Consider the following 72089-nt stretch of genomic DNA (forward strand, 5'->3'; position numbering starts at 1 on the left):
AGCTACAACATAGAAGTTCTTGGAGTCAGTGAAATCATCCAAGAAGATAGCACTTAATAGTGGACACTCCATCATCTTTTCTGGAAACCCAAGAGATCACTCATTAAATAGGAGCCAGTCAGATTCCAAAAAACAGCAGTAATCCAAGTCTATGCTCCAACCGAGGATTCTAGCAAAGACAACACACTTCTATGCCTCTCTTTAAACAACCATCAACAAACAAATCATTCAATGTCAACAATGGGGAAAATAGTGAAATAGCCTCAGCCCTGTCTGCTGTAGTCAAAGACATCTTTGCTACTAATTGGGTAACTATTTGTGAAATAGTCACTTGCATTTTATAAAACTGAAAAAGAAAAAGAAGATACTTTTAGTTAATAACATCTTCTTCATAGTGATTATGGTCTACCATTCCCGTGAGCATTTTTTCAAACAGACCAAACACTAATCAAAACAGACTGTCTTGAAAGTGAGCTGGCTAACTTACATGTACAGACTTTGTCCTTGGGTCTGTACATACCAAGTATCCTGTGAATCCTGAGCCTTTGCTGGTGCTGCCAGAGCCAGAGTATGCGGGTGGTCCTTCAGCTGCTTAACAAGCCACTTATTTTACCTGAGGGGCTCTGTTTACACCACTGGCTGCCACTGCATCTTTGGCCCCTTTTTTTGCCTCCCATGAAGTGCTACCTTCACCACCAGTATCCAGCCAAGTATCCTATCTCCAGAGTCCTGCTTTGGGATCCAATACCTGCCTATCACACAGCATTACATGACACACACAACATGTAACATATACAACAATCCACTAAATGACAATTAGTGATCATGCCCCCATTTCTCTTACATTATTCAACAACATATCAAACACGTCACAAGATTATTACATCTTGTAGCAATCACGTGGGGCAGCAGAGGCTCAGAGCATGTTGCTATAATCAGAAGGTCAGTCATTTCATACCTACTGCTTCTAGTCAACATGTTCAATCCATTGGAGCCTGAATACATGGATATTAAGTTAAACATGCATAAGCATAGAAACCGGTGTTATTTTATGTGTGTGAATGGGTGAATGAGGCTTGCAGTAAGAAAAAGTAGAAAAGTACCAGTCCACTTATATCTCTTCTCAAAGACTCAGAATTTGATAGTTTTATGTAACAGAGCATGGCCATGAGTGACCCTTCAGAAATCCTATCAGTCTTATGGGAAATAGGCAAATCCAGAATCAGAGGAAAAAATCACGTTTATTATGTAAAAAAGATCTAGAAAACAAATGTAAGTAAAATATTAAACAGTTAATAGGCAGTATAAAATATGGGCCTAGCTTCTGAGTGAGAAACATGAATCTAATGTGCAGTTGTATTAAACTTGCATTCTATCTAAATGCCACACGATGGTGATGTGGTTTCAAAAAGACTCCGAGTCCTATAGAAGTTGACAGGAAAACAACTTTCTCTCTTGACCTCTGTAAACACTTTCCTGATGAGTTTATGCACTCAGTCACTCATTTTGGGTCATACTGAATACAGTATTTGGTAACTTATGGTCATACTGTTTTAAAACAAAAAATTATCCAGGGTATGCTCTTTGGCTAAAACCTTGGTTAGTCAGTGAGTGGTTTTATAGCCCTCTCCCCATGACATCTGGTGTTTTGAAACCAAGATGGCAACTCTTAAACTCTTAAATATACACTTTATCACCAATACATAAAGCAATTTCTAACCCAACAACTGAAATATAAAGACTTTAAATTCAGTAACAAAATAGTTAAATATGCCTGTAGGATATTAAAATTAATTTCAAACATTTTATAGCCAACTATACCATAACCCAACACAACCTGAAATACAAAACTTTCAAAATATTTTTTAGAAATTAAGACACATGAGAAACTAACATTATCCACTCTCTTCCACTTATCCTGTTCAGGGTTGCAGGGGGGGAGCTGGAGTCTATCCCAGCTGACACAGGGCAAGAGGCAGGGTACACCCTGTACAGGTCGCCAGCCTGTCACAGGATCAACACAGAGAGACAGACAACCATTCACACCTATGGGCAATTTAAAATGACCAATTAACCTAACTCCAGTAACTGCATGTCTTTGGACTGTGGGAGGAAACCCATGCAGACACAGGGAGAACATGCAAACCGCACACAGAAAGGCCCAGGCCATGGGCCCCTGGGTGGCTTAGTGGTGAAGCCGGCGACCACATACACACGCCGCGTTGCAGTGCGGGCGGCGTGGGTTGGTGTCCCGGCCCGTCGCCAGTTTGCCCGCGTGTCTTCCCCCGTATCTTTCCCCCATTTCCTGTCACTCTCCACTGTAGACAAAAGCTGCTATGACCAAAAATGCAAAAAAAAAAAAAAAAAGGCCAAGGTGGGTTTGAACCCAGAGCTTTTAGCTGTTTTTCTAGCTGTAAGGCAGCAGTACTAACCACCATGCCACCGTGTGACCAAGAAACTAACATTCAAAGTAAAAAAGAAGTAACTGATCAACAAATAATTAACATTAAGACATGAAGACTAGCACTTAACATAATGACAAAGACAGGACAACGCAAAAAGTCAGGGAAAACTAGGAACACAGCAAAGTCATCAAATATAACAGGAATTAAAACACAACCAAACCATTTCAAAACCCAAGACCATGACAAGTGCACAGAGTTGAATCTGTTTTGGAATCTTTGTTGCTCAGCTTTGTCTGAACCAAAACATTGTCAAACACTTTAGCAAGAGAGCAGACCACATGACAGAAAGACTCGTCTCTGTTCTGAGTCAGATGTTAATGATAAGTAAGAAAGGTACTATTGCGAACGCTCCTGCAGGATCAGAGTGGTCTTGAGAGATGAAGAGCTAAGAGGAGGAAGCATGTGGAGGTCAGCATTCCTCTTAAACACAACTGCGTAAAGCTCAGCACCACCTCCAGCATCTAAATTGACTATAAGCAAAGCCAGGGTTACAGCCACTTGAGGGGGAAAAAAGCCTTTGTGTTCTCTACTCTCCTGGGAAAGTGATCATCTGCTTCCAACATTAATCCACCCACAGACAAGGAAACACAGGCGTACAGGGGAGAATCAAGAGTCACAATGGCAGAATCTACATCTAAAAAACAGGGATTTAAAAAATGCCGGAGTGCCACTTTCAGCATTGATGGCTTCAGCTTCACAATTGGTAAGAGACTTTTTGTTAGAGTGTCGTCTGATATGTGTGTGTGTGTGTGTGGGGGGGGGGGGGGGGGGGGGGGGGGGGGGGGGTGTTAGAGAGAGAGACAGATTTTGCTTTGTGCTTTTGTGTGGCTAAACAGATGGCATTCTTTGCTTGATGTTTATAATATTGGATTTGTTGGTATTCATTTTTCTCCTAATACATTTTCCTCCAGTGATTATGTACTTTTCTTTGATTCAGAACTGACAAAAAAAAATCTGAAAATATTTTTGAGTGCTGTACTGAAGGAAACATTTTTTTCAGCCTTATTTATTCTAAATTGTTATTTGTCCAGAACTATAAGATTACCTCTTTAAGTATAAAGTTGTGAGTGTGAAATCTAGTTGAACATGAACACCTCTATATAGTGGGTACAACTAAGATTTAAAAATCTCTTTTGCAAAGTGTCCTGGTCAAGGTAGGCAGCAGTTAATAATACACATACACAAATTAACAAAGCAATACACAAAACAAGCATTTTGAACTAAGTAATATAGTCATTCCAGACTGCCCAAACAGTGCCAGTGATGCTCTAGCATACAATTTGCAACTTGTCTTAAGGTGATTTATAACTAATTTAAAGTCATTTCTCACAATCAGCTCCATAAAATGTTGTTGATTTCGCACCTTATTCCAGAAGGAGGAAAATCTGAATGTAATTTTTTCCAAATTCAGTTTCATTTTTAGTGATGGATAGATGAAATGAGACTTGGGCCTGAAAACAATAATTTTCCATATTGTAGGATAGTAAGTAAGATGGGCTCAGACTGATAACAGCCTCGTAAACAAAAATATAAATGGACTAGTTCTAATATAGCACTTTTCTACTCTGTTTGATCACTCAGAGCGCTGTTGTTTACATTTACCCCATTCACACCAGCACTTCCATGATTAACTAAGCTAAGTGCTTTTATTATCTAACATTCACACACATTCACACTCCAATGCTTGCGTTGGAGAGCAACTTGGGGTTAAGTATCTTGCCCAAGGATACATTGGCATGCAGCCTGGAGTAGCCAGGAATCGAACTGCCAATCTCCCAATCAGTAGGTGACCTGCTCTATATAGAATCACTTGAGTCACAAAAGTTGACTCAAGGCACTTTATATTCTAAGGTAAAGACCGTAGAATATAAAGTGCCTTGAGTCAACTTTTGTGATTTGGCACTATATAAATAAAATTTATTGAATTGAACTGAACTGAACTAAATGCAGATTAGGAAAAAAATTCAGCCATTATTAATGGTTCCGTAAGCTATATTTTTTTAGATTTCCTTCCACTTTTCAAACAGAGCAATGCTATTCTATGTTGTCCTGATTCTCTACCAAAAATCCTGCTAATGTTAACACTTGCTTTTCAGCTAGTACCATGGTTTTCAAATCCTGATGTAAAGGCAAAACCAAGTTAAGTTTAGATATCCAGATTGTAATCTACAATAAATAAATAAATTAAAATCCAGATAAATAATAAAAAATAGAGTTTGCATGTTAATCAAGTTTATTTCTTTTTTGTTCCACTGGCTAGAGACGAGTGTTTCATATATTTTCTGTATGTAATGCAGAACAAACAAAAACCTTTTGCACTTGTCAAATCAGAAACATGTTCTTTTGCTACAGTTAGTACTATTGGAGAAATTAAAACTTGGAAGAGGTGACTAAGTCTCAATTAATAGTGAAAAACTAGTATCACAGATTTAGTTCTTCTAGGCATTTTGCATATTTATTTACACTTATTTACACTGAATTTCTTCCAGTTTTGTTTTTCATTTCTCTTCTATGCAAAATTTCTCCTTTTGTAAGGTGTTTATAACTGCAGGTACTTTGGTACCAAAGGCAGTAAACCTCAAAAACCTCAAAATAGAACATTTCTATGATTATAGAAATGTTCTATTGCCACCCCAAATGTTTGGGGTGGCTGTAGCTCAGTAGGCAGAGCAGGTCACCTACTGATCGGAAGGTCAGGGGTTCGATTCCTGGCTACTCCAGGCTACATGCCAATGTATCCTTGGGCAAGATACTTAACCCCAAGTTGCTCTCCGACCGTTCTGTCGGAGTATGTATGTGTGTGAATGTTATATAATTAAAAAGCACTTAGCTTAGTTAACATGGAAGTGCTTGTATGAATGGGTGTGCATGGGTAAATGTAAAAAACGTGTTGTATAAGCGCTTTGAGTGCTCTGACTGAGTAGAAAAGCGCTATATAAGAACTAGTCCATTTACCATTTACCATTATGCGTTACAGTTGGTACAAAGTTCTTCACCTACTTCTTTTGCAAAAGAAGGGCAGATGTCAGTAATTTGAACTGGACAGGTCTCTCCCTCAGATTCCAATATTCTAAATATTAGCACCTTATCTGGAACCTGTGATTCTATTTTGATGTATTTGACAGTATGATCTTATATTTGGGCTTATGCAAATAATGAAAATGAACACAGTATGACTGTAAAATCTTGTTTATCTGTCTAAAAACATCGACGGATAAACTAACATACTTAATCACCTTTTTCAGAGAATCCAATGTTTGCTTCTTCAAAGATACCAAAAAAGGTAACAATGTCCTTGCAATTCTGCATACAACTTGAAAATTTTTCAAAATGAAAATTTGTACAGAAGATGTGAATCAGGTACTTCTCCATATTTACACAAAAGCTGATTACAGGGTCAGGGTACAGATGTAAGGGTTTTGTCAGGAAATGAATATGAGCCGGTGTATTGTGCTCTGAATTGATGGAAACATCTCACATATAGAAGTGGTTGTGGGATGGCTGCAGCAGAAATCAGTCACAGAGCATAATCTGCCTGTTCTTTAGCTTCACTGCCTGAGGACACTTCATTAGTGATAATGACTCCCTGAGCTCAGTACCATAACAACTGACAACACGCATTTATTTGCACCAGTCAAAATGATGTCATAGTCATTTCCCATCCCTTCTGGTTCCCATAGAGACTGCAGTAAGTAAACACACACATAGGTTTCCATCTGGTATGGGGACAAACCTTTTAATCATCACTTGTGGGGACTAACCTTTCTTAGGTTTCTAGCGGCATGAAAAAATAAGGTACACTAACCATGGTTTTGTTAATTTATACATGAGTTATACACAACTTCAAACATCTAAATTGTCTGGACCATACTTAATAGGGACTTATGAAAAGTCAAGTGAACATGACTGATGGGGACCTCATTTATATAATTCACAAAGATTTCCTTTTGATTTGTGGGGACCTTGCAACAACAGTAAGTGTATTAATAATGGCAAATTACATTCATCTATTCTGACTCAATCTTGTGATTATTGCATTTGTTAGAAAAAGGTTTAATCCATACCTATGTAGAATTACAAACTTACAGGAGTAGTATACCAATTAGTGCTCCAATTAATATTTTTTGCATTGCTTAATTGTTAATTTAAAAAATAAAAGAAATGTGAGGTCTGGAAATGGTGATCAAAGGATCTTGCCTACAACACCTAGTGCTGTGCCTGTAGTCATCTTCACAACATAACTGAATTTATATTTGTTTGATATATAACCACAATATTCAAGATCTATTTTTCATCTGTAATGAGAAAGAGAGAGATTTGATTTCTCAAATCATTTTTTATTTATACAAAAGACAAAATTTCTATAAATCAAATAATCATGTGAGTACTAAGCCAAAGGTAAGTTCTCCATTTATTTTACAGAACAGTGGATGTTTGTAACACCATACATTCTCAAACCTTTCCAGCTCTTCCATCATATAATTTTGATAATCAGTGTTTACATGAGTTCTAATCATTCTGATCAGCATTATTTTAACATCTTAATCTAATGGATGCTTCAATTTCTGCTGATGTAAACAGTCAACTTAGCCTCACCCAGGATGAATTTTTAATAATTTAGGTAAAAACACTTTTATTGTGATGCACGAGCGATTTATAAATATAATTTTCTTTTGTAGTGCAAATTTTTATATTCATTGACCTGAGTAAGTGAAAAATTATAACATAGTGTTATGACCTGAAAAGGATTTTTGTTTAAAAAAAAAAAACTGTGTTTATACATATATGGACAGTTGTTTTTGTTGTTGTTTTTTTGTTTGTTTTTTTACATTTCATTATTAAAAAAAATGCCACTGTGTGATGATCTACATGAGGTACAAAGGTGTGGTGCACCTCCAGCAATTGTAGGAAGATGGCCCAGAGCTTGGTCTTCATTATAGAGCATGCTTTTGGAATGATGGCTGTTAAAGCATTGGGCTTACACTCCCAATCTGGCTTTTTTAGGGAGTGATGGGGTTGTGGCTGTTAAAGGTATGGGTACCCTTCTGTGAGGGTAAAATGGCTAGGAGGAGGATAATGGGACAGCCTGTACAGTGGTCTGTGGTGAAGCACCCTGGCATGCACTGACCTAGTATTATTTGAATTACACTTGAGTAAATTTACATATTCACTGTGAAAAGATTAGCTAATAGTTCTATTTTCAAATCCTTTCAGTCCTTTCAAATCCTCCTAAAAATCAGAGCTATAAACTGAAAAGTAAACTGAAAAAAAATTAAATTTGTCACTGTACCTGTACATGATATATTATCTGTCTATTTTCTGTCTGCACTGAAGCTGCTGTAGTGCTTTAATAATAGAAAAAACAATATCAAAACAAAAACACGGCCTCTGAAGGATCCAGCCCCTAATTGGGGACGCAGTCTTATTCATGACCATCATTAGTTTATACCCATTACACCCATTTATATGATCTGTTTCATCATACCTACCAAGTTTCATACAGTTAAGCAACATGACTTAAATAAGTCCAAACTTCATCTCTTTTAACCCTTTATGACCTGTAATTGAACAAGTGCACCAGAGCACCTCTTTACATTTCTACATGCTGTAGTATCATTTTGTGGGATATTTCAACTTACTATACATCAATAGACTCCTCCTAACCCAAATTTTAATAATATGTATGAAAGAAATCAACTAATGGAAGTAGCTAAAAAGTTCAATAGCCGACAAAGAAATTGAAAATAATTTTTGGCATTTACTTATTGTGCTACATACAGAAATGCCATAGCTGTAAATGCTAATTAAAGACAATAGGGCGCATGGAGTGTGTTGTGTTGTTTGCGCTTTTTACCCATTAGAGGAAGGATACAGTGCTCTGGAACACGTTGGATGCATGATATGTAACTGTAAATCCTCTGGTTTTATATGCAAAAAGAATTACTGCTCTATCATACAGTATGTGGTTGCAATGTGGTTACGCAAAGGGCTACTAAAAACATTATGCATATATACACAGCTCATGCTGAACAAAAACAAACAGGTTTATTTTTGTTCTAGAACACTCCTAACACTTAGAATAGATAGCTTGCGTTTAGAATAGAGTCAAATAAATATATATATAAAAAAAAAGATCATTTCTGGAGTAGGCTTGACATCAGATCTTCACAATCTCCATGAACAACATTGGCATGCCACTCCAGATGTTTCTGCTCCCGGTGAAAATGCTCATGCATACTGTAACTCCCTGGATTGAAATATTTTTTTTAATGTTAGTTTTAATTCAAAATAAGCTGCTAAAACAAGTATAGCCCATTTCTAAATCAATGAATGAATATGAATAAATCCCTCTCTGCCAAATATACTCACAGTGCTCCAGTAAGATATTAAAGTTAAATAAAACTTTCCAGTTATGATGCTTAACTTTAATCTCAGCCAAACCAATTTGCTCAGGAACAAATGAAACACTGAAATCAACCAAACATCAACCATTAGAGAGCATCTGAGTGAATTATAGCTCATGTTTAACCTCCACTGACTGAAGAAAGCCAGGGAAGGTTTTGAGAAAGATGTGCTGGGAGTCAGGCATTCTCGCCTGGGGGTGGTAATGCTAATTAGCAAGCTAATACTAAAAAAAGCTGCTCACGCTTGTTAATTGAGTGAAGGGGCCTACACATGTAACCAGAAAGCACACCTAAAGCCTAATCACAGTCTTTGTGAACCTGTAGTTACATTTCTCGAGGTGTATGTCATTTTTCTTGAAGGCCTTTCACAGCTCCACTGGTGCTGAAAACTAATGTTTGACTATGGCTTTCTGAATACAACTATCGACTATTTTAGGAATCGAGTATTGTATCGATTATTCCATCAATTAATCAAGTAATCGGATAAGAAACAATTCAATTCATCTGCACATTTTAACTTCCGTACTGCAGTTTTTCTCTATGTCACATGTGTCAGACTCAAGGTCTGCGGGCCACTTCCGGCCCACGATCTAATTTTATACGGCCAGCAAGATGATTTCATATAGTTATTATTAATAACCCGCGGTTAAATGTGCTCCCACCACTTATACTACAAATTCCACGCACTGCAGCAGCTGCCAGCAGGCCAAGAACTGTGTGCTAACCCGTTTTCCCTATTGCCGATTGATCAGTGATCAGCGGATAAAACATCGGTCAGCACTTTTTACAGTGACATTTAAGCTGCCTGACTCCCCAAAAATGACCAAACGAAAAGTGGAAAACAGGGATTTTCCAAACTGGTGGAAGGCAAAAGACCTGAACGCTGACATCGGAGGTAAACCATCTGTCTCTTTTCCTCACTTGTGCTACGGGGAATAGAGCGGATTGGTGGGACAGATACGGGAAAAGATGAAGAGGAGACCTGCACAGGTGAGCTGACAGTGCAGGACTGCGTCACACAGCAGGAAACGCTGCGCAGCGAAGTCCTGAAGACAGAACGCGTCATAAACACGGTAACACAGACAGGTAACTTTATAAGAGGCAAAGGTTTAAATCGCGGCAGTTTCAGTCTTTTCTGGAGTAAATAGTTTCTGAATTTGGTGACGCGCCTTATTACACAGGTGCGATGAGCTGCCTGAGGAAATCTGTCAGTTCATAAAAAGTGAAGGAAAAGCCTCAGCAGGGCTCCGGGATGAAAGGTGGCTGAGAGTCGGCTTTTCTCCTGAAGCATCATAATGCGTCCCTGCAGCTTTGGGGACTGGACCGCGTGATTACGAGTCTCCACCGCTGTGTTTGCAGCTGCGCTATTTACTGATAAACAATCGCACAAACCAAACCACAATAGTGTGATTACCACCAGATTGTGATTATAGTGATCGTTCTGGTGGCTAGAGCTGATGTAAGGAAAAAATAACAGCTGGCATTCTCTGCACAGCCAGTAAAACCACACAGACAATGGAGGCGTGGAAAAAACTTGTCAGTGATGATCATGCCTGAAATTTTCATTTGATCTTCGTTTTTCTTCTTACTTCTCCTCATTCATGCTGGTTGTCATTTCGATTTCTGCAGCCGTGAAATCAAGTGCGCATGACCTTAGGGATATCAAATGTGCACACTGTGAACTTTCCCTGCGCTGTGGTAGATTGTAAATTGCAGTGAAATAATACAGGCGCAAGTAGCGATAAAAGCAGTGATCTATCCGGTGCGGAGTCCGCGGGGCGGGCTCCTGTTTGCTAAATGCAGTGACAGCAGAGCTCCGAAAGTGAAGCGTCCCAGCCCGGCGCGGCGCCTTGCGATCAACTACACACACGCACAAAACGCACCATCCGCATCCTCTCAACATTTACTGTGTTCATGTGTGCAGATCACTTATTCATGGACTTATAAAATACAAGACTTCTATGACATAACTTACCGACTGTCTTTAAATGGGACAGGAGGAGGGGAGGTGAAGGAGCGCAGGGGCGCCTAATCAGCACAGCGCCTCTGTTATTGATCATGTCATATGCACAGCTGTTAAATACAGAAAATGCAACTACAGAAATATTTTCCCACATCGTTTTGGCGCCCCCCTCGTGTGCGGCGCCCCTATGCATTGCATATAGTGCATACCCCGTTTTTGCGCCACTGGCTGTCGAGGTGAGCTGGCTGCTGGATCAGCAGGAACAGACATCTCTAAACTCATCAGAGCACATTGATGTTTAGTTTATTTCAGTGTTTAATTTGTTCCTGGGCAAATTGGTTTGGCTGAGCTTAAAGTTAAGCTTCAGTTCTTCAAGTTCAGTTACTCCATTTTAACTACTTCTTTTCCATAGCTGTACCTAGCACTGTTGCATCATTAGGCAACAGGATCTACACTCACGTAAGAGCGGAAATAGCTAGTGACCCAAATATGAAAGGCTAGACCACCCAATTTCACAGCCACCTTCTTCCGGCATTCAGAGGCTACGAAGGCCGTGGCCTACATAGTGTTATGTTGCTCCCTTATAGTGTCACTAAGTAAACATTATTACTCGACACACAGAGCATGGAGGACAACTTCTTGCTGGTTCACTCATTTGTTTATTATGCTACTGTTGCTATCAGAACCCCTGTATGCCCTAGTGGCGGTCTGCCCCCCTGTGGTAAGTATTGGTAGGACATCTCTAGGTTCATACATCACATATCTCCTCCCCACTAAGATTTGTTGTCAGTAACAAAAACATTTCTTCGGAAACAAACGTAAGACATTATATCCCCTTTTAAACTACATGAGATTATTTCTTTCTTTACTTCTCCACAACATTACCAGAAAATAGGAGAGTTATGTCACAGCTTATAATCACTTCAAATATCAAAACTCAGAACCATTTAACAACATTCTACAAAAGCAAACATTCTTAAACATTCTTCAACTTTTTCTTTTCTTTTTTTTTTTACAACATCTTGGAATGTCAACATTGTTCAACTCTTTTTTTTTTTTTTTTTTGTGGTTGTTAAGTTTACTGATCCCTGTAACGTACCGGCGGACGTGTGATCCTCACAGGATATCGTCGTACAGTCCCTGTTGTCTCTGAATGTTCTGTGTGTGTCATTTCTGTGGACTGTGGTGTCTTGAGTGTTTTGGGTGTTTTTGGTGGTGCATGTGGTGTGTGTGGCACTGTATCAGTATCCTCCTTCTGTTGAGGTGTATTTGGGTCAGGTGTGGTTGTCTGAGGAAGTGACAGTGGACAACTCACAGGAAAACTCCCTGCAGTCTCTGGTGGGTCTGACTCGGGCCGAGTCAGCATCTGGTCCACATGACGCTTCCAGACCCCTTGTGTTCCCACATGTACCTTGTAGGACACTGGTCCGGTCTTCTCGATCACCACAGCTTGCGTCCACTTATCCTCCCCCCTCCTATAATCACGCACGAGCACTGGCTCACCAAGTTCAAACTGTCTCTGTTTAGAGTGTAGCTGGCGTCGTTGCTGTTGAGCCTCTTGTGACTGGTGCACTGTTCCAGCCATACTTGGTTTCAGGAAATCCAGTCGAGAACGCAGCTTGCGTCCGATGAACAGCATTGCAGGGCTTTCCTTGGTTGTTGCATGGGGGGTGTTACGGTAGGTCAGGAGGAACGTATCCAGACGCTGCTGCACTGGTGTAGTTCCTCTGGAAGATTTCAGAGCGTGCTTGAAGGTTTGCACAAATCGCTCTGCCAAGCCATTGGAGGCAGGGTGGTATGGTGCTGAGCGAATGTGTTTGACTCCATTGGCTTTCAGAAACGTGCTGAATTCTTCAGAGCAGAACTGAGGGCCGTTGTCGCTTACAAGACTGTGTGGAATGCCATAGCGACTAAAAAGTCCCCTAAGCACTTGGATGGTTTTGCTGGATGTGGTGCTATCCATGATGTGCACCTCGGGCCATTTGGAGTGTGCGTCCACTATGACCAGGTACATGTGCCCTTCAAATGGACCTGCAAAGTCCACATGAATCCGTTCCCAAGGACTGGATGGCCACATCCACGGGTGTAAGGGTGCTAGGCCAGGGTCTTTCTGCACTCGTTGACATGAGTGGCATGATTTTGCTTGGTGCTCGATCTGGGAGTCGATGCTGGGCCACCAAACGTAGCTACGAGCTAAGCTCTTCATCCTTACTACACCTGGGTGTGCTGAGTGTAGCTCTGTCAGCACCCGGGGGCGCAGTTTGGGTGGCACAATCACTCTCAACCCCCACATAAGGCATCCGTGCTGCACAGTGAGATCATGGCGGCGCTGGAGATAGGGAGACAGCTCACCTGCGTCCTTTGCAGCTGGAAAACGACCAGTTGTGACCATTTCCATGACACGGGACAGGGTGGAATCCGACATGGTGTGACGCTTGATCTCGGCGTTGCTGACTGGCAATGTGTCCAACTGTGACGTGTAGAACACCTCCACTGCACCTTGTTTCTCACTGGGGGCATGAGGGAGCGGTAACCTTGACAGTCCATCAGCGTTGGCATGTAGGGCCCCCTTTCGGTACTCAATGGTGTAATTGTGAGCGGAAAGCATGAGCGCCCAGCGTTGCATGCGAGCTGCAGCCATAGATGGTGTGCTTTTCACTGGACTGAAGATGGTTGTAAGCGGGCGATGGTCAGTGAGTAGCGTGAATGTATTGCCATACAGGTACTGGTGGAACTTGCGTACTCCAAAGACTATCGCTAACGCCTCCCTCTCAATCTGAGCGTAGTTTTGTTCTGCTTTGCTGAGAGTTCTGGATGCATAGGCGATGGGTTTTTCATCGCCATCCAGCATGACATGCGAGAGAACAGCTCCGACCCCATAGGGTGAAGCATCGCAAGCGAGACGGAGAGGCAACTCAGGGTTGTAGTGTGTGAGCACCTCTTGTGATACCAGGAGTGCTTTGGCTTTCTGGAACGCTGATGCACAGGCTGACGTCCACTGCCATTTCTTTTCTTTGTTCAGCAGTTCATTCAACGGCTTTAGCACAGTGGCCAGATCAGGGATAAAGCGTCCATAATAGTTTAGCATTCCTAGGAAAGATCGAAGTTTACTTACATCGCCTGGTGCTGGTGCTTCCACGATGGCACGTACCTTCTCCGGTGACTTGTGGAGCCCAGCAGCATCGATGATGTGGCCCAGGTATTCCACGGATTCCTGGAAGAAGAGACATTTCTCTTGCTTGAGGTGCAGGCCGTATTCCTCTAGCCTGCTGAGTACTGCATCCAGAGTTTTCAGGTGTGTCTGCTTGTCAGGACCACTGACCAGTATGTCGTCCAGGTAGCAGTGAGTGTGTGGCAGTCCAAGGAGCACCTGGTCCATTGCCTTCTGGAACAAGGCGGGCGATGACGCTACACCAAACGGCAAGCGGTTGAAGCAGAACAGTCCTTTCTGTGTTGAGATGGTCAGCAACTTCTTGGAGCTCTCTTCTACTTCCATCTGTAGATATGCATTAGATAGATCCAGTTTACTGAAGCGTTGACCTCCAGCGAGAGAAGCAAACAAGTCCTCAATACGTGGAATTGGGTACTTGTCGATGCAGAGAGCTGGGTTGATGGTGACTTTGAAGTCCCCGCAGAGTCTCACGGCACCGTCCTTCTTGTTCACGGGCACCACTGGCGTAGCCCAGTCACTATGCGCCACAGGTGAGATGACGCCAAGCTCAGTGAGGTGTCAGCTCAGCTTCCACTCGCGGTCGAAGAGCATATGGCACATTGCGTGGTGGGCAGAATTTGGGTACACTGTTTGGTCTTAGAGTGAGCCTGGCTTTCACTCCTCTCATGGTGCCTAACTTATCGGAGAAAACAGCGGAGTGTCTCTTTAACACTGTCTCTAAGCTGTCTGTCTGTCTGTACTCAATTGCATGTACAGTCTTTAAGTCTCTCCAATTTAGTTGAATGGCTCTCAGCCACTCCCTGCCAAATAATGGTGGAGCATCCGCCTTCACCACATACAGTGGCAAGACAGCGTGTTGCTTGTTCAATGCCACTTGCACTTTAACAACTCCTTCTGGTGCCAAAGGCTCTCCTGTGTATGTCTTTAGTATGATATCAGTGGGTTGCAGAGGAAACTTATGCAGCTTTCGTTTGTACAGTTCCCAAGGAATCAATGACACTGCAGCCCCTGTATCCAATTCCATCTCCATTTTCTTTCCGTTAACTGTTGGCACTACTGATATGCGTGAATATTTCCCTTTCTGAGACACTGCATACAGTCCCAAGTCACTGTCACTATCCGATTTCGTTCCTTCACTTTCACTTTCATTCGCCTCGACGTGATGGATCTTTTTCTTTCTATCTTTCACGCTGCGTTTGTGTGCATGGCTTTTCTGTTCAGGCTTAATATCTTTGTGTTTATGTTCTCTTTCATGACTGCTTTTTGATTTACTCCTGCACATTCGTTTCGTGTGGCCCTTCCTCCCGCACTGGTGACATTCGCGGTCTTTGTACCAGCAGTCATCATCACTATGATTTCCCTTCCCACAGCGGCGGCATTTTTCACCTTGCGAAAACACTGCGTTTACTTTCAGGGAATTACTTAACTGCTGTACGTCGCGTGCTGCTGTCTCTGCTGACACTGCATGTTCAACAGCTTTCTTGAACGTGAGGTTTTCCTCAGTCAGAAGGCGTTTCTGCACAGCTTCGCATTTCAATCCGCAAACAAATCTGTCCCTCAGAGCGTCCTCTAGGTAAGCCCCGAACTCACAGTGTTCCGATAGCTTCTTGAGCACTGCTACATACTGTGCTACCGTTTCTCCTTCCCCCTGATTTCGCTTGTGGAACCTGAACCTCTCGGCTATAACAAGCGGTTTCGGTGTGAAGTGATCTTTAAGCACAGTCACAGCCTGTTTGTAAGTCATTGTGCCAGGTGCCACGGGAGCTACTAAGCTACGAAGCAGTCCATACGTTTTAGGTCCCATCACACTGAACAGTACTGAAACTTTCTTAGCCTCATGAATGTCATTAGCCACCACGTAATGCTCAAAACGTTCAATATACGTTGCCCATTGCTCACCAGACTCATCGAAAATGTCCATATGTCCATATATTCCAGCCATCATACGTCTTTCTGGGATTACGTGCACTGTAGATGAACTCGAAGCACTCGATGTCCTTGTATCCGCAGATGTAACACTAGCTGCACTCGGGCCCTCCGATGATGGTTGGCTCATAGTTGATCAGCACATTAGCTATCCAAAAACGCGGGTGTTCATTTCGGTCCAAAAACTTGCACAAAGCTGACTTAACTTTCACAGCCAGTCGATGAAAAGTATTCCGAAATACACGACTCGTCGCCAATTTATGTTATGTTGCTCCCTTATAGTGTCACTAAGTAAACATTATTACTCGACACACAGAGCATGGAGGACAACTTCTTGCTGGTTCACTCATTTGTTTATTATGCTACTGTTGCTATCAGAACCCCTGTATGCCCTAGTGGCGGTCTGCCCCCCTGTGGTAAGTATTGGTAGGACATCTCTAGGTTCATACATCACACATAGGATACACACCCTGAATTTGGACATATCCACTGTCCACCTCCCGTTACAACTGTCTGAGTCTTCCTCGGTCCTTTGTTCTGTGTGTGACAGATGTGTGTGAGAAGATTTTCGTTCTATGTGAAGATAATTGATTAGGTTAGAGCCATACTTTATTTATTACAGACTTCCACAGATAAAGTTTCACACCTTTACATTACCATTTAGAATTTAAAATATCTAACAATTCTTCTTCACAGTTGCCAATGAGGCAGGGGACAACAACCAGCACCCACTGGCCCGCTTTTCACGTAAGTTCTGCGCAGTATATGTATTTACTAAATTTTCAACATACTGAAATAAATGACCAACAAAAAATCAAACAGGTAAGAACAGAAATACTTAACTCATATTTGGTAAATTATGTTGTTACAGCAGCTCAAATAATAATAAGATAATAATACAATTGAACAAACCATCACCAATAGGGATATCATTCCATAATTAATGAAAATGTAAAATAAATGTAGAAGTCAGGATAACATTGCAGCCCCATTTCATAATAGAAAACCTTTCAGCAGACATCTTATTAACTTCTGCAAAAGTATTTTGCCCTAATTTGGAGGCCTTGCCGTAAATGTTAGTCCAAATACTTTCAGTCACCCCTGGATTAGTAAAGATATAATACATATTACAGCAAAAAATATGTTTTCAGTATTAACAACACTCATTAAATCAAAACTATTTTAAGCATGCTGTAAGAGATTTATTACATTTCTGCAAATCATTTTTGGTAACGACCCAGAACAGACACAAAAAAATTAAAATTTAGAGAACATATTGCATTTTTGTAAAAGGGTGTAGACTGCAAGGTGTTTTCAGGCCTTAATGAATATGTAATTCATGCCAGTTAAAATACACAAGTTTTATATTTCTATTATCATTACTATCTCTGGACATTCAGGAGTCAATATAATGTGGTGTGTGGTACTGGTAAAGGTTTGTTTGTATTAAAATTATTCAGGTTCACGGTCCCAGAATGCACTATGCACAGATGTTGCAGCAGGAACTGGCATCACTGATTCCAAAGAGATTCTGATTGACCCACGCAGTGCTAATGAGATCCTGGCTGATGAGCTACCAATCCTTGATGCACCAGACAGCATCGCAAAGACTGCTGTAAGGTAAGATGTTCAGACACATACATAAAAACAACACACACAGTGCACATCATGTGTAGTTTAGTTTAATTTCCTGACTCGTGTGACTGCTGGTGTCTTTCTCCTAATCATATATTGAGCCATGTGCCTGTTCATCTTAGCCACTATAATGCCTGACAGGAGCTTTCATGTCGTGCTAAGGCAGGTTATTGTTCAATCGTTTGATGGGACTGGTTCCTTCTGGGGATCCTTGGAGATCACGACTGTCCGGCCTTTGGTTAGTCTTTCCACATGTATCTCATCTTTTAGCAGCTGTGCTGCCAGGCGCACATGGGGTGTGTCCCAATTAATGGGCTGCATCCTTGCAAGACTGCATTTTAAGGCCAATTATGTCAGTCAGGTGATGAAAGCTGTCCCAATTCAAAGGCACATCCAAAATGCTGCCTTCTTTTCCCCAGATTTGAAGGACAGTTCAAATGTGTCCTTCGTGGTCTACCCTATCCCGTGATTCATTGCAGGCCAAAGGCTGTTGTGGAAATGGTGGAGGAGAGCAGCCAAAAGGTTTGAAATATTATCGTTTCTGTGACACAAAATAAACTTTTACAAAGTTTTAGATGAGAATTTAGATGTGTAAACCTCAAATATCTACTAAATTTATCAAGATATTGTTGAATTGCAAAAGTGCTCTTTCTGAGCTTTTTCTGAGCTTTCCATTCCCACCTGTGTAACAGCCAGCTTGCCTCGCCAGCTGTCAGCTGACTAGGCAGTCGAGGCTCCTATACCCAGAGTGAACGCCTGACTCCCAGTACATCATTTTCAAACGCCCCACTGGCTTTTGCCACTGACCTGAACTTAAACATAAATATATAGTAAATATAATTCCCTCAGATAATATCCAATGGTTGATGTTTAGTTTATTTCAGTTTTTTTTTTTCCTGCGCAAATCGGTTTGCCTGAGCTTAAAGTTAAGCATAGGAACTGGATAGTTTTATATAACTTTTAATTTCTTGCTGGGTCACTGTGAGTATATTTGGAAGTGAATCATTGCCCCATCTTTATTCCTTCATGTACTGGCAGAAACTGCAACTGCTGCAGTTCCTTTAGTCTTTTATTCTAGTTACTTCTTTACAGAGACCTAAGGAAGGGTGTTTTGTTTGTATCACATCAAATGGTTGAACGACAATAAAGCTGAGTCTGAGTCTATTAACTTACTACGTACCACTGCCTTTTGAGCGGTGGCAATTACACCATCATCTAAAAAGCAGTCACTTGACCCAGCTGTCTTAGCTAATTATAGACCACTCTCCAACCTTACTTTTACTTCTAAAATTCTTGAAAGGGAATCTGCATAGGAATGGTTTATTTGAAGATTTCCAGTTAGGATTCAGAATTCCTCACAGTACACAAACATTACTAGTGAAAATTATGAATGATCTTCATATGGCCTATGACAGTGGATTCTGTGCTTATCCTGCTAGACCTCAGTGCAGCGTTTAATACTACAGACCACAATGTTTTACTACAGTGATTAAAATATACTGTAGGTATTAAAGGTGTTGCACTGCAGTGGCTTGAATCATACCTAACTGTCTCCAGTTTGTTCATGTTAATAGGAACAATTCTTCACACACTAAGGTTAATTATGGAGTTCCACAGGGTTATGTGCTGCATGTACCTGTGGACCCAGTCTATTTGATTGGGTCCACAGGTACATGAAGAGAAAACGCAGCAATTGTCTGCAATGCTCCAAAGATATTCACTGTGTTCACAGACTTCGGCCAGTGTATGCAGAATGAATTTTTAAAAATTGGGTGCTGCCTTATTTTTGACTGCAGACATGGCAGACAGGTGTAGACAGGAGCTCACATGACAAGTACTTCTTTTGAGTTTGTGATTAGTCCACATGCATAGCCTCCGTAATGCGTATCTTCAGTCCACTAATAGTCCACAGTCATCCATAGTCAGGCTGCAAGTGGTAGATAATGCAGGCTTCAGAAAAATTGTGAAAATACTCTGGGTGAAACCGTTTTCAAAGCCGTGCCATGACCATCCACAATGATTTTTGGCGAGGACGAGCAGCAAATGGCATATTCACTTAATCATATTCTCTGTCAGTATGTCCTACTAAGACAACGATCTGCCACCATTCACAACGCACGTGTTAAGCACGTCAATTCTCCCCAAATTTCTGCACACACATGTCCACCACTTCTCAGAAGAATCTGACTTGATCTACATGTGCATGCTACTGATTCTTTACATTTCCCATCTGCCATAAATTTCTGTGGATGGCTTGTGGGTCTTGGGCAGTATCATTAGAAGGCATAGCATACATTGTCTTTGCTATGCCGATAATAACTGGGTTTATTGATCCATGAAGCCAGAGAACAAACACCAATTAGTTAAACTACAGGAATGTCATAAAGACAAAAGGTCCAACACAATCTAAAAGAAAATAGAATTACCTACACTATTCAAGCAAAATACACTATTACTATTTACAAATTCTATAAAGCAAAGTGATAATACCAGACCCGATGGATGCCCAGTAGAACTTTAACACTTTTGACAAATTTTATCACCATTATTCCACAGAGTAACCATAAATCCAAACAACCTCCAATATACCAAGAGATATTAATACAGCCTCTTCCCCAGCTCATCTGGGGGGACCCCAAGGCATTCCCAGGCCAAACGAGAGATATAATCTCTCCAACATGTCCTGGGTCTACCCCGGGGCCTCCTCCTGGTAGGACATGCCCAGAACACCTCACCCAAGAGGTGCCCAGGAGGAATCTTAGTCAGATGTTCAAACCACCTCAACTGGCTCCTTTCGATGTGAAGGAGCAGTGACTCCACTTTGAGCCCCTCCTACTTTGGCTGCACTCCTCACCCTATCTCTAAGGGAGAGGCCAGCCACCCTTCAGAGGAGGCTCATTTCTGCCATTTGTATTCATGATCTCATTCTTCTGGTCACTACCCAAAGCTCGTGACTATCGGTGAGGGTAGGGATGTAGAATCGGCAGTTTTACTTTCACACTCATCTCCCTCTTTACCACGACAGACCAGTGCAGCCAGCTGCTTCCCACTCGGCTACAAACTGTTCCACTGCAAGCTTCTGAGGCCACCAAGGTAGAAGCCTTCCTCTACCAATTTCTATGCTTAGAAACTCTGTCCTTTAAAATTCTGAACAGAATCGGTGACAAAGGAGCAGTAAGGGCAGTAAGAGGGCAATATTGGCAGTGATCAAAGCACTTTGAGTGCTCAGACTGAGTAGAAAAGCGCTATATAAGAACTAGTCCATTTAGTCCATTTAGTCCATTTGATCATGGCTAGTTTGATAAAGCAAACTTCCATTTATCATGTGGAGTGTTTCTTGTGGCTCTGTTAGGGTTCCATGTTAACGGCCAAAATGATTATCCTGATTATTTCAATCAGTATTGCGGTGATTATTTTTTGCTGATTATTTGTTACTTTATAGTGACAAAACTTTTTATTGCACTATCCTGTAAACCTACTGCATTCACATCCATGCTGTGGTACATTCCTGCTAATGTACAAATCCTTCATTCAGTGCAACTCTTTGGAGAAAATATATATATAAAAAAATCAAGACAAAATTAAATCAGCAGGGTACTTTTTTGACTTTTACAGTGTGCCGCATGGTAAATGGACTATGTCTGTGTAGGCTCTCAGTCATCCAGGTCATAATAGTCTCTGGAGCTTGAAAAAAGGGTGACTGGACTTCTTTTTGTTTCTTAAAGACCTTTCATTTGTGTCTGGAAGACCTCTCAAAGGCTTCTTCGGTTCTCAAATCTATTCAGGTCACCTGAACAAAGGTGTGAATGGGGATTGAGGTACTTGGGCAGGGAGCTCAGGACAGCATTGTAAACGGGGGAAAGTTGGTGACGTAATCCACTGTTCAGTGATGTTCAGTCTGTTTACAGTGGGCATAGAGGGCTTTTTTTACTCCTCTTTCAAACCATCTGTCTTCCTGGTCCAAAATGTGAACATTGGCATCCTCGAAAGAGTGTCCTTTCTCCTTTAGCTGCAGATGTACAGTTGAGTCTCATCCTGTCGAAGTGGCTCTTCTATGTTGTGCCATTCGTTTGTGAAGGGGCTGTTTGGTTTCTCCAGTGTAGAGGTCCAAGCACTCTTCACTACACTGGACAGCATAGACTACATTGCTTATCTTGTGTTTGGGGTCCTGATCATGACCCTGCAACACAGGGCAGAAAACATTTGCTTTAAGGCAGAAGGGAAACACAAGTACATAAAGAAAGCCCTTAAAACATGTAGTTATCGGGCGCCTGGGTGGCTTAGTGGTGAATCCGGCGACCACATATATATGCCGCGTTGCGGTGCGGGCGGCGCGGGTTCGCGTCCTGGCCTGTCACCAATTTACCCCGTGTGTCTTCCCCTGTATCTTCCCCCCATTTCCTGTCTCTCTCCACTGCTAGCAAAAGCTGCTGTGGCCAAAAACGCAAAAAAAAAAACCAAAACAAAAAAAACATGTAGTTATCTCAACTGGGCTTTTATCAAATCAGCCAAGATGCACAGGAAAGAAGGTCAAACACAAACTAGGGAGAACCAGAATGACAAGCTGAACAACAGTGTCATACCTTATGTAGCAGGCAGTGTTATAGTCAAGACCACCTAACCCGAGACCGAGATAAGACAAAGACCAGAGTGTACTGAGACCAAGACAAAACCAAGACTTTTAGGGTCCAAGACCGAGTCAAGGGCGAGACCGAGACAAGACCAAGACCAGTGCCTGATGCTATATGACACAATAAAATGTGAAACATGATCAAAATAACTTCTCAAATTGATCTGAAAGATCCACATTCCCATAAAATCACCTAGATATTAAACACTCAGAGCTGAAATAAATTTAACCATCTTTATTTAATACTCCTGGGTGACTAAAATCATTTATCATAGAATGTAAAACAATTATTCATAGTTCATCGCAATAGTCTTATTTGTTCTCTGCCTTTCATAAACAATACATAAAGTTATGTTGTTTTTAAAACCAGCAACAATCTTTGTAAAAATGTGAGTTATTTCAAAACCACATAGCTAAATGTGTAAAAATGGCAAAACAATCATCGACAGTAAGAACTAAAGCCACAGGTTTCTCTCTTATACAGATTAAAGCCACAGTATGTAACTTTATAAATCTGTTTTTTACATATTTTTTAAAACTCACCATGTCAGGAAAGTATGAGACAGATAATCTGTGAAAAAGAATCAAACTCCTCCACCTCCTCCCTGAACCACTCCTAGTCAAAAACAACCAATCAGAGCCAGGATGAGGGGGAATTACAGTCAATCACTCCTCATGTATGTGCTGCTCAATGTAGTGGTGTGAAATACTTAAAGATTTGGTACTGATTTGATGCCAAGTAAATACAGGGCCAGTATTGCCAATACTCATAACGATACTTTTTAATAATTATAAAGAATTTTCATGAAGTTTAACTGGTTTGAGATTTTGTTTTCCTTTGGATCGTTAATTAGTTAAAACCCAGGATAGAACTGGGCAAAGTTTATAGGTCAGTAGAAAATACTTTTTCAAAATAAAGTTATTGTTCTGAAACAATACAACATTAACAAAGCAATTTTCCCCATATATTGATGTTTGGATTTTTTTTTTTTTTTTTCGTAAATGAAGTGTACAAAATCATTACTCTAGAACAAATGTTAACTTTTTTCTTAAATAAACAGGCTGTACAAATTTAAATTTAAATTTGCTTTAAATGTTTTATAGCAAATTCCTTTTTTCCTAAGTAAAATACACTGCTCAAAAAAATAAAGGGAACACTTAAACAACACAATATAACTCCAAGTAAATCAAACTTCTGTGAAATCAAACTGTCCACTTAGGAAGCAACACTGATTGACAATGAATTTCACATGCTGTTGAGCAAATGGAATAGACAACAGGTGGAAATTATTGGCAATTAGCAAGACATACTCAATAAAGGAGTGGTTCTGCAGGTGGGGACCACAGACCACTTCTCGGTACCTATGCTTTCTGGCTGATGTTTTGGTCACTTTTGAATGTTGGTGGTGTTTTCACACTTGTGGTAGCATGAGACGGACTCTACAACCCACACAAGTGGCTCAGGTAGTGCAGCTCATCCAGAATGGCACATCAATGCGAGCTGTGGCAAGAAGGTTTGCTGTGTCTGTCAGTGTAGTGTCAAGAGGCTGGAGGCGCTACCAGGAGATAGGCCAGTACACCAGGAGACATGGAGGAGGTTGTAGGAGGGCAACAACCCAGCAGCAGCACTGCTACCTCCACCTTTGTGCAAGGAGGAACAGGAGGAGCACTGCCAGAGCCCTGCAAAATGACCTCCAGTAGGCCACAAATGTGCATGTGTCTGCACAAACGGTTAGAAACCGACTCCATGAGAATGGTATGAGGGCCCAACATCCACAGATGGGGGTTGTGCTCACAGCCCAACAAGTGCAGGATGCTTGGCATTTGCCAGAGAACACCAGGATTGGCAAATTCAACACTGGCGCCCTGTGCTCTTCACAGATGAAAGCAGGTTCACGCTGAGCACATGTGACAGAGTCTAGAGACGCTGTGGAGAGTGATCTGCTGCCTGCAACATCCTTCAGCATGAAGTGGGCAGTGGGTCAGTAATGGTGTGGGGTGGCATTTCTTTGGAGGGCCGCACAGCCCTCCATGTGCTCGCCAGAGGTAGCATGACTGCCATTAGGTACCGAGATGAGATCCTCAGACCCCTTGTGAGACCATATGCTGGTGCAGTTGGCCCTGGGTTCCTCCTAATGCAGGACAATGCTAGACCTCATGTGATTGAAGTGTGTCAGCAGTTCCTGCAAGATAAAGGCATTGAAGCTATGGACTGGCCCGCCCGTTCCCCAGACCTGAATCCGATTGAGCACATCTGGGACATCATGTCTCACTCCATCTACCAACGTCACGTTGCACCACAGACTGTCCAGGAGTTGGTGGATGCTTTAGTCCAGGTCTGGGAGGAGATCCCTCAGGAGACCATCCGCCACCTCATCAGGAGCATGCCCAGGCATTGTAGGGAGGTCATACAGGCACGTGGAGGCCACACACAATACTGAGCCTCATTTTGACTTGTTTTAAGGACATTACATCAAAGTTGGATCAGCCTGTAGTGTGTTTTTCCACTTTAATTTTGTGTGTGACTCCAAATCCAGGCCTCCATTGGTTAATAAACTTGATTTCCATTGATGATTTTTGTGTGATTTTGTTGTCAGCACATTCAACTTTGTACAGAACAAAGTATTCAATAAAAATATTTCATTTATTCAGATCTAGGATGTGTTATTTGAGTGTTCCCTTTATTTTTTTGAGCAGTGTATGTTATGTGTCACATGACGGTATAAATGTAGTTACATTTCTCGAGGTGCGTGTCAGGTTAGGTTCAGTTATGTACAAAGGACCAATGCAGAACTCTAAATCAGGCCTTATTAGATCGATAGAGTGATAATTTTTGCATATAATCCAGAAGGGTTACACTTATATCATGCATTTAATGTGTCCCAGAGTGCTGTTTCCTTCCACTAATGGGTTTGCAGAAATCACATAAAAAGCATACACAACAAAAATATAATCTAGATTTTTTAACGATCAGCTGCTAAAAGCATTTCCTACATTTGAATATCAGCCACCATGTTGTGAGCATAAACTATCACATTTTTAATGCAACAACAGGAAGTGACATCTTGCTGGGAACTGTAGTTTTTTTTCTTGGAGGCCTTTCACAGCTCCACTGGTGCTGAAAACTAATGTTTGATTGTGGCTTTCTGAATACAAGTAGGACTGCACCTATCGATTATTTTAGTAATCAATTTTTCTATTTATTACTCCGACAATAATCAAGTAATTGGATAAAAAATAATTTTTCATTTTAACAATTCATCAGCATATTTTAACTTCCGTACTGCAGATGTTTCTCTGTGTGAAACAAACAGCGGTGGATGGAGCAGCTACAAAGTTCTCTTTTCTTCATGTTGCTGATCAGGTGGTTGATGAAGGACCTCCAGCTGTTTCCCAGTAAATGTTACAAGATGGTGGTTACAGGAACAAGAGCTCCTTTCACTCCACCTGAGCTCACCGTTGCAACTTTTCCACCGCCGAGGTGCCGGTGCTCGTGCCATTACTGGTGCTGGTTTAAATGAACCGGAGAAACGCTTAAGAACGTGCTTCGTGAACTGCTCCTTTACATAGGAGTGTGGGAGAACAGGCTCCCCTTTCTTGTGCTGCAAACACACTTTATGGTGCAAACCAAACTACTGCAGCATCTGTGTGCAGCACAGAGGTAAACACAGACAGATTACGGGCAAGATGACAAGTACGCACCTTGCGTCAACAAATTTGTGTTGAGGAATTTTAATTATCGAATTGAGTTACTCCAAGAATCGTTGCAGCCCTAAAATTTGCAATAAATTTTTAGTTTGTGTATCAAAATACATGCAGTTTGGTATTTACCTTTCATGCTGGGATTTTTTTGTTGAATATGAAGCCTGAAATTTTTCTTTGATCTTCATTTTTGCTCTTACTTCTTGCGTTCATACCGGTTGTCATTTTAATTTCTGTAGCTCACAAAATCAAGCGCACACATGACCATAGTGAGATCAAACATGCATATTGTGAATGAAACTGTCCGTGCTCTGTGGTAGATTGCAAATTGCAGTGAAATGATACAGGCGCAAGCGGCGATAATAGCAGCGACCTAGCCGGGGCGGAGTCTGCAAGGTGCACTCCTTTGAGAGGCAGAGGAGCGCAATCTTTGTTGGATTTGAATCAGTACATTTCACATCCAAGAAAAAGCAAGGATGTTAACAAATAAATTGGACAACATTCTTATATTTTCACAGCTGTGGTCTTGACTGGTCTTGAAATAAAATCCCGAGTTTGCAATCTCTGAGTCCATGACGAGACCGAGACCATCAAAAAGCGGTCTCAAGACCGGTCTCGAGACCAAGACCAATCGCGAGTACTACAACACTAGTGGCAGGCTTGTCAGAAAAACTCAGAAGAATTTTCTCCAAGCATGACATCCCAGTATACTTCAAACCAAGTCGCACTCTAAGGCAAAAACTGGTTCATCCCAAGGACAAAACTCCCAAACACAAGATAAGCAATGTAGTCTATGCTGTCCAGTGCAGTGAGGAGTGGTTGTACCTCTACATTGGAGAAACCAAATAGCCCATTTACTGTACGATCCTGTCCAGACCTCCCTCCCCAGGCGCCTCGCTCCCATTCACACCTTTGTTCAGGTGACCTCAGTAGGTCACTTGATAGAATGGGGCAAAGTCCCAAATTGGTTTCACCTGAAACCACTGATTGTAATGACCCATGCCCCCTTTCACACCTTAACATTTGTGATTATGCACATGAACAATAGTGGGTCACAACTGCCTTTCGCATAAGACGTGAAATGTCTTCAAGAAACAAAAAGAAGTCCAGTTGCCCTTTTTTCAAGCTCCAGAGGTAAATGAACTAGTTCTCATATTGCACTTTTCTACTCTAGCTGAGCACTCAAAGCACTTTATACAACAGGTTTGCATTCACCCATTCACACATATTCATACAAGCACTGTTTTCTATTTCAAAGTGCTTTCTATCTAAGATTCACACACATTCATACTCCCAACAGTTGCATCTTGACCAATGATACTTCGGCATGGCAACTGGAGCAGCCACAAATCAAACCATCAACCTTCAGATTAGTAGATGACCTGTGGTACCTCCTGAGCCACAGTCACTGTTAGTTAAAACATTTTTGCATACAAAAAAGGTGTTTATTCACGTGATCAAGATTTGATTAATTGTGCAGCCCTGGGCTCTGTGCATAATACTGAACTACAAAAGCTTTGTCACAACTGTTTTGAGGAAGGTAAATAGTAAACCCATCACTGTCTTCAAAAGTACAGTCCAGGTCTTGCTCACATTTGGTTCTAATATTTAGTGATTTGTTCTCTGAGAAAGCCAAGATTTCAAGCCTATGGTATGATTACAATTTTGGAGTGATCCTGATGTAATGGGTATATGTTGCAGGTTGCGATGTCTTGTTAAACAGCTGGAGAAGGGGGAAGCATCTGTTGTGGACCTGAAAAAAAACCTGGAGTTTGCTGCCTCTCTTCTTGAATCTCTCTGCACTGAGGAAACCAGGCAAGGAGCTTTCAGCTTAGTTTCACTTGTATGTTGCCATATATAGACACAAAACGAGAAACCAATCCTTTTTTTTTCCAGATTAGAAAACTTATAATGCTTAGGCTTTTGATCAGTGGTGGAAAATCAGTCAATATCACAATAGCACATTTTACAATGTAGTCCACTGCCAGACTTATTGGGTATTTGACTTTATATTGAAAATAAAATTATCTTGAGTGCTGCCATGTTTAAAAAACTGATGTGCTATTAAATATTACAAAATGAAATAATTAGTTAACTGTTTATATAAAATGGAAAATTAGACTCTTCCTTTATCCGCTAACTGCCCATCTACAGTTTTTCAAACAGGGGCATTCCAGTGGGCCGAACAAGTTAGACAATAAGTAGGTATCCTATTTCCCCTGCAGTTGCATCACCTGGTTAAAGTTAATTTTGAGCTTTTTTTACACAAAACTTCTTCTGCTGCTTCTGTTGTTATTTTAGGTGGCTTAACAATGTTATCTGGAATGATAAAAAGCCTAAATCATATCTTAAAAAAATTTCAAAGACCAGTTTGAGGGAGGGATGTTATTGTAGTGCATTTCACCTAAGACATCACACCCACTGATTGTTTCACCCCCTGTGAGTGCTCCACCTTGGTACTATATTGAACAGTTTACTCTAATACCAAAGTCACTCTAGAAGAATCATTTTCTAAAATGGCTAAAGAATAAAATGTCATTCAGTAATTGCTCATCTTAATGAAACAGATTTTTTTTTTAATGTAAAAACTCCTCCATCTCCTGTTAGATCTCCAGGTCTATTTTATGAGCTTGCAAAACTTCTGATCTGTTAGATGACCTTTGACAAAGGTCATGAAGACTTGGTAAATGCATTAGTTCTTATATAGTGCTTTTCTACTCTGAGCACTCAAAGCATTTATACAACACATTTGCATTCACCTATTCATAAAAGCACTTATATATGAAACTAAGGTAAGTGCTTTTACTGTCTAACATTCACACTCCAACACTTGCATCAGAGAGCAACTTGGGGTTCAGTATCTTGCCCAAGGATACTTTGGCATGCAGCCTGGAGCAAACAGGAATTGAACCACCAACTGACCGATTTGTAGGTGACCAGCTCTACCTTCTGAACCACAGCCAGGAGAGCGTTTACTCTTTGTTTACTTAGAAGCTGTGCAATTAAACCTTTTGCAAGAAGACATGATAAAATTATTTAAGTCTGAAATGGAGAAATAAAGAATGGGACAGAATATGTCACATGCAAGGGTACAGTTTATTCAAAATTAAGATTATGCATTGTTTAACTGGGCACTGTACAGTTTATTTAGGCTCAGGTTAAAATATATACCAAATTCTGGAATAACAGAGTATGTGGAAATATGTTTTCAGGGATTCAGAAACTATTCAGTCCCCAAATTAGAGGAAAAAGATAAACATATTAACAATGATGATATGGATAATATATATATGTATATGATAGATTAATTTTTCTTTGAAGACAGAAATGTACACTGAGTCTTTTTGTGAATGATCCTGTAGGAACCTGGAGGATCCAGAGGGTGACCTGAGTGATATCCAGTCAGATGCTGTACCACTGGAGGTTCGTGACTGGCTGGCCTCCACTTTTACACGGCAGAGAACCCTGATGCTGCGCCACAGTGAAGACAAGCCACACTTCCGCAGCATCGTCCATGCAGTACAGGCTAGCATCTTCGTGGAGAGGTTTGATTTACTTTAGTAAGACAGCTATACAAAACAAATTACTGTGGTAACAGAAGTATTGGTATAGCAACAAAAGAAAAAAATGAGAACATGAGATGCATTTTTTTTTAATTTTGTTTTGTTTTTTGTCTGCTTATTTAAAAAATACAATTTTCACCAAAATCACACATTTCTATGACAGAATGGTTTTCAAATAAAATGTTAGTTTTGGCCAGATGATGTTTTTCCTTTGCTCATTGTATGTTCATAGTAAATATTGCAATCTGAATAAACTCCTGAGATGCAGACTCTTTTTCAAGAGGTCCAAATATTATTATACACAACTGTAATGGAAATGAACTGGTTTAGTATTTCTCCTATCTTAATGAACACTCATTGCACTACCAGTCACACACATATTAAAATTAACAGAACACTTAATCTACTCACATTAGCTATCTTATATCCTAATTTAGAATCAGTAGTTAATCTATCCTGCCTTTGGGCTGTTGTACAGAACTGGAGCAGCCAGAGAAAAAACACCCGCTATATAGTAACAGTATGTTTTACCTAACCTGAATAATGTGTTATGACAGCAAATCAAATCAACAGATATTATATTAGAATAGTCTGGTAGCCAATCAGAACCACTCAATACACCAGATTTTTTTTTTTTAATTTCAACTTGAACTGTGCCATTTTAAAACTAAGTTATGCAGATTCTAGCTTGAATTATCGCCAGTAGTATAACCATTATATTAACAGAGAAAATAGTGAAAACAGATTGAAGTTGACTATTCTTCACTGAACTTCAATGCGATAGAAATAATTACTTTGCCCCTTACACTGAACAAAAATTAAGAATAAACTCATGAGTCAATCTTTTTTTTTCATCATTTGGTTTAATATTGCACAAGTTTTAACATCCTGAGCCCTATTCCAGGAAGCATGTTCAATAAACTTTTTAAAATAAACTGAGTTGATCAAGTCTGAGAGCAGCAACTCAGTTTCCAGTTCCAGAACAGATGTTCAGAGATAGTTCAAGTAACTGAGTATGTTCATCTTGAGTAAAGCTTGAAAGGAAGCCATTATCAGTGTAACTCCAGTACCAGGATGAACATGGCAGTGGGTAAATAAAGATAAAAGATGTTGAGGGTTGAGTGCTCATCTTAAGTACACAATAGCAAACTAATGTCTAATTGGGATTTCAGTGCATGTAAAAGTGTAAACATCTGCATATTAATGTACTCATCTTTGATAGTGGCTTTATGGATGAGGGAATAAATTTAAGTGTCAGTCAGCCAGTTCAGGTATAGCAGGAGGGGAGGAGTCAAAGATAAACTCACTTTGCTGAAGGAAAACCTTCCAGTGATCAATTTCAGTCTGTTATCCCAGTAACTGGCTTAGAGTTGAAGTTAACTCTTTCTGGAAGGGAAAACCTAGAGTTTCCCTCAACTCTGGGTTAACAAACGCAGAGCTGTTTCCAGAAATAGGGAATGAGACGTGACTTGTTTTTTTGTTTTGTTTTTTCAATAAACAAATGTATTTATTTGCCTCAGTTCTTATTTCTTCCTTCCTATTCTTTGAAAATTTCTTTATATAATTTTATGTGGTGAATTAAAAAAAATCAATGACTAAGTTACTATACTGGCCATTCATTAGTTCACTTGGTATGTGTATACTGTGGGGTTTTTTGTGCTTTTTGGTTACAGGATGTTCAGACGAACCTCCTATACGACTGGTCTCAGTTATCCCACAAATGTCATCACTGTGTTAAAGGTATGTGTGTTCCTGGTGAAAAGGTTTTAACAAATTTTAATGGCATTTATGTGATTCGGAATTCTCAATCAGTTATTAAAATGTCATGTGATTTACTGAATTACCGAAGTCTATAATGGAAAGATGAAAGAAATAATCATTAAAGGCTAGGAAAAAGAGTCTTGTCTTTCTAGCAATCAGGCTATAAAACGTAATGCACAGGAACAGAAACTGTTATCTCATCTATGATTTCATTAAAACAGGATACACTAGGAATGATTAACATCTGTTTTTCACATGATGCTAAAACTGGTTTGTATGTGTCTGTAGCACGTAGACACATGGTCTTTTGATGTGTTTGCACTGAATGATGTCAGCGGAGACCATGCTCTGAAAACTGTCTTCTATGAGTTGCTCACCAGATATAACCTGATTAATTATTTCAAGGTAAGCTCAAATGGAGATAATTTTAACTATCTGACTGTGTTATTATCTGAGTTCCAAAGAGAATTTCTAATACAGAAAAAACAAGGTTTGTAGTTTTAGTCAGACAGTGTTTAAGAAGTGCAATAAAAATTAGTCTCGATGCAAGATTCAAGCTCATGAATGACTTCTTTGTTTTGGCTTTCAAAACAATAGCTCTAAACTCCAGACCTATGTTTTTGCCCTACTAAACTTCAAGATGGAATAATGTGGAGTTATCCTTTAAAGTGATGTAATCATGGATGACATAATTTTGCAGTGACACTCATCCATCATGCTTCTCTCTTGCATCATCTCAAAATCAGATTCCCATCCCTGCACTCATATCATTTGCGGACTCACTGGAGATGGGCTACAGCAAATTTAAGAACCCCTACCACAACCTGATCCATGCTGCTGATGTCACACAGACAATCCATTACCTGCTCATTAAGAGTGGAATGGTGGTAAGTCTTGCTGGGAAATGTCCTCACAGAGAGCCATTTTCATGTCTTGAAGAAATGTATTTTTTTCTTTACTATTATGACCTGCTAGCAAGCCACAACATTTTAAACTTAAAGCTGCCTCAGGAGTTGAATGACATGAGACAAGGACACTTCATTTGCAAATAACACCAAACCTCAGAAATGCTCCCAAGCAAAATTGAGGAAAGGGAGAAAGGGAAGCTCTAAACCATAGCACATTTACATACAAACATATCCCAGTGAAACCTTAAGGGGGGAAAACTGTTGGATAAGGTGCACACTGTGAGAGTCTAACATTTACCTTCTCCTGTTTTCACTGCAATGTGTTGCACAGCTGCAGAATAAAGGCCAGTCTCATTACAAGTTCCCTGGAAAAAAGCTTTATCAAAGCAACGTTGAAAAAAACTACCTTCAGTGCAGTCACCTTGACTTATAAGGTTAATTATATATCAGAAGGGAATCACAAGTCAAAATAATCAATGAAGGAAAAAAGTATTTATAAATATAATAAAAATTATATTCATAATTAAATATTTCATATTTTCTACATCAGGGGCCCACAAGGGCTGCATACCTTTGTCTTTGTTGCATACATTTTGATGATTATTTCATTCTATCATTTGGTTCCTCCAAATTTTAAACAGAACTCCTGAAGAATCAAGTTTAAGTGGTTTTCAGACTTAATGGTTTTAATAATTAAGAAATCCTGTAAAATATAAAACTAGATTTGAAATACTGTCTCAGGGAGCTTTTGATCATGGTTTAAACCCCCATTTTCCTAAAATTTTAAATCTTGATGTTTTGTTTTATTTGTCCCTCCTCCCCAAATGCTACATCTCACTTTCTCTCAGCACTGGCTAACTGAGCTGGAGATCTTTGCCATAATTTTTGCAGCTGCCATCCATGACTATGAGCATACGGGGACTACCAATAACTTCCATATTCAGACCAGGTAATTACTACAGAATATTTTAATCATTGCAGTTTGAGGACATCGTAGGAGAAGTGTTCATTTTCCCTGTGTTACTGACTGTCTTTCATATTTATTAAATTGTATTTTTGTTAATGTTATGCACACTGTGAAACCTAACAGTATATCTTAATAAAAGACGTAAGTTCATTTAACTTAATCTGCTGAAAAAGTTGGAGTCACTCATTCCCATAAATTAAATGTAATTATAAATAAATTGTTGAAGTTCTAACTCAGTTGTTTTGAATATACTTAAATTTGTTGAGTATTTTAAGTTGTGTCAGCTCCACTGACTCATTTTCTTGGAGTTTACCTTCTATGATTACAAAAAATGTAAACACCACTTCATCTTACATCTTTCAATTGGTGTTTCTATTTCAGTTTTTAAATAATCACATACCAAATATGTATGCAGATAATTATTAATGAACTGACAAAAGTGTAACGATTTGATACTGGTCATATCAAAAAGATAGAATAATCAATTAAATCAGTAACTGTTAAATAAGTCGATTCACAGTAAATTCAATATTTTAACAAATAATGTTTGTAGAAGTACATTTGTAGATTTAGAACAAAGAGACACTCAGGAGTGCCTGGGTGGCTCAATGGAAGAGAAGGTGACCGTGGATAATACCACGTGGTGGTGCAGACGGTGCAGGTTCACATGCCGTCCTGCGTGATTTTCCTGTCTCACATCACAGCTGACTGTCAACTACAGCCCCACCCCCCCACCACACAAACCCCAAGGGAAAAAAAATGACAGTCATGTTATGTTTCCTTTTAATCAAATCAGAGCAAATGTTGGTATTCGATCAGATAAACAGCATACTGGGGTTATACTAAATATCAAAGCCTTTGAGTTATCATTGAATGGTGTGTCCAGGGCACCATGGTGAATTTCGATCATTCACCATGAAATTTTAATTTGCGATCATTCACGCATATATTATCCAATCTGCCCCAAACTTCTCAAGCGTGAAAAGGGTCTGCCCCAGAACAGATAAGTATGGAAATATTTCACCAAAGTCATAGTGCCACAGAAGCACAAAACTGTTGTAATTCAAAGACACATTGTCCAATCTGCCCCAGACTTCACTGGTTTGATAAGAGTCAGGCCTTGAACACATGTTTATGTCAGTAGTCAGTGATAGAACAGCGTGATAATTAGTGGGAATTCGCCATCGCTGCCAAGGTGAGGACGGACTGATCAAAGTTTTGTACTTTGATGTTCCACTCCTCTCAGGTTGATTGCATTCACTTCAAAAGTAGTCATAGGAGGTGTACGTTAGCTAAATTACACAACACTCAGCATTTCAGGCTCAAAACATCCATGTGACTGGATAAAACTCCACCTATAGCACACTCGAGCTGTGGTACAGTTCAGCACAGCACACTTGGACATTCACTGAGGTGCGAGGGCCCTCTCATTGCTCTCATTAATACAATATATAACATAGTACAGGAAATGATTATTATTGTATTTTATTATTAGCTATCATATTGTATCCCATTTTAACAAAAGAAAGTTCATGACGAATGTAGCTGTGTGGGATTTGCAGGTCAGACACAGCACTGCTGTACAATGATCGAGCTGTTCAAGAGAACCACCATGTCAGTGCTGCCTATCGTCTTCTACATAATAACGAAGAAATGAATATCCTTGCTAATCTTTCAAAGGATGACTGGAGGTAAGTAGAGACAATATCCAACTATTTAGCTTGTATATCTGCTGGCCACCACTTCAGTTGAATCCTATCATTAACAGTTATAATCTCTCAGCTTTTCATTATTAGATACTCTAATGCTGATATTAGCATGCTCATCTTTTCACAGTGACACAGATTTTGACATATAATAGCCTTTTTCTCATGCAAATAAAGGGGATGTGTCATTATTCATATCAGTGTATTGTACATGAATCCAATCTTTCCAATAGGTTTTGGGATATTTTACTGTCATTGATTATTTCAGGGAACTACGGACTCTAGTAGTGGATATGGTATTGGCCACTGACATGTCGTGCCACTTCCAGCAGATCAAAGCCATGAAAAGCCTCCTGCAGCAGTCTGAGGCGTAAGTTCAATTCAATTCAATTCAGTTCAGTTTTATTTATATAGTGCCAAATCACAACAAACAGTCATCTCAAGGTGCTTTATATTGTAAGGTAAAGACCCTACAATAATAGGATCTAACCATTTATTCAAATGAACAGAAGTGTCCTGCTTCTGAACTTAAGATATTTTATTTATACATAAGGAACTAGGATAAAATTCAACTTAAGTGAGGGAATAATGGTAAAGCCAGCTTTCAGCAGTTGCTTAAATTAAGTTAATTAAGTCAGTCATGTGGAAACAGTAGTGTGCGTAACATTCTGAGTCTGGTAATATTCCATTATTGTTTAAAGGATTATCAACATGAATGAACAGACCTCAACTGCTTTGTGTTAATAGACCAACCTGTTGACACAAAGCAGCATATCTGCTCAAAAAAATTAAAGGAACACTCTGATAACACTTCAGATCTCAATGGCGGAAAAAAAGAAATTCATGCTGGATATCCATACTGATATTGATTGTGTAATGTCTTAGGAATAAAAGGATGCCACACCATTTGAAATGAAAATTATCAATCTACAGACCCCAAAAATCAAAGTAAAAAAAAAAAAAATTACAGTAGGCTACTTCATTTTGCCAAAATTTCATTGCAGCAACTCAAAATGCACTCAGTAGTTTGTCTGGCCCACACGTACTTGTATATATGCATGACAATGTCGGGGCCTGCCCATAATGAGATGACGGCTGGTGTCCTGGGGGATCTCCTCCCAGATCATGACCAGGGGATCACTGAGCTCCTGGACAGGCTGAGGTGCAAACTGGAGGGTTGGATGGACTGAAACATAATGTCCCACTGGATTTAGATGAGCATGTGGCCAGTCCATGGTAATAATTGCTTCATCCTCCAGGACTTGCTTGCATACTCTCACCACATGAGACCAGGCATTGTTGTGCACCAGGATGAACCACTGCACCTGTGTAGGATGAAAGGATTTCATCCTGATACCTAATGGCAGTTAGGCTGCTATTGCCTAGCCCAGGGGTCTTCAACTCCAGGCCTCGAGAGCCGGTGTCCTGAAGGTTTTAGATGTGTCTCTGCTTCAACACACCTGAGTCAGATATAGAAGTCATTAGCAGGACTCTGGAGAACTTGACTGCATACTGAGGAGGTCATTCAGCCATTTGATTCAGGTGTGTTGGATCAGGGAAACATCTAAAACCTGCAGGACACCGGCTCTCGAGGCCTGGAGTTGAAGACCCCTGGCCTAGCCTGTAGAGGGCTGTGTGTACCCAGCCTGAGGAGGCATTGGTACATACAGTATACTTATTGAGAATCGGATCGGTCCCTTCTTCCTGCTCTTGTCGGAGACGGTCGCACTATCTCTCTCTCCCTGCCCTCCCCATCTCTCCGCTTGCTGCTTGCTGTGAGAGCGTCTTTTTACACACTGTCCGAATAAGAACAAGATTGAACCATGGATCTGGCAAACTGGGCATTCTCCATCATTGATCGAATTTTTTCCACTATGAGATCCGGGACAGGGGAGCCTGCGTGTCCGAGTGGAACAGACCCGGTTGGATACGTCATCGACTCTTGGAGCTCGTGGAGACCTGTGTGCTTCTCGGCCCTTGGAGTGGAAGACGTGGAAGACGCCTACATATTCGGCTTTTTGGTAGCAGTATCTTCTCTGTTTGGGCTCGGTGGATACCTGCTTTACTGGCAAATTAAGAAAATCTGGACGGCGGTTCGACATCTGCAGAGGCTGCCGATCCAGGTGGAAGGGCTGAGCAGAGCCGTACAAACTCAGACTCAAAGCCTGGTGGACCTGAGCCGCAAGATTAGCGAGCTCGCAGGCGAGAGGGGTTAGATCAGGAGATATAGTTCGGTTCTGCACAGTGAGGACGGCAATCAACTAATTTGGAATATTGGATTTTTGAATGGTTTCCCAGTAAGACTGAAGGCTGTTGGAAAAACAAGCAGCCTGTTCCAAAACAACTTCTGTTATCAGGAATTCGGCTCCCCTGCCGGCCTTGGGTTGGCAACCATATCTCTCTCCAGGGCACTGTGTGCGGCTGCTCTCCCCCCCACTCCGCGTTGTGATTTGTGAAGCTGGGTCTGGTGTATCACGGCCGCTGATGAAATTCCACCACTATCAGCAAACTGTTTTGGCTGGAACCTGGCATCTGGCTCCACAATGCCCCCACCTCTCGTCTCCTTCTGCATCCCCTCCTGCCCTGACCTCACCTACCGCCGCTGTCCTTGCTTTACATGTGCAAATGCTTTGCTAAGGTGGTTTTTTTGGACCCTGGTATAGTGCTCTTTTTGAGCACTGTACCAGATGACTTTTTTTTTTAACCTAACTTCCCCATGATGTGTTGTTTTCTCCTCCTGCCAAAGGTAGCGCCGTAAGAAACGGCTGCATGACCCAAGGACACATATCCCCCTATGTGTGTTGTGTTTGTGTATTTGGATGGTGTTCTGTAACTGCAATTTCCAATGTGTGAACTTGTTCACCCACATGGCAATAAAACTTCATTCATTCATTCATTCATCTCTACATGATAGTAACTCAAATTTTTGCATTGTAAGGGTTTCTTAGCCTACAGCAAAGCGGTAGAGTTATTAGTTATCTCACAAGAGTCTGGATTCGAATCTGTGTGTTTAGCTTGCATGTTCTCCTTGTGCCTGTGTGGGTTTCCTATGGGTACTCCTGGTTCCTCTCACAATCCAAAACATACATGTTACACACTGACTTTCAGTTGGCTTTAAATATGAATGTAATCTAAAGAATAAAAAAGCATTATATAAAAGCCTATTATATTTCATTCCATTGATGAATGTCAACAGTATAATTTTAAAAAAATGATTACCGTATTTTCCGGAGTATAAGTCGCACTTTTTTTCATAGTTTGGCTGGGGGTGCGACCTATACTCCGGAGCGACGTATATGTGACATTTATAACACATGAACCAAAATATTCCAGCCACTTGACATCTCCGTGAACTGCAGCTTTAAGGCAGTCTTGCGTAACCTGTGGGCGCAGTGGATGATGTATGGAGAGCACAGCTTAACGGCAACTGGGAGAATGCGCCACCCAACTTTCCTGGAAGTCATTGGATGGATCAAGAAAACATGGGCTTCAGTGACAAACCATCCTGTTGGGATTCAGAAAGGCTGGAATAATTGGAACTGCAGCTGACGATGAGTCTGACTAACGCGACACAGAAGAGGAAGCGGCGCTTCGTCTACGGAGTGTACGGAATTGTTTAGAAGTGACACCGAGGATGAAGAATTCAATGGATTGATGGTTTGGTTAACTTGTTAGTATGTTCTTTATGCTATGGTTATCTGAATAACTTAATGTTACGTTAACATACCGAACACGTGTTCGTTGTGTGTCATGTAGCTGAATGTGCTACGTTAGCATAACGTAGGCGTAACCGTGTTCGTCCTGTTCTTTAATCCATTATTATTTTAAATTGCCGATCAAGATGGAATTTCTGCTCTGGGTCTCGGATTCTATAAACCCCCCCCCCCCAAAAAAAGTGCGACTTATAGTCCAGTGCGACCTATATATGTTTTTTTCTTCTTTATTATGCATTTTTTGGCTGGTGCGACCTATACTCCGGAGCGACGTATAGTCCGAAAAATACGGTACCCTGAAATAAACAAAACTAAATATGAACTAAAATGGCAAATCCACACTGAATTGAAATTAAATAAAAATAAATAAATACAGAACTAGAACTCTGCTTCTCATTTCTTAGAAATGTGTAAAGACATTGTTTTTTAAATATTGTGACCGACAATAATGTGTAGACATAATATTGATGGATACTTGCTGAAAATCAAGCCAATTCTTTTCTCATGTAGAGGTTCTTTATGTCCAAAAGCCACAAATAACACTCTTAATGATATGGAATGCTCAACCATTATCAGTAATTCTTTTTTCCCTTGAAAAGGTTTAGACTGATTAAGCAACTGTTTCTCTCGCTTGGACACAAGAAAATATTTTTTCTTTGGCAGCTGAACAGCTGCAGGTTGCTTACTGGCAACACTCCCCAGTGACTAACTACACTGTATTTGCAGGATTGACAAACCAAAGGCTTTATCACTGCTGTTGCACACTGCTGACATCAGCCACCCTGCCAAATGCTGGGACCTCCATTATCGCTGGACAACATCCCTGCTTGAGGAGTTTTTCAAACAGGTAGTTACCCAAAAAATTAATACCCTCTTCCTACTCTGTCCACAGAAATCTTATTGTGTAATGGAGGTGCGAGCCCTACCATCAAAATAAAGAACTCAGAACTAAGTTTTTATTTGCTGCCATGAAAAAAACTGAGCATTTCAGCAGACCAGTTGGATGTCATCTGCAGTTAGGCTGTAGTCACGAACAGGAAGAACTCTGGGATTCTGTTTAAATTAAGCTTAAACAATTAAACAGCATGAAAGTTGGATACAGTTGAATGTAGTGTTCTAGAAAGATAGGAGTCCCCAATTGGATTATTTAACTATAGTAGTTTGCTAACATGCAGCTAACTCTAACAGCTAACTAGATATAAGGTGCTAAAATTATCCTCTGACATAACAAAATTGCGCTTTGTCTCCCATTGTGGTGGAGTCTGTTTTCCACTTCAGTGGATGTGGCTTTTGGAGTCTGAGGCTTGCACTCTGTCTGTTCAGTAACAAATCATTACAGGTATAAAATCAAAGTTTCAAGGTCAGTTTATTGTTGTTTAAATTAAAAGCATTTCAGAGAAAACAATGCATGTGTTAACTGTATAATAAGAATTACAGTTGTATATTACTGAGGCCTTTGTACTGTAAATGCAATGGTGCCATTTGTTTCAGGGTGATAGGGAAGCAGAGCTTGGTCTATCTTTCTCCCCTCTTTGTGACCGCAAATCCACCATGGTGGCCCAGTCCCAAATAGGTAAAGCATTTAAATACAGTTAATGCATGTTTGTAGAGGATTTTGTGTATTTTCAGTTAAGTTTTGGATCCATTTATGTTTTGCACCCAGTTTTTGTACTAGTTTAGCCAAGCAAAAGTCAATAACTAATAATAGCCAAGTGAAGATATTAATGTATTTTTGCAAGTTTATTTTTTGAAAATATTGCAGTGCCTAGAGATAAATGTGGCATTTCTGGACACCATGAAACAAAATATCAGTAAGTTAATAAATTTAATGTTGTATGGAAAAAAAGAAAGGCCTCAGAATCAAGTATTGCCCCTTTGTAGGTGTTTTGCATCATCATCCACTAGTCTACTTGTCTGTTGAATTTTATTTACTACTCTTACATGAGAACCCATCATAATTATTGAGATTGGTTGTAGGTTACATTTTAGGGGTCTCCATACTCCTTTTTGATTGCAAATTAAAACCCAATTAAAACCATAGTTACCAACAAATCACAGGGTTGAGCAGGTTCCGATGCAGGCTGTTTATTAGACATCTTAGTTGCACACAAATAGTTAAAAAGACACAGACAGTAGCATAGTGAAGACTGAAATACACAGACAGAGTAACAGAAAAGAAGAAACAACCTGTTGATCATGCCCCGGCTTCCTCATCACATCTTCCGACCAAGGAGAGCCCGTGCAGGGATTAAGTGTGAGTCCAAATAAAATCAAATGATCCATGGGGATGAGCAAGCTCTGTTGCAAAAAGTTACTAGTACTTAGAAATATACAAACACAAAAAAACAGAGAACAAAAAGCAAAAAGTAAGTAAAAGTAAGTAAGTAAAAGCAAGAAGCCCTCCCAGGAGGTTGTGCCTTAGTAGTTGCTGGAAGAACGGACAACATGGACAAAGACAGTCGCTACATCTTCTCTTCTCTCCTCTCTCCTCTTCTAACCGTGGTATTTATACTCTTTCCCTTTCTTTGTCTAAAATTTGTGCTGAGTCTGCACTTTGTAAGCATACATTAGAAACTGTCATTAATTCTACTGACATTATCTAAAAAGGCACAAACATCCTGAAGCATCTTCAATACATTAACAAGACAGTAAGAAAAATTCATCACAATAAATTTCAGAAACAACTTCCTTGTGGCCATCCTATGGTACTCCGGGAGAAGGATTTACAACTGCCCACACTTACACAGACCAGATATGAGGGAGAAAGTGGGGCCCAATTTGCCCCACTTTGGCTGTGCTACATAGGCAAGGTAGCCTATTGCTAGGTCTACTGGACAGATTTATCCCTATTACCAGTATAAATCGAAAAATGAGCAAACAGGACGACTGGTGTCCTATACATGAACCCAGTTTAATGAGCTGAGACCCCAAGCATGAATTTGAATGAGCAACAGGTTCAACACTGGGCTAGAGCAGAAGATGAGTATGCTTTGACAGTGATCTGAGAGGGCCTGCTTGGCCACAGCAGACTGCTAGGGAGGGGTAGCAGAGCCTCTGGTGCCTGAACACAAATAAGAGCAATTCAAACAGGCCTCAAATCTTCCAACTACTTTTAGACACACAATATGCATTTCATTACCATGTAGAAAGCAGTTTAGTTGCCAATAAACAGAAGTAGGAATAATAACTTTAAATATCAGCATTGGAATGATAAAAATATTTCCAACATGGTAATTTTGCCCCTTTAACATAATCTTTTCCACAGTCTTCAAAAGGACATTGTTAAATCAGTAACTTGAGGCTGGGCACATCTTTTGGCAGTGAAAGAGCACAAAATTTAAGATTTCAACCACTATTCTTCATTGCTGGTAGGGGGCTCTTTTTAAACATGTCTGCTCTTACTAAGGCCGGCCAACAATAATTTTCATAATCTGTTATGAGCATGTTGTTTTAAATGTCTGACAGTACACATGCAATTAGAAATACAGACAAATCTCTATCTGATTTGACAATGTCATAATTTTTGTAATGTTGCCTCTATACACCACCACAGTGGATTTTAAATCAAGCAATCAATATGTAAACAGTTGCAGCCAAGGGGTGGAGGGTGTTGGTTTTACTGGTGTGATGCAGACGCTGTACTGATCTGTTGTGGGAAAGAGAGCTGAGCATGAAAGCAAAGCTGTTGATTTACCAGTAGTGGTAGTGACTGAAAAAATGAGAATGAAAATGGAAGTGGCAAAAAATTAGCGGTCTCTGACGCGTGAGTGGGTTCTCCCATAGGATAGGGTGTAGAGATTGGTCATTTGGGAGGGACTACTTTTCAGCAACAAAAAGAACCAGTTTGGGTGATTTGGACATCTGTCAGACCCAGGACACACAGGAATGGTTACATCTCTTGGCTGGCTTAGAAGCACATCAGTTTCCCCCCTGGAAAAACTTTGGCTCAGAAAAGGCAAGTCTGGCTTAGTGTCTGCTTAGACTTGCCCCATGAAGGGGATGCAGATAAGCAGCAGAATATGGGTGGAAGTGGATGAATAATTTGAATTCTTAAGCAGTTAATGCAATCTGCACGTCAATTACATTTTGAATATTTAACTTAGAATTCACTGTGGTTATGTACAGTACCAGTCAAAAGTTTGGCCACACTTGTCCAAACTTTGACTGATACTCTATGTTCAGATGATAAAAATAACTACAAAATGTCAATTTTGTGTGTATTGTAGTTGAATATAACACATTTAAAGAGAATTAACATTTTCTTGTTCAATTAAGTGGGAGATTTTTTAAAAACAGTGCCAATCTGGAATGTCTGTTTTCTGCAGGATTCATTGATTTCATTGTGGAGCCAACATTCACTGTGTTGACAGAAATGACTGAAAGAATTGTGACACCACTTATTGAAGAAACCTCTCGCTCTGGATTGCCTGGTTTCAGACGGTCTAGGTGACCCACACAAGAATCTCACTTTTTTATGGTGGACTCACTATTTATTATGCATATGAAACAGTGTCTCAGTCTCTCTGTGTACTCTGAACAATAGGCTTGAGAAAAATGGAGAGAAATACATAATAAAGCACCTGTGCCACACAGGGCTTTTAAACTGTTGGCTAACTTGTTAGCACTAGCTAACTCCACTAGCTTGCTGCTGCTCACTGTATTAAAAAAAGTCACATCAAAGGTCCACGTTTTTTAACAGCTAGTCTTCACGTGCATGTGTATGACTGAATATTTGGGTGTATGTACTGTTCATAGTTTCAACAGTACTGACAGTGATGGAAACCATTCCAGCATAAAGAGTACCCGCTTAGAGTGCAGCTGCTCTCTGACTACAGTGGATTTCAAAAGCTTCAGGGGCACGTGGAACCAAGAAATTCATCAAAACAGGGAGACATGGAGGAACCAAGCAGCCAAAGGTAACTGATGCACACAAAAAATGTATCTTTAGAAAACTTTCCATTTTCATCTTCAATGCTGTGTGCCAACATAATGCAGAGTGGCTACCTAAACTTTCCTCCCACATAGTTTTTTTATATTAATAGTTACATCCTCACTGCATGCAAGTCTGGATACTATGACTCCTCTGAAAAAAAAGGCAACAAATCAGAGATGCACAACACAAACGCACACCTTAGAGCAGAAAATATGTAAGCTGGAGAAGAAATGGCATTGCATTCATTTCTTTGTTTGGCCTTTAAAAAAAAAAAAAAAAAAAAATATATATATATATATATATATATATATATAATTTTTTTTTTTTAAAGGCCCCAATAAAGCTAGGGCAGCTTGATATTTATCACTGATCAATGAAAATGGGAATGACCACAGGTTTCTTTTCAACACTGTAGCATGACGGAGTCAAAGATCTGACCCAACTATTCCTTTAACTAGCAATAACTTTATGTATTTCACAAAGTTTTAACTATGAAAGAAAAATATATTCACAGCCATCCCGCAGATATAAGTACAGCAACTTTAATAGCACACACTGTTTACACAGCTTACACAATACCCACAGTGCACACGCCTATCTGACTAAGCTATGCTTTAAGCTGATTTTTGAAATACATGATGGAACAAAGTACAAGTACACATTGATTCTGTATATGTTAAGTAGGTGAAGGTTAATCTAGGTATTTTCCATTACAGTGAATACAGTACAACTGCAATAACACAAAATGGCAGCAGTGCCAGTGCATTTTATCAATAACAGAAAAGTATATGCTAGTGTACAGGGCCCAGCTTGCACTGCCATCCATGAGCAGACCGTGTGAGAGACCCTCACAGCAAAGGAGGCCGGGGAGGACGCTTGGCAGCCAGTAACAATCCTTCAGCAGGTTCACTGATGCAAATCCCGTTAGGACTTTTACTTCTTTTATTTAGTCAAGTTTGATTCCTGAAGATTGTTTTTACACAAAACAAGGCTAGACTCACCTTCAGCTCTGTTTAGAATCTGATTACACCATCAAAAGCCAACTTCTCAGTGCAGTGCAGTGCTGAAAATACTTCAGGTGACATGATCCTTGCATTCACATTGGTTCTAGGGATATAGAAGAATTTGCAGGCAATGGAAAGTGGGGTTTTGGTAGTTCAGACTAGTCAGAGACAGGTATTTAATGGGTTATGAAGGGTTATTCTCAATTTTGGTATAATTTGGAGGGCCAGATTGGAAGCGCTGGTGTGTCAGATGTGGCCCGCCAGCTGACATTGACATTCAGTGCTCTAAAAGTGCAGTCAAAAGCCTTCAGTTGATCAAGAACCCCGCAGTGAGAGTACTAACGAGGGCTGGAAAGAGAGATGATATTTCTCTCATTTTAGCTTCTCTTCATTGTCTCCTTATTAAATTCAGGAGTGAATTTAAAATCCTTCTCTTTGCATAAAAAGTCTTGAATAATTAGCATTACATCTGAAGGCAGGAAGGAGGGAAACAGGACAAAAGACATGGTGTGGAAGTGAGCCAAAGATTAATAATAACCAATGATTAAACAGAGTAAAAGAGGTGAATGAAAAAGAAATACTCAGTGCGTCATGGACCATGGTCCCACCAGCCTAGGCCTATTGCAGCATAACTAAGGGATGGTTTGGGGTCATCTGATACAGCCCTAAATATAAGCATTATGTACTATGAGGTACTATGAGGTCTTTAAGATGAGATGGGGCCTGATTATTCAAGGCTTTATATAAAAGAAGAAATATTTTAAATTCTGTTCTGGATTTAACAGGGAGCCAATGAAGAGAAACCAATATGGGAAATATGCTCTTTTTCTAGTCCCTGTCAGTACTCTCACTGCAGCATTTTGGATCAGCTGAAGGTAGGAGGGAGGTTAGTAAGGTCTGATAGTAATGAATAACAATAGTTCAACATGGAAGTAATAAATGGGTGAATTAGCTTTTTAACAGCTAATTTTTGAGAGATTGCGTACCGTATTTTCCGGAGTATAAGTCGCACTTTTTTTCATAGTTTGGCTGGGGGTGCGACCTATACTCCGGAGCGACGTATATGTGACATTTATAACAGATGAACCAAAATACTCCAGCCACTTGACATCTCCGTGAACCGGAGCTTTAAGGCAGTCTTGCGTAACCTGTGGGCGCAGTGGATGATGGATGGAGAGCACAGCTTAACGGCAACTGGGAGAATGCGCCACCCAACTTTCCTGGAAGTCATTGGATGGATCAAGAAAACATGGGCTTCAGTGACAAACCATCCTGTTGGGATTCAGAAAGGCTGGAATAATTGGAACTGCAGCTGACGACGAGTCTGACTAACGCGACACAGAAGAGGAAGCGGCGCTTCGTCTACGGAGTGTACGGAATTGTTTAGAAGTGACACTGAGGATGAAGAATTCAATGGATTGATGGTTTGGTTAACTTGTTAGTATGTTCTTTATGCTATGGTTATCTGAATAACTTAATGTTACGTTAACATACCGAACACGTGTTCCTTGTGCGTCATGTAGCTGAATGTGTTACGTTAGCATAACGTAGGCGTAACCGTGTTCGTCCTGTTCTTTAATCCATTATTATTTTAAATTGCCGATCAAGATGGAATTTCTGCTCTGGGTCTCGGATTCTATCAACCCCCCCCCCCCAAAAAAAGTGCGACTTATAGTCCAGTGCGACCTATATATGTTTTTTTCTTCTTTATTATGCATTTTTTGGCTGGTGCGACCTATACTCCGGAGCGACGTATAGTCCGAAAAATACGGTAAATGCAAAAGAGCAGTCCTATAAATTGTTTGCACTGTGTGCACTGAAGGTCATCCAAGATTCCCCACAGTGTTACTGGAGATCAAGTTAATGCCATCCAAAGTAAGTATCTGGTTAGACACTCTGTTTCTAACATTTGTAGGACAAAGTACAATAATTTCAGTTTTATCTGAATTTAGAAGCAGAGCCACAGAGGTCATCCTGGCCTTTATGTCTTTTAGACATTCCTGCAGTTTAAGTATGTGTCATCTGGCTTCTTGGATAGATAAAACTGAGAATCATCAATCATCAATCTGCATAGCAATGAAAATGTATGCAATGCTTTCTAATAATACTGCCAGGCTTTTCCAGGCTAAATGAAGATCTTCTAAATTAGTGAGATGCCATTTCTTCTCCTGCTTACGGGTTATCTGCTTTAAGCAGCGTGTTTGTGAGTTATACTAGGGAGTCAGGCACTTCTGATTTGAGTCTTTCTTTTCTAGTGCCACAGTTGTATGAAATAAGGATGTAAAACTATCCACAAGATAATCTACCTCTCTGGGAATCAGAGTTTAGGTAGCTGCTCTGCACTGTATTGGCACTGAAGAGCCTAATAATATAGGGATTATATCTTTAAGCTTTGTTAAAGCACTTTCAGAAAGACTTCTACTGTAATAAACCTTATTCTCCACTGCAATTATTAAACTTTGGCTCTCTCTCTCTCTCTCTCTCTTATAGTTGGCTTTTGTTCTTTCTCTCTATGGTCTCTTCTCTTTTCCCTCACAATCAACCCCTCAAGGTAGATGGCTGCTAATGCCTGAACCTGTTTCTGCTGGAAATTTCTTCCTGTTTAAAAGGGAGTTTTTCCTTCCCACTACTAACAAATGCTTGCCCAAAGATGGCCGTGTAATTGTAGGGTCTTTACATTATAAAGCACCTTGAGGCAACTGTTATAAAGTGGTGCTATATGAATTGAATATCTGTCAGTATCAAGCTATCTGAAGTGACCGAAACACTGTTTCTGTGGTAGACCAGGAGGTAAATACCAAGAAGCAGACAAAGGAGAGTGGCAAAGACGACAATGAGGGAAAGGAGGGAAAAGACAGAAGCACGAGTGTTGACAGAGCCAACATGGGACAAGTGAAAATTAAAAGAGAAGTGGTGGTACAAGAGGAGGTGCAGAATGGGAGGCAGCAGGAAGAAAGACCACCTAAAGGAGAAAGAGACAGTAATCACGGTGGGTTTGCAAAGTCCTTGCTGGAATCACTCCCTGATGTTACAACGAATAAGGCATCTGATGGCCACAAAGAGGAGCAGCAATGGCAATGTCAGAATGGTACACAACCCTGATTTTTCTTTTATACATTTTACCTATGGGAAGAATTGAGTAGTTACAGTTTTACCTTTTAACTCTCAAATTATATATATATATATATATATATATATATATATATATATATATATATATATATATATATATATATATATATATATATATATAAATGTATGTGTGTGTGTGTGTGCATATGCAGGGTTCCCATTAACAATAAAAAAAAAATATGTATAGCCACAAGAATGATTAAATTCCCTCTAAAATATGTTGTACTCACATATTCACATATTTATAACATGGTGTCAAACCAGATACTTAATCTGGATGGCATTACTTTGGCCTCCAGTAACACTGTGAGACATCTTGGAGTGATTTTTGATCAGGATATGTCCTTCAATGCACATATTAAATGAATATGTAAGACCACTTTTTTTGCATTTGTGCAATATTTCTAAAATTAGAAACATTCTTTCAGAATCAGAATCAGGCTTTATTGACCAAGTATCACTCACACATACAAGGAATTTGTTTTTGGTTACACAGATGCTCGCAGTGCACGAAAAATACAATAAAAAGCTCACTCTCTCCTTACACATACATTCATACCCGTAAATATAGAAAACATTGTAGACATTTAGCATGTGCAATTTACATTGTAATTTTAAAAAGGAGCAGTTTGTGCAATATAAAAACTATAGAAAATATAAAATATATAAATAAGAAACTGAAGTAAAGGTGAAAATCCTGTGTATGCCATTACATAAATTAAATAGGTAATTTTTGATATGCAAGTGTCCCAAGTATTAACAGTTCAGTAGTGTTCAATTGTTCATGAGAATAATGGAAGTTGGAGAAAAGCTTCTCTGTAGCCTGGTCGTTCGGGTTTTCATATGGCTGAAGCGTCGGCCTGATGGAAGGCACCGAAACAGGTGATAGCCAGGGTGAAACGGGTCAGTGATGATCTTCTCTGCACGCTCCCTGATTCTGGAGGCATGCAGGTCCAGCAGTGTGGGCAGCTTTACACCGATGGTCCTCTCTGCAGACTTGATAATACGTTGCAGCCTCTTGGTGTCATGTTTTGTGATAGCGCTGCCCCACACTGTGATGGATGTGGTGATGATGGACTCTATGATGGCTGTGTAGAACTGCACCATCAGCTCTTTGGGTAGGTTGAACTTCCTCAGCTGGTACAGAAAGTACATCCTCTGTTGAGCCCTCTTGATGATGGAGTTGAAGTTGCTGTCCCACTTCAGGTCCTTGGAGATTGTTGTGCCCAGGAACTTGTAGGACTCCACAGCCATCACAGTCCTGTCTAGAATGGTGAGTGCTGGCAGGGTTGGGGGGCTCCTCCTGAAGTCCACGGTCATCTGTTTTTGCTGTGTTCAGCTCCAGATTGTTCTGACTGCTCCAGAGGACAACCTGATCAACCGCCCGTCTGTAAGCAGACTCATCACTGTCACTGATGAGACCAATGACTGTTGTGTCATCTGCAAACTTCAGGATTTTAACAGAGGAGTCCATGAAGGTACAGTCATTTGTGTACAGCGAGAAGAGCAGTGGGTAGAGTACACAACCCTGTGGGGCACCCGTGCTGATGGTTCGGGTCCCTGAAGTACACTTTCCCAGCCTCACCTGCTGTTTTCTGCCAGTAAGAAAGTCAGTTATCCACTGGCAGGTGGAGGCTGGTACGCTGAGTTCAGTCAGTTTGCTGTGTAATTGTCCTGGAATAATTGTGTTGAAGGCTGAGCTAAAGTCCAGGAACAGAATTCTTGCATAAGTTCCTGGGTGATAAGGTGTTGGAGGATGAAGTGGAGACCCATGTTCACTGCATCGTCCACCGACCGGTTGGCCCAATAGGCAAATTGCAGGGGGTCTAGCAGGGGGTCCGTGATTTCCTTAATGTGGTTGAGAACCAGTCTTTCAAAGGACTTCATGACCACAGAGGTCAGGGCAACAGGTCTGTAGTCATTTAGTCCTGTGGTAGTTGTCTTTTTAGGAATGGGTATTATTGTGGAGCTTTTAAAACAAGACGGAACAACACACAGCTCCAGTGATCTGTTGAAGATCTTAGTAAAGACAGGTGCAAGCTGATCTGCACAGGTCCTCAGGCAGAGTGATGCTGAAAAGCTAATTCATGCATTTATTACTTCTAGGCTGGACTATTGTAATTCATTATTATCAGGCTGTCCTAAAAGCTCCCCAAAAAGCCTTCAGCTGATTCAAAATGCTGTAGCTAGAGTACTGACAGGGACTAGAAAGAGAGAGCATATTTCTCCCTTATTGGCTTCTCTTCGTTGGCTCCCTGTTAAATCTAGAATAGAATTTAAAATCCTTCTCCTCACCTACAAGGTCTTAAATAATCAGGCCCCATCTTATCTTAAAGACCTTATAGTCCCATATCGCCCCAATAGAGCAGTTCGCTCTCAGACTGCTGGCTTACTTGTGGTTCCTCGGATACTTAAAAGTAGAATGGGAGGCAGAGCCTTCAGCTTTCAGGCCCCTCTTCTGTGGAACCAGCTTCCAGCTTGGATTTGGGAGACAGACACCCTCTCTATTTTTAAGATTAGGCTCAAAACTTTCCCTTTTGATAAAGCTTATAGTTAGGGCTGGATCAGGTGACCCTGAATCACCTCTTAGTTATGTTGCTATAGGCCTAGGCTGCTGGAGGGTTCCCATAATGCACTGTTTCTTTTCATTCACCTTATTTACTTTGTTTATACTCCACTCTACATTTAATCATTAATTGTTATTAATCTCTGGCTCTCTTCCACAGCATGTCTTTCTCTCCCCTCAGCCCAACCGGTCGCGGCAGATGACTGCCCCTCCCTGAGCCTGGTTCTGTTGGAGGTTTCTTCCTGTTAAAAGGGAGTTTTTCCTTCCCACTGTCACCAAGTGCTTGCTCATAGGGGGTCGTTTTGACTGTTGGGTTTTCTCTGTATTATTGTAGGGTCTTTACCCACAATACAAAGCGCCTTGAAGTGACTGTTTGTTGTTATTTGGCACTATAAAAAAAAAAAAAAATTAATTGAATTGAATATTTGATGTAGGATTAAAATGTACTTATTTTTATGTTTAAAAAAAAGCATTTTCTGAAATTAAACACATCAAGCTAGGACAAGGATTGTGGTGTGAAGTAAACCCCATTCTCACCAAGTTTCAGTAACCTCTCCCGAGTGGTCCCTTGGTTACCAAAGCCCATGTGCATAAACATAAGTACAAAACTTACTAGCATCATGGTGGTTGTTCTAGACAAGCTAGTAAACATGGCTGTTCGTGTGAGACAGAGTGGCCAGTCATGGCAACTAAGCTTCAACAAATTCTTTCGAATGGCTAGAAAATGTAAGAAGCAATGAATTTGTATGGAGAAGTTAAAGTGCCTGTTTAAGATTGCAATGACTATTCAGAAATCGTCAAATTGTAAATTGTTTTGACATATTTGTCAATGTTTGATAACCAGGTTAGCTGTCCAATGAGTTGCATTTTAATTTGTAGCTACCTGGTATGTCATTAGCAATTGGCAGGCATGTACTTTATCCTTCTACATGTAGAGCTGCAGTGTTGTTCAATGCATGATTACTAGCCAGTTGGAAATTTGGGAATGACAGAAGACAGGAGAAAATAAACCAGATTTTTTTTGTAAATTCAAACTTCCTGAACTTCCAATAGACACGTTAAAAATGACAAGTAATAACTGAATTGAGCATCAATATTGATTTGACCTTGACCCTGGGTGCCATATGAATGAACTCACTCACAAAAATTAAAAATCACAAATGAAGCTTTCTTCATTTGTGATTTTAATTTTTTAAAAAGGGGAGAAAAGGGGGCTGAAGTTTAAAAAAAAATGACTTTACTAGAATGTGGTTTACTGATAGGATATGATCTCAAATGATCAATCAGTGAATTGATTTTCACCTTCACACTAGCTATACGAGTACATGAAAACTAAATGGGGACCACTAACAGCAAAAGCAAGAGGACAGCAAGTTTCTCTGGTTGGATAGTACGTAACAACGTGGAGGCCACTATCAGTGGAAGGAAGCGTATAACATGTAGCTGCTGTGAAATCTACATCTTAACCTAGCTAATGGCAGGCAGGCTTACAACCCACCAATAAATGTTTAACATTAAAACATTATATAATATTTACCTTTCTTGAATTCATCAGGCAAGACATTCTGTTCTTGAAATAATTTCTAAAATAGCCACTTAAACTGACTTTAAAAAGTAGGAAAAAAACTTTATTTGAAATAGAAATTTAAGAACGTTAGAATTCACAGGCTAATGGGAATCCTGTGTGTGTTTGTGTAAAATTACAAAGATTAATTTCCTCACCACCATTAATTAGTGTTATCTAGTAAAGTTGCTATAATATAACAATAATAATATCCAGGTGAAAGTCTTACTGAAAGTGATAACATATGTCAACATTATATGTTATGCACGGTTATATATTGGTGTCACAATCAAGCTAACGTGCGTATAAATTGACACCTTGAATGTGAATCATATTTTGTTTCTTAATAGATCCTCAACCCGATTTCCCTTTCATTCATTACTGCAAGAGACCCAGTTATTGTGTCAGCTCCTACAGACTCATCAGGTCAAAGGTCACTGAAATACAGCCTATTGATGCCAGGGCAAAAGCCAGGAGACTGCAGCGCATCTCCCTGCGTCGCCAGAAGTGACCTTGTAAGTGTGCAGTATGACATCAGTGTGATGTAATGGCATCTTGAGATGTGGCACATGCTGATATTGTCATAGTCCTGGGTCTGCACCCTACTGTGTTTGTGTTTAATGGACTTTGAGTTAGTATGCCTTTGTGTTCACTGAGTTGTTTTAGGGTTTCATGTGTTCTCATTCTGTATGTTTAGTTCCTAGTAGCCTGTCTCCCTCAAGCTGTGTGCCTCGCATTTCTGAGCTCTCCCATTTGGTTATCCAAGATTTTGTATTGTGGACTTTGTTCCAGGCTTGGATTTTGGAATTTTGTATTTTTTCTTGTTTTGAAACCTTGCATTTACTCTCAGCACTAGAGCTATTTAAGTTCAGCTCAGTCTCCCGCATCCTGTTCATGTCCAAACCTGCCTGCACACGCTGCCTACTCATAACAGATATTATAATGAAATTTGTTTTATAATCATGTAAAGTAGAATGTATTCCACCTGATGTTGTTCTTCATTTTAGTTTGTTATATTATCATTTTCCAAGCATTTTATCATTGCTTCAGTTAGAGATGCACTCCTTCATCACGCTTTATCACTGCTTCAGTGCCTCCTTTGTGCATAAAATCAGAAAGTCTTTTTCAATATAAGTGTAATTTTGGCATTTAATTTTTTAATTGCATTATTTTAAGACCCAGTGAGAAAAATGTCAGTTTTCTGTAGTCATTTTACAGTATGGATGCTGTGTGGAAACAGAAAAGCAAAATTGCATGCTTGCATGTATTTACCATGTAATTGCTAAAGAAATAATGTAATTATTTGGCATCAACTTTTAAATTATGTAAAATTAGGCCAAGATAATGGGGTAGTAAAAAGAGGTAATATTGTGGAAACAAATGCCTATTATTATTGTACCTGGAAAAACTTGTGGTAGTTTCCATCTATCAAAAATTAATCAGTGCAGAAAAATGCAAAACTACCAGATCTTACTACATTTCATAGTAGCTAAAGACCACTGAAAATTTACATTTAGCATATAAAAGATATATTTTTAATCATTAAGCATGCAGCATTATTATACCATTATTACCATGGTTTTATAAAGCAGTTACAAAATGCTACCAAAAAGGTCTCCACTGGTCATAACTAACATCAGTTAAGTGATATTGCAATTAAAATTTGTAGTTTTTAGGATTAATATTTAGAATTTCTCCTTTTGTTTCTGTTTTCTTTAGGGTGGATCATCTGTCTCAAAATCACCCTATCCCTTGCATCATCTTCTGTCACAACAACCCCCTGCATAGAACTTCTTCCCCAGCCCTCTCCCTTTCAGTGTCTTTTTGCAGCTATTTTTTTTTATAGGCATTATAGACATTTTAGAGTCATTTAGATAAGATAAGATAAGATAAGATAAGATAAGATAAGATAAGATAAGATAATGCTTTTTTTGTCCCACATTGTGGGAAATTTACAGTGTTGCAAACAGCAAAGGGACAGCAGAACACTGAGTACAAAAACCAGGAAGGAGTTTACTATTGGGGGGGACACATTGGAAATCTGACAGATTCGTAAATACTCGGAGCAAAGCATAAAAAAATGCTATTTAATCTTTTACATTCAATAATCTTGTACACCTATATTATTGCATGTATTATTTACATATATATATGTTTTATAATCATAAGACGCGGACAAACCACCAAACAAAATGGCTTGAGTCTTTTATGAAGCATAATGACCATGTCTTACTTTATCAGCTGGCCGCACTGCTACTAGTACAAAGAAGTATTAGGGCCACATTGAAAAAATAAATAAATTGGGCATTTTGAGAATGAATTTTTTTTTTTGATCAAAGTCTTTTTATTGTTTTGTTTTTTAAGTAAACATAAAACAACAACAAAAATTCACCCCACCCCTTCTATGCCGGATCTATTACATCAACATGTGTACATCTTGTGCTTGTAAAGTAACTAATATTAATCTCAGGTTTGTGCATATATATTACAACCAACAATTGATAACTACATAAATTTGTCTGCCTAAACACCTTCAAAATAAGATAAAGATGGCTGCCAGGTATCGTAGAATTTTTTAACAGATATCTTGACCGTGACATTCATCTTCTCCAGATGAATGTAATGCATAACCTCTTTTTGGATAAAAGAGGTTATGCATTACATTCATCTGGAGAAGATCCATATACCGGAGAATGTGGATCTTTCCAACCTGGCCAGAAGAGAACAGAAGGCTATCATATTCCTCTGATGTTTGCTGAGGATGATATCTGCTGGGGCCACCCCAAAGACAGCGATGAGTGGTGACGGGTGAATAATTTGTCCAGATACTTCTGATAAAGTATCAAAAATAGATTGCCAATACCCATGTAGTTTTGGACAAGTCCAGAATGTATGTGAAAGTGTGGCTGGAGTCAGTTTACAGCGATCACATGTTGGATCCAAGTCCTGTTTATACTTGTACAATTTATCTTTAGACCAATGTAGATGTGTACTACCTTGAACTGAACTATTGCATGCCTTATACAAATTGAGGAAGAATAAATATTTTGAATAACCTTTTGCCAGTCTGAATCTGATATGGATTCCTCCAAGTCCATCTCCCACCTGTATTTAAGAGAATTCAAATTGGTATCATGGTATGAATTAAGCAGTGTATAAACTCTACTCATGGATCGTCTTGTGTTAGACCTACGCTCTAGTATCTTATCAACAACAGAGATAGAAGGGCGCAGAGGAAAACACTCAAAGTTGGACATTACAAAATGTCTCAATTGCAAATATCTGAAAAACTGTGATTTATTAATGTCAAATTTCTGTACCAACTGTTCAAATGAAACAAACCTATTATCTACATATAGATCATATAATAAATTTATTCCTTGTAGAGCCCAGGTATTAAAAGCTGAATCTGTTAATGAAGGAATAAACGTATGATTATTTGACACAGAGGCAGCCAATAATAACTCTGTACTTTTGAATGATCTTCTACACTGATTCCAGATTTTTACTGTGTGAATTACCACTGGATTAGAAGTATATGTTGAGACTGGTTGATTAAAAGGTAACTTGGAGCAGAGTAAAGTGGAGCGAGAACTAGATCAATTAAGCCTCTTTCCAAGGCCACCCAACTTGGAACAGGAGTTTCCGTTTTTAACCAATATAATAAGGTTCTAATGTTAGCTGCCCAATAATAGTACATGAAGTGAGGGGATGACATGCCTCCAAGACTATGAGGTAATTTCAGCATCTTCCTGCCAATCTGTGGATGCTTTTTATTCCAAACAAATGCTGATAATTCGCTGTCCAAATTAGAAAAGAAAGACTTAGCAAGGAACATTGGCACACTCTGAAATAGATAAAGAAATTTAGGCAGTATAGTCATTTTGATTGAATTGATTCTTCCCTCAAGGGAGAGAGGTAGGGATTCCCACCTAGCAATGTCCTGCCTAAGATTCACCAATAGTGGTAGATAATTTGCCTTATAAAGGTCCTTATAGGATCGAGTTATCCAGATACCTAGACATTTAAATTTTTTAGAACTAATTTTAAAAGGAACAGCACCAAGAGGCTTCCCTCCTATAGATGTCACAGGCATCAGCTCGCTTTTTTGAAGATTAATCTTATAACCAGATATTATCCCAAATTTTTGAAGTAAAATAAGTAACTCAGGAAGACTAGAAGAAGAGTCTTAAATATACAAAAGCGCATCGTCAGCATATAAGGAAACTTTATATTCAGTGCCGAACCGAATTATCACTGTTGCCAACTCCTCAGCAAGGAAAGTAGCTATTGGCTGTCCTAAAACTCACCAGAAGTCGCTATATGACGTCATCACCTAATTTGCATAATTGGTTATTTGCATGTAGTTGCAATTGAAGCTGTAGGAGAGAGGAATAACATCTCTGGAGAGACAAAAAGTGAAGAAAAACACCCTAAATATGTTTAGAACTACTAGAGCTGGGCGATATGGACAAAATAACATCTCAATATTTTTTACCTGAATGGTGATATACGAAATATATCTTGATATTTTATTTCTTCCCAAAGGTATAAACAAAACGGCACCTCGGAGTCAAAGCTACATGTCCCAAATGTCACACAGACACTTTTATTAACATTCAGCTGTAGATGTACATGTACATGAGAAATTGCTCAAAAATAAACCAATTGCGTATTTAATTAATAATGCTCTTCAAATAAATTAATGCTTTTTTTTCCCTCCATACCAAAAGACTCACAGCCGTGCTATTAAAATGTACACAGGAAAGATCCAGAGCAAAAATAGCAAAAGGCTGACTGATTCTTTAAAAAGCCAGTCTGCAGTGAAGTAGACTTCACCAAAGTGCTTCCTCCTGTGTAAGATAAACATGTAAACAGACTGAATGAACAAACTTCCATCCTTCCATCCTTCAGTCAGCAGGATTTAAGCCAGCTCAGTAAATCCATACGCTGACGTATCACAGCAAAGGGCCCACCCGCTCAATGCCGCATCGTATCCACCAGCTGCATCACAGGACACAAACCCAATTCAGCTGTTAAAGTCACGTGACTCACAGTACATACCAACAGCCAGGTACTCTTGGGGGTCCGGGCGATGCCAAAGCGTCTGAACAGACGCAGTACTAAAGCTGTATGCACACAAAACACGGCGACAGCGGAGGATTTAAGGTTAACAAAAAACTCTCCAACAGTCGCCGACGTCACCACGAAAACTCGCTAAATTTGTCGCTAGTCGCTTTTTGGAAAAAAACTCGCCAGGGGGGTCTGAAAAATCTAAATCTAGCGACAAAGTCACCAAGTTGGCAACACTGTGATTGGTCCTTTGTACATAACTGAACCTAACCTGACACGCACCTCGAGAAATGTAACTACATGTCCACAAAGACTGTGATTACTGCCTAGGCTTCAGAGGTGGTTTCCAGTAACATTGTAGGCCCCGTCACTCAGTTAACAAGCGGAAGCAGCATTTAGTAGCACTTTGCTCCTCCCCTCCCCACAGTGTTTTGTTATACCGTCATGTGACACATAACATACACTACTCAAGAAAATAAAGGGAACACTCAAATAACACATCCCAGATCTGAATGAATGAAAAATTATCATTGAATACTTTGTTCTGTCTAAAGTTGAATGTGCTGACAACACAATCACACAAAAATCATCAATGGAAATCAAATTTATTAACCAATGGAGGCCTGGATTTGGAGTCACACACAAAATTAAAGTGGAAAAACACACTACAGGCTGATCCAACTTTGATGTAATGTCCTTAAAACAAGTCAAAATGAGGCTCAGTATTGTGTGTGGCCTCCACGTGCCTGTATGACCTCCCTACAATGCCTGGGACTTTTCCAGATGAGGTGGCGGATGGTCTCCTGAAGGATCTCCTCCCAGACCTGGACTAAAGCATCCACCAACTCCTGGACAGTCTGTGGTGCAACGTGATGTTGGTGGATGGAGCGAGACATGATGTCCCATATGTGCTCAATCGGATTCAGGTCTGGGGAACGAGCGGGCCAGTCCATAGCTTCAATGCCTTCATCTTGCAGGAACTGCTGACACACTCCAGCCACATGAGGTCTAGCATTGTCCTGCATTAGGAGGAACCCAGGGCCAACTGCACCAGAATATGGTCTCACAAGGGGTCAGAGGATCTCATCTCATCATCATGCTACCTCTGGCAAGCACATGGAGGGTTGTGCGGCCCTCCAAAGAAAAAGGTTGGGGTTGGGGTTACAGTCACAAGACAGGATAGGATTAGGGTTACAGTTGCACAAAAGGATAGGGTTAGGTTTAGAGTCTCAAAACAGGATAGGCTTAGGGTTACAGTCACAAAACAGGATAGGCTTATGGTTACAGTCACAAGACAGGATAGGATTAGGTTTAAAGTCACAAGACAGGATAGGATTAGCGTTATAGTTGCAAAAAAGGATAGGGTTAGGTTTAGAGTCACAAAACAGGACAGGGTTACAATCAGGTGAAATCATAGAGATACAGTCACAGGAAAGGTTAGGGTTACAGTGACAAAAAAGGATAGGGTTAGGGTTACCCTGGTAAGTGAGTGTAACCCTAACACTGTCCTGTCTTGTGACTGTAACTCTAGAACCCTATCTTGTTCTACGACTATAACCCTAATCCTATCCTGTCTTGTGACTGTAACCTTAACTCTGTCCTGTTTTGTGACTTTAACCCTATCTCTTTCCCTTTTTGTCACTGTAACCCTACGCCCAACCTTTCCTGTGACTGTGACCCTAATCCTATCCTGTCTTGTGAATGTAACCCTAACCCCAACCTCTCCTGTGATTGTAATCCTAACACTATCTTGTTTTGTTACTGTAACCCTTTCCTGTGACAGTAACCATTACACCAACCTATCCTGCGATTGTAACCCTAACTGCAAGTTATCATGTGACTATAACTGTAACCCTAACCTTGTCCTGTCTTGTGACTGCAACCCTAACCCCAGCCTTTCCTGTGACTAACCCCTGAGGATAGGTTGGTGTTAGGGTTACTGTCACAGGAAAGGATACCCCCCGGAGTAAGAGAGCCAGCTAACTACTGGCTCACTAGACACCCCAGTTCCCTACACCCAACCGCAGTGCAGGGAAGGCAGGTCCAGGGCCTGAGTGGCCACACCCCCCAGGACACCGCCGTGCTCCAGGCCGGCACCCACCACCCACACTGCAAATACACACCCCACAGGCATAAAAAAGACAACAAATATCACACCCACACACAATTACAATAAACATCACACTCTCACTCTCATCCACACACACACACACACACACATACACGCACACACAAACACATATACACAGTGGTCCTGGGTCCAGGACCAACTGGCCCCATTTAGGAAACTGCTGCTCCCTCACCTGAGCGCCCCACACCCCCACAGGGAGGGGCATCCAGAATCCCGGAATGCCAGCCAGACATCCCGACGCGGGCCAACCCACCCCATATGGCGGCGCGCCCAAGGGGGCACAGACCCCCCCCAGTGCAGAGAGGGGCCCAACCGGGAAACGGGCGACCCCGGGCTCCAGACCTGGTACCCCAGCTCCGCAGAGGAAGCCAGCCACCCGGACGGGGCCAGCACCCACCACCACGGGCGCCCCAGCCCCACACCCCAAGACCATAAGAGCATCCGTCCAAGCCCCCACCACCAACAACCAGGGCCAGCACAGAAACCACATAATGGCAGCCACGGTCTCCAGTCCAAGAGCCATCAGACACCCGAATCCTCGGCCCACCCCCAGCCACCTGCCGGGTACACCGCGAGACAAGACCACAGCTGGTCACCCCCATCATGTGATGGAGCTGATCAGTGGGGACCCAGAGAGATTCAAATTTGGCCAAATGGTTTTTTGAGGTGGCAGACATTCTTTCCAGACTAATGTGCTCTAAAAGTAGATTCTTATAGTGAGCAATGCATAAATCATTTTTTGATTTCCAGTTCATGAGGAAGAACTATGTGTGATATATTTGTTTACATGTGTAATTCACTTACATCACCTAAAATGCACAGTTTTGGTGAAGCTGGGATATCGCAATAAAATCATGTGGATAAGTCCTCACATATCGTCTGCCAGAACCTCTGAACAGGCATACAAGACCAAATAGCATGCATATAGTTTTCAGCCTGACTGTGTGAACAGTGGGTGCATATATTTGTGTCTCTGAGGCCCATTTAGAACATCCTGTGTCCTGTATAATGTGTTCTATGGAGAGTTTTGTATTGTATAAATTGTAAATTTGGACTTTTTGTCATGTTGAAGGTGTTTAAACATATCTGTGTCCAGAAGTTTTCATCTGGGTTGATGGAAATCGGCCACAAATTAAAGTGTCATGATGCTGTATGCAATGCCTGCACCGAATCAATGAAATTGTAATGATCATAGGATGATGATTATCAGTGTACTACTGATTTCCTTTCGCCACTAGGTGGCGGTATAAGTGTGATACAAAGCTGGAACATAGGTGTGTCCTGAGTCACTCACCCTCTCATGAACCATGTGGAGTTTGGGACAGACTGGACAATGTATGTTTGAGATGTGAGTGATGTGGTGACCTGTGGTATATGATTGGATTCCCAATTTCAGAGAGTTGCCATGGCAACACCATTAGAGGTGATATAAAACCTTGAATAACTTTTGATGGGCTACTTGTGTAGATGATCTGGAGCCATTTCTGCGTCTCTGGGTCAAATGCCCTAGGAGGAGATGATTCAAATACAAGACCTGAAAATGGCGAAAAATGCTGCAAAAATGACACGTTAAACTGATGGTGGCTGACTTCTATAGGAGTAAGATAACTGTCAAAAAGGTGTGCATAATTCTAACATTCGTATTCATAATTGAGAAACTGTGCAGATTAGGATTGTTTTTTTGTGAGTATGAATCTAAAAGCTGTGAGTGCAAAGTCTTGTGAATACACCTCTAATTTCTTCAACTACGAACTCCTCCCTTCTGTGTGGACACAAATTCAAGTTTGTGAGTATGAATAGAAAAGTGTGAGTCTTGTGAATACAACTCTAATTTCTTCGACTACAAGCTCCTCCCTTCTGTGTAGACACAAATTCAAGTTTGTGGGTACGAGTAGAAAAGTGTTGAAATGACATCACAGATGTCACAGACGTCACAAATTCAAAGATGGCTGAGGACAGTGGACCGGGTGGAGCTGCCAGCACAGGTATTACTTTAAATAGTTATTTTTTTTCTTAATATATGTTAATAAATACTGGATACATGCATTATTCAAGAAGTTTATTGTCATGTACACCGCAAAACACTGTGGTTATGCTGAGCAATGAAATTCTTACTTGCGACTGCTTTACAAACAATTGAAATAAGCAACTAAGTTAAAATAAAATTTAAGAACTAGTATATTAGGAAAGTAAAAGTAGAAAATAAAAATAAATAAATAATAAAGCAAGTGCAATATATACAGATATATACAGATGAAAGAAAGGCAGGTAATCACAGTTTGGTAATCAGTCAGTGGTTCAGTAGCCTGATGGCCTGTGGATAGAAACTGTTTTTTAGTCTGGTTGTTCTTGTAACGTAACTCCTGTAACGTCTGCCAGACGGCAGGAGTGTGAACAGTGTGTGCTGTGGGTGGGTACGGTCCTTGATGATGTTGTGTGCCCTCTTTATTACCCGGGTATTATAAGTGTCCTGTAGTGATGGGAAGGCAGCTCCACAGATGAATTGTGCTGTTTTGATGACACGCTGGAGAGCCTTCCTGTCCTGACTGGTGCAGTTTCCATACCACACCGTGATGGAGTTTGTCAGGATGCTCTCCACAGTGCATCTGTAAAAGTTACTGAGGAGCTTGGGGGATAATCCGAATTTCCTCAGTTTCCTTAAGAAGAAGAGTTGTTGAGCTTTCTTGACAGTCTGTGCTGTGTTGTAGGTCCAGGTGAGGTCTTCACTGATGTGGGTGCCGAGGAATTTGAAGGTCTTCACTCTCTCCACCTGAGTCCCGTTGATGAATAATGGAGCATGCTGGTCTCTTCTCTTCCTCGGGTCAATAATCATCTCCTTAGTCTTCTCTGTATTTAAGGAGAGATTATTTTCCTGGCACCAGGACACCAGCTGGGCCACCTCTTCCCTGTAAGCTGCTTCCTCTCCCCCAGTAATCAGCCCAATGACGGTGGTGTCGTCAGCAAACTTGACGATGGAGGTGTTGCTTTGGGAGGGGATGCAGTCGTAGGTGAAGAGGGTGTACAGGAGAGGACTGAGCACACAGCCTTGTGGGGTCCCAGTGCTCACTGTCTTTGTTTCTGATGTCCTGGTACCAACTCTGACTGCCTGAGGTCTGTCTGTAAGGAAGTCCAAGACCCAGCGGCAGAGGGAGGGTGGTATTCCGAGGGTGAACAGCTTTTCAACCAGCCTGCTTGGGATGACAGTGTTGAAAGCTGAACTGTAGTCTATAAACAGCATTCGAACATAAGTGTCCTTATTTTCAAGGTGTGAGAGGGCTGTATGGATGGCTGCATTAACAGCATCATCAGTTGAACGGTTCTGACGGTATGCAAATTGCAGGGGATCTAATGTGTCCGGAATGGATCCTTTAATATGGGACATGACCATCCTCTCAAAGCACTTCATTACAAGTGAAGTGAGTGCAATGGGACGATAGTCATTCAAAGAGGTTGTGTTGGTTTTCTTGGGGAGGGGCACTATAGTGGTGGACTTGAAGCATGTGGGCACAGATGATTGGGAGAGGGACAAATTAAAAATATCTGTAAAAACCTCGGCCAGCTCTGAAGAGCAGACCCTCAGAGCACGGCCAGGGATGTTGTCGGGGCCAGGTGCTTTTCAGGGGTTGGTCCTCCTCAGGGCCTTGCACACCTCAGTCGATGTTACAGTGGGTGAAGAGCTCTGTGTTGCCTCCGGTAGTAGAATCTCTCTACGTTGGATGGAGTTGAGGGTGTCAAAGCGAGCATAGAACTGGTTCAACTCATCTGGTAGGGCGTTGTTGCAGGCTGTGATCCTGCTGTTCCTCTGCTGAAAGTCAGTGATGTGTTGCAAGCCCTGCCACATGCGTCGGGAATCAGAGTGTTTGTAATATCCCTCCAGCTTCAGTCTGTACTGCCTCTTGGCTTCCCTGATGGATCTACGTAGGTCATATCTGGTCTTTCTGTAGCCCTCCGTGTCACCAGAGGCAAATGCAGTTGAGCGTGCATGCAGCATGGAGCGTACCTCACAGTTCATCCATGGTTTCTGGTTGGGATATATCTTGCAGCATTTGGTGGGGACAATATCATCAACGCATGTGCTGATATAACTGGTAACCACTGATGCATATTCCTCTAAATCCACAGAACTGTCCTCTCTCAGAGCAGCATTCTTAAACACACCCCAGTTTGTGGCATTAGAGCAGTTCTGAAGCACCAGATCAGTCTCTTCACTCCAAACTTTAATGCTTTTAATTGCTGGGGGGGCTTGTTTGAGGAGCTGCCTGTACTTTGGATAGAGGAACACAGAAATATGGTCGGACTGTCCAAAATGTGGGCGGGGCACAGCCTTGTATGCATCCTTCACATTGCTGTACACGTGATCCAGAATGTTATTATTCCTTGTGGGAAAGCTCACATGTTGATGGAACTTAGGGAGAACAGTCCTGAGGCTGCAATTGTTAAAATCCCCGGCAACAACAAACACAGCATCTGGGTGGGCGGTCTCATGTTTGCTGATGATGTCGTGCAGTACTCCTAGCGCTGTGGTCCGATCAGCTCGCGGCGGGATATAAACAGCCAGCATTAACACAGCGCTGAACTCCCTCGGTAAATAAAAGGGTCTGCACTTCACCATCAACACTTCGATGTCAGTACAACAGTGTTTCTCCACCACCTGAACGTCCACACACCATCGCTTGTTGACATAAACACATATACCGCCACCTTTGTTTTTACCCGAGGCAGATGTGCGGTTTCCGCGGTGCACTGAGTGGGTCTGTAGTTGAATGGCCGAGTCCGGCATAGTTGCAGTGATCCAGGTTTCCATGAAGATCAGAGCACAGCACTCCCTGATCTCCCGCTGAGCTATTGTCCTAGCTCTCAGCTCGTCCATCTTGTTTTCGAGAGAGCGGACATTAGCTACCAAAAGGCTAGGCAATGGTGGTCGTGTGGCTCTAGCCTTTAGTTTAGCATGTAGCCCTCCTCTCTTGCCACGCTTCCGTCTTGGATGCGCTCGTTGTCGGCTGCTCTGCCTGCCTGAGCGTGATCGTGGTGTTACGGCCTGCTGGCTGGAGCTGGCATGATCCAAACACAGAAGAAGGCTATGGTCCAAAAGGTCTAAGCTAAGCCCATGGGAAACTTTTCCAATGTCCAATAGTGTTTCTCTGCTGTACGTGATCCTTGAGTACAAGCACTGAATATTAGCCACACAAACTAGCACTAGAATAAACAACAAATACAATTGGTGTAGGGAGCGCGTCGCAAACACGTCTGCCACGGAGGGCGCCATGTTGGAAATTACCTGAGCTGGCAGCTCCACCCAGTGTCAAACATAACATTTCCTGTACCCACTAGGTGGCACTGCGACTGTCAGTAAATATTATCATATGTATGAGTTCCTACTGCGGAAGTTTGATCCAGATTGGATAATGCAGGTTTGAATAAGAGGCAATCAAAATTTCCTGGTGAATGATCGAAATTCACTGTGGTGTCACGACCACGCCCTGTAGTGAAAACTCACCATTTGTTAAATTTAGAATCCTCCTCGTGTGTAGATAAGACAAAACAAATATGAAGTTGATAACATCCAAAACCTCTGAGTTATTAGAGAAAGTATAAGGGCAGGAAATCACTAAAATCAGCCATTTAATTTAAAATTGTCTGATGGCTCTTGGACTGGAGACCGTGGCTGCCATTCTGTGGTTTCTGTGCCGGCCCTGGTTGTTGGTGGTGGGGGCTTGGACTTCCTGTTGGGTTTAGGCCATTGGACCCTGTGGTCTTTTTTGTTTCTCTGGGGATGTTACATATGTGTACCAAATTTCATACATGTATGTGAAACACAGCAGTGGGAATTGAACTAAAGGTGGTGCTGTAGAGCCATTTTGAAAGTGCCATGCTTGAAACCATTAAAATACTAAAATTTTCACCAGACCTGACGTGTGCAAAATTTCATGCATGTTTAGGCCCTCAAAAAAGCAATTTATTTGTCTAAATGTCCAAAGCAATTACAATAGGGCCTTCACACAGGTTGAGCTCGGGCCCTAAAAAGGCATTACACTGTTAATACTTACATTTACTTTTAGTGGGAACAGTGTTGTTTTTTGAGGTTTTTCTAGTGTTGGTTTTGTTGTAGCAATTCTCAGAATCCTCTACATCAGTCATAATTATGATATGATTTGGGCAATTCTGTACCAATCTTCAGCGGGCCAGATTAAAAAGTCCAACAGGCCGGTGTGGCCCACATGCCATAGTTTGCTCATCCCTGCTGTATACTATGCCAAACATTTGGTTATGGCATTCCATGTATGCCCTGCCTGCTAGCATCTTGCAGCCTGTTGTTATGTGCTGGATTGTCTCAGGGGCATCTCTGCACAGCCTGCACCTGGGGTCTTGCCTTGTGTGGTAGACCCCAGCCTCTGTTACTCTTGTGCTCAGAGTAAACAACAAAGGCTGTTGGCATATGTAAAGTAATAATGCCAACCCACTTGCCACTGTGACACAAACATCAATACAAGAGCAGTAAGTAATGATTAATATCTCAAACGAACCACCTCCTATTACCAGTTTTAATTCACTTTTTATATAAATAAATATATTTATCTAACTGTACATACTTGTGAGTCATTTGAAACTGAGTTTCCATTATTACTGCAACCCACCTGCAGTACCTTCACAGCTGGCCCACACTGTAGAAATCACTGATCTAGACTGTTCTTATGATGTTTAAGACCACTATCGCCTCACATTTTTGGCTGCAATCCTGGCAGTGTTAATACTTTCTGAGAGCAAGTAAAGAATAAACATAAAATTACAATTTAAAGGCATTCTCTATGTGTGAAAATTATGCCTTTACCAGGAATAGTGATAGTATTAACCAGAGAAATGAGAAATTAACCTCTTAAACCCAGGTTAAATCTTAAATTAATTTGCTTACCTCCAAATTCTGCCTACCAAATTTTTGCAATGTAATACTAAATTGTGAGTAAGCAGCAGGTTGAAACTCCTTTTTCTGATTTGTGGTGTCAACATGCCATTTATTATAAGATGCAATTTTTTTCTGAACTTAAACATTATACTTCTTTGTTCTTTTGGTTATGACTCTATGGCATTTTTTTTTCATTGAAACAGGCAGATTTTATGCCAGTTGCACAATACTTTAACCATTCCCATCTGTTTCTTTCTCTTAGTAATCAACCAGAATATACCCTCCTTGTCTCATTAGATATACCTTTCACAGTACATTTAGATAAACAGATAGAGGTGACTTTATAACAAATAAAACACTCCTGATTCTTTAGTAAAACCAAAGCCTTTTGAAGTCTTGATCCAGATTGTACTGCAATTGCTTATATTCTGCTCAAGTCTGAAGTGTGCACTGTTTTTTGTTGCAGTGTTTACTCCAAACCTCTTAAGCAGCATATTAGCCTCCATGTCTTTTTTGCTAAATTAAAAAGACTAACAGAGTATATGAACACACAGATCACACTGTTGGATATTTTTATCACTCTGATATTGGTATTTTACTGTCATCATTCTACATCATTTATTAGTACCTATATTAATCACACACACTGGATTAATGGTCACATTTTATATTGTTTGTCACCCATATTGTCACTCACACACTGGAACACTGCATGCTTTAGGTGAGTGGAAAGGACTGAGGCCTACTCAGCTCAGGGCCTCATTTTTTTTCTCTCAGTAAAACCACACTCATTCATATTTAGAGTCTCGCCTTTATACACTGTGCACTTTTGACACTACATCACCATCTCAAGGTCAAGTTGCTGGGAACTGTGTGTCCCGAAGTGGGGGTTGATGTCCCACCTGGGTTAATTTAATAATGTAAGGGAGTAAATTTGTGTACTAAGATAAGACCGCCCCAAAAGTGTTTCTAGTAATGAGAAATTATGGACAGCTGGGTGGGGGAGTGTTTCTGTGGGAGGTATTTTCACGTTGTTTTGACAGCCCCAGAGAACTGTGTCATGGAGCCTCTGCAAAAGAATCAAACTAGTATGGTTCATAGTGGATGCCGACTGTGCCAACGAACCTATGATAAACCAAGAGGGAGGGGTGAGCTATGGGAATAAAATGAAGTGGTAAAGTTGGGAGAGAGCTCTTCTTGCTCTTCACACTCTCCTTGCTCACTCTCTATCTTCTTTGCTACGGCTCTAAGGCACTCATTCTGGTCTTTGTCTGTGTTTTGTGTAACTAAGATGTCTAATAAACAACCTGCACCAGAACCTGTTCATCCCAGTGATTTATTGGAAACTTTGGATTTAATTGGTTTGGTAGTTTGAATTTTCTGCCGAAAGAAACATGGAGACCCTTAAAATGTTACCAACAACACCAATGTGTTTCACTCATCTAAGGTTTATTGTTTTAATATAGTCAAGATGAACAACTCACTGAACATTGTACATTTATTGAATTAAGTAATATAAATCTATATTCTCATACTTTATCTTGTAAACAAGCATTTTTATTCTTTTATTCTCAAAACTTTCTTTGCTATGCCATTTCACTTTCCTTTGCTTTAAGGGTCTTGCTAGCAGGCCCATTTTACTGTCACAGTAAAATGGGCATGTCACAAAAAACATTAAAAAATACTCTGTCAACGTTAAAGCTGTACATCTCAAATGATAAGGCTTTAAAAGAATCGAAGACTGAGAAAACACAAGTGTGTATCTTGCAGCATTCCTGGCACCTGAAAAACAGGAAGGCATAAAAGTTATGACAAAAGAACAGCTGGAATTGTGAGCAATCTAAATAACTGACAGATCCAACTCACACAGGTTGTCTCATAAATTCCATTTGAGACAACCTGTGGTTATAACTGGGGTGATGGCTCTTTAGTTTGCACAAAGGACATCAATTAGATATAAACAAAATTTTGTTTTTTACTTGTCACAAGATTATAAGTGCTGTAATCTAAACTTACCTCTCATTCCAATGAGTCTGTGTTCACAGAATGATGCAACGACTCCTTCAGCTGAAATATAGGATACACAGCCTTCAGCATTTACAGTAAAAACACGATTTTATCTCTATCTCATGTCACTTAAATGTTTCCCAAGAGAATGACATTAGTTCAGATACAGTTAATGTCAAACTCAGATACAACTTCTTAATTACAAAACGTGTCATAAGCTAAACAGTTAATCTGAAAAATATTTTTCTGAAAAATTTATATAAATTTGAGGCTCCTGTTTTTATTTTTCAATTTAAAATGAGTGACATGGCCAGTTTAGGAACTTCTTCTAGTTCATGAAGAAGTTGGTGTAGGGCACTGAAGACATAGAAATAAAGTAGCCACCAGAACCCCTGCACTCTGCCAGAATGGCTAGTGTTTGCATTAAATAAATCTAACTCCCAGATAAAGGCTTGCATGCCAAAATGCACTGGTGTTTTTTCATGACTGTGCTATGAAAATAAAGCCATTTTAAATGTTACTTTAAAAAGTGAGTTGCTTGGCATTGGTTGATGATTATGGTTATATTGTATTTATCCCTTCCAAAGAGCACCTCGAACAAAAACAACCTGAATCCAACTGTCCAAGATATCACAAAGCATTTATAATGACTAGACATTTGCTCAAATTTATTTGACCTGTCGACTGAATGACATCCACAGATTTAACAAATGCTTATTGTTTGTGTAGGTTCTCAGTCATTCAGGTCATAGTAGTCTCTGGAGCTTGAAAAAAGTGACTGTAGCTGCTTCTTTAAGTTTCTTGAAGACGTTTCATCTCTCATCCAAAAGGCTCCTTCAGTTCTAAAGCCTATTGGAGGAGAGTCCGAGGTATTTAAATCTCAGTGGGGGTTGTCCCCTGGAGGTGTTCCTTCACCCACTTTTGTTCATGTGAATATGCACCAAAGTGAGAAAAAAGGCCTGGGTTATTACAGTGAGTGGTTTTGGGTGAAACTACTGTGAGACTTTGCCCAACTCTATCAAGTGATCTATTGAGGTCACCTGAGGAAAGGTGTGAGTGGGGGTTGAGGTGCCTGAGAAGGAAGCTCAGGACTGCAATGTAAATGGGGGCCAGTTGAACCTCTTCCACACCGCCCACTTCTCCTCCGCCGGAGCTTTGTGAGACTCAGGTAAGTGGATTCAGTCTTTCACCAGCCACTTCCTCCTCTTCACTGCCACCTCAGACCAGCTCCCCCTCACCTCTTTCTTGACCGGGCCACTTCTCTCCAGCTTCCTTCCTAGCTGCAAGGTGGTCAGACAAGGAGCCTGCTGCCGTGACGCCACCAGCCCCCTCTACCTGGAGAAGATGGGGTCATTGCTGCCGGCGTTCCTTGCTGCAGCCAGTAACTGTTTCCCATCCTGTGCTTGTTAACAATGGGCTAAATCAAATGGACATTTGTGTGAGTAATTCTACCTTTCCTCTGTGCAGTTCTTTTCTGCCCGAATAAAAGGACAATTCGTGTTGTGTTTAAGAGATGGCAGATAAAGACTTTTTTTGTGTGGTTGTCCTGAACCTGTTAGTATGGACATTTCACATTGTGTTTTTGAGCCAGCAAATAATGACTTATGTTGTGTTTCTGAGCTGGCAGTTGAAAGAGACAATGCCCATCGTGTTTCAATGACAGTAAACTGTGATAAACCATGTCATGTTTCTGAGCTGGAGAGACATAATTGTTCATTTAGTGTTTCTTAGCCATTGAGTTATTTTCCAGGTTGTGTATCTGCGCTGGCGAATAACAAAGTCATGACCTGCTGTGATTTTGAGCCTCATAGCCCTAAGGACATTTCAAACCATGTGTCTCAGACAGTTTGTGCTTCTCTGCAACCACTTAAAGGGACTGTTTCTGTTGCAGAGCAACCCATCTGTTGTATCCAGTCCATCTTCAGCTGTTAGCATCTTCAGCCACCATGCATTTAGCGTCTTTCGAATCATCTAACTCATCTGGTCAGCCATCTACATCATCAGTGCCTGCATCTGCTCTGTCATCTCCATCTGACATCTTCAGTCTTTCGAGTCACCTGCATTATTTGATCCTGTGCCCCACCACCTGTTTCATCTGGTCTTCCACCATCACCTGCTGCATTATCAGTGTCATCTGCTGCCATCATCCATATCTGTTTCTGCTCAGCTATCTGCTTCATCTGGTCCTCCACCTAAGCCACCTGCATCATCTGCAGAGGCTCCAGCCACTGCACTGCAAAAGCCTTTGGAGCAGCCTGCACAGCAAAATGACTGTTTTAAGTATCAATTCAATTCAATTCAATTCAATTTTATTTATATAGCGCCAAATCACAACAAACTGTCGCCTCAAGGCTGATTCCTTCAAGTATCCTAATTCTTTTGAGTATCCTGCCTGTTTCAAGTGTGAGCTACTGCAGGCCGAGTTGTCAAAGGAGATGGCTGTGCACCCTGCACAGTAGCTAGAATGCTTCAATTCAATTCAATTTTATTTATATAGTGCCAAATCACAACAAACAGTTGCCTCAAGGCGCAAATTATCCTGGATGCTCACTACCCGAGCTAGTGGATCCCACTCCACCTGAGTGTCCACAGGGTCTCTAGTCAATGTGTCCCGTGTGTCCAGAGGGTCTGGAGCTTAATGGGCCCTGCTCCGTTCGAGTTTTTTGAGTATCCTGAGCGTCAGTCCAGAAGTCTGAGGTCACCTGCACCAGAGGTGTCCCATTGCCTCTTTCATCAGCCGCCAGCCAGGCCACCAGATGTGTCCCGTCGCCTCCTTTGTCAGTCACCCACCAAGCTTCCTGAGAGTTTTCGCCGCTTGCTATGTGGCCACCATCCAGTGCTCATTCATCTTTGCCACTGGCTACGCGGCCATCATCTTGAACTGATTCGCATTCAACGCTGGCCACGCAGCCAGCCTCCTGAGAGTCTCCATCTTCGCTGCTGGCCCCACAGCCGGCCCCTTGAGAGTCTTCAACATTACTGCTGGCCACGCGATCGCCTCCCAGAACTGCTTCACTTCTGCCGCTGGTCACACAGTTGGCCCCTAAAACTGCTTGGCCCAGTCCATTTTCCATGACCTCCTGAACCCATTCATCTTCCCTGCTGGTCACACAGCCCGCCCCCGACCCGTTTTGTTTCCACGGTGACCCTCAGCCCCTGGGTCTGGTTATTTGGCCAAGGTACCTTCCTGAACTGTGTTGCCTCTTGTGTGGTTTCCATGGCATACCCCATGAACTGTTTCTGGTCACTGTTCTGCCTCATTCCCAGCATCTTTTTTCTATACCCAAGCACCTTGTTTAACATTTGCACACATTCATATGGATCCATCAGGAGCTATTTGGGGTCCAATGTCTTGGCCGATACTTTGACATGCAGACTAGAGTAGCAGGTACCTCCTGAGTCACAGCTGCCCACAACAATATTGCTCCTTAACTACAATATTCCAATGCAATACAAAACAACTTTCAGATTCCAGTGCCACTTTTCATGTAACATCACTTGTTTTAAGCACATGGCTGCACAAGAGCCCAGTATTTTTCAGTGCTTGACTGGATTTATTCCTGGGAAACATCTTACATTTCAAAAAGATCTTCATATAATGATTATTTTTTGAATGTTGATAACTCTCAACCCCAGTGAAGGTAGTGGCTGCATTTATAACTAGTCTGGTGCTTGTAATATCAAAATGTACAAGCCTGCAAGAAATAGCAGTCTGGTGTTTTCAGGGAATAGGGTGACCAAGGACTGAATCAGATCAAATTATTGTTTCAATGTGTTTGTGGTGTCCATTTTGTTGTTAACAGTTCTGCTGACGCCAAGAACCACATTTACAGATGTGGACAACAAAATATCCTTTTGTTAAAGAAAGAAAAACCCAAAGGTCACTGGGAATAACTTGAAACTGACAAAACTAATAATAAATAAAAATTTACTGGCAATTAACTAATGAAAATCAGATATTGCTTTTGAATTGTGATTCAACAGAATTATTTTTAAAAAACTACTGAAACTGGCCTGGACAAAAATGGCAGTACCCTCATCTTAATTGCTTGCTGTGCAACCTTTTGAGGAGATCGAGTGAGCCTCCTCTGTGTTTCACGGTAGGTACAGTGTTCTTTTCCCAGAAGCTTTGTGGCTTGTCAATATGCATTTTGGCAAATTCCAGTCTTGTGTTTTTATGATTTGCTTTCAACAGTGGTGTCCTTGTTGGTCATGTTCCATTAAGTCCACTTTGGCTCAAACAACCACGGATGGTGTGACTTG

At 40.8% G+C, this 72089-nt stretch overlaps 2 protein-coding genes across 2 annotated transcripts in view; one reads left to right on the forward strand and one right to left on the reverse strand.

Annotated features, from left to right (window-relative positions):
* Positions 1-3083: 3083 nt before the first annotated feature.
* On the forward strand, positions 3084-47554 carry pde1ca (phosphodiesterase 1C, calmodulin-dependent a). Its single transcript, XM_030757201.1, has 16 exons — positions 3084-3168; positions 16627-16677; positions 17391-17550; positions 27599-27712; positions 29260-29442; positions 31134-31200; positions 31510-31626; positions 31968-32108; positions 32978-33078; positions 34659-34787; positions 35071-35172; positions 39242-39362; positions 40007-40088; positions 42841-42961; positions 43271-43431; positions 47235-47554. The coding sequence occupies exons 1-16, from the start codon at positions 3084-3086 to the stop codon at positions 47552-47554; spliced, it is 2055 nt and encodes a 684-aa protein (XP_030613061.1).
* Positions 47555-67391: 19837 nt separating this feature from the next.
* Positions 67392-72089, reverse strand: part of itprid1 (ITPR interacting domain containing 1) — a 12316-nt gene continuing 7618 nt past the window's right edge. Inside the window, exons 5-6 of the mRNA XM_030757096.1 lie at positions 67836-67886; positions 67392-67601 (exon numbers count right to left, since the gene is read on the reverse strand). Coding sequence (XP_030612956.1) covers positions 67839-67886 — 48 coding nt within the window. The 3' untranslated portion in view covers positions 67392-67601; positions 67836-67838. The remainder of the gene's footprint in view (positions 67602-67835; positions 67887-72089) is intronic.

This window comes from Archocentrus centrarchus, chromosome 20, assembly GCF_007364275.1.
Source record: "Archocentrus centrarchus isolate MPI-CPG fArcCen1 chromosome 20, fArcCen1, whole genome shotgun sequence".
Taxonomy (NCBI): Eukaryota; Metazoa; Chordata; class Actinopteri; order Cichliformes; family Cichlidae; genus Archocentrus; species Archocentrus centrarchus.

Bases quoted from the DNA above. Each gene is read 5' to 3' on its own strand.
- pde1ca (XM_030757201.1), top strand. From the start codon at position 3,084: ATGGCAGAATCTACATCTAAAAAACAGGGATTTAAAAAATGCCGGAGT. The intron at 29,443-31,133 runs GTTTGATTTACT...TTTTGGTTACAG, and splicing joins GCTAGCATCTTCGTGGAGAG to GATGTTCAGACGAACCTCCT. The intron at 43,432-47,234 runs GTAACTGATGCA...TTTCTGTGGTAG, and splicing joins GAGGAACCAAGCAGCCAAAG to ACCAGGAGGTAAATACCAAG.